The sequence below is a fragment of the Vigna unguiculata genome, chromosome 10 (genome assembly GCF_004118075.2).
Source record: "Vigna unguiculata cultivar IT97K-499-35 chromosome 10, ASM411807v1, whole genome shotgun sequence".
Taxonomy (NCBI): Eukaryota; Viridiplantae; Streptophyta; class Magnoliopsida; order Fabales; family Fabaceae; genus Vigna; species Vigna unguiculata.
This window is the reverse complement of record NC_040288.1, coordinates 30067431-30139519: the sequence shown is the minus strand read 5'-3', so window position 1 is coordinate 30139519 and position 72089 is coordinate 30067431. Positions and strand designations below refer to the sequence as shown.

The 72089-nt window shown below is 34.8% G+C and overlaps 2 protein-coding genes across 2 annotated transcripts; both read right to left on the bottom strand.

Annotated features, from left to right (window-relative positions):
- Window positions 1-20774: 20774 nt before the first annotated feature.
- LOC114165511 lies at window positions 20775-22967 on the bottom strand. The gene is made up of 3 exons (XM_028050116.1): window positions 21676-22967; window positions 21414-21601; window positions 20775-21340 (listed from the first exon to the last, which is right to left on the bottom strand). The coding sequence occupies exons 1-3, from the start codon at window positions 22965-22967 to the stop codon at window positions 20775-20777; spliced, it is 2046 nt and encodes a 681-aa protein (XP_027905917.1).
- Window positions 22968-32325: 9358 nt separating this feature from the next.
- LOC114165510 (isoleucine N-monooxygenase 1-like) lies at window positions 32326-40670 on the bottom strand. Its single transcript, XM_028050115.1, has 3 exons — window positions 40167-40670; window positions 33552-34019; window positions 32326-32958 (listed from the first exon to the last, which is right to left on the bottom strand). Exons 1-3 carry the CDS (start codon window positions 40668-40670, stop codon window positions 32326-32328), a joined length of 1605 nt encoding a protein of 534 aa, XP_027905916.1.
- Window positions 40671-72089: the final 31419 nt, after the last annotated feature.

The window sequence follows — 72089 nt, the reverse complement described above, 5'->3', positions numbered from 1 at the left end:
ACAAGTTACATTTTTATGTTGGGTGGTACAACTATCAATTGGATGTCCAAACTTCAAGGAAAAGTCTTTTTCTCAATCACTGAAGCTGAGTATATAGTTATCTCAGAAGCAGCAAAGAAGATGATATGGTTAAAGAATGTTCTAAAAGAATTAGGAAAAGAGCTAGATGACTCTTTGTTGTTCAGTGACAGTCAAAGTGCTATTTGTCCATCTAACAATCCAATTTTTCATTCTAGATGCAAGCACATTGAATTGAAGTATCATTTTATAAAAAACTTGATAAGTGATGGAGACTTGTTTTTGTTGAAGATTCCATGTGTAGAGAATCTAGCTGATATGTTGATCAAGACTGTCACAACAACTAAGTTAAGGCTTTGCATTTCCTCAACTGACCTTCAAGAAAATTGATGATGAAGGCACTACACTAGGTGGTAATATAAATCAAATCCCAAGTGGGAGAATTGTTAGTATTATGGTGCTTGATTTAGTCTCACATCGCTTAAGATTGTGAGATGTGGTTCTCTATTTTCATATATAAGAGACCCTATGTAAAGCTTGACAGATACACCAAAATAAAATACTTCCTAGTATAGTATGGACGTAGCCATCACATCCTTCTGCACAAGAACACAAATAACTCCCTTAGAGCCTACAATGACTCAAACTGGGCTACTTCTGATTCACGTAAATCTATCATTGGATTCTCAATTTATTATCGAGATTCCACCGGTTCATGGAATTCGAAGAAACAACATATAGTCTCTCGAAGCTCATCAGAAGCGAAATATAGAGCTTTGACTTCCACAACATGTGAATTACAACGACTTGTCTACATCCTACAGGATTTGCGGCTTACTCCCTGTCAACCTGCCATCATATACTATGATAAAAATTCCACTATCTAAGCATCAAACCAGGTCTTCCATAAACACATCAAACATATAGATAGTGTCATATCGTTCGAGAACAGTTGAATAAAAGTTTTCTCAAACTTCTCCCCAAACCTCTCTTACTTGCCTCCCTTAAGAAGTTAAATTCCAAGCTGAGAATGATTACCATCTACTTCTAGCTTGATGGGGACTAATAACATGAGTTGTTTTTATTACTCTAGTCACATGCTCAAGCGCGACTTTTATATATATATATATATATATATATATATATATATATATATACATATTGAAACCCTACTACTTAAGGTTTTAGCTTCTAAAGTTAGAAAAGGTTGTTGTTCTGTTATGAGATATAAAAAGGGATCTATTTAAGAGATCTTCCCTCTCTGTTTTCAGTAGGTTTTTGACACAATCATTCAGAATAAAATTTCTTTCATGCTTACCTCTACTAGCGCTTCCATTCTTCTTCCACGCCTTTCGTTCTCCTCTTTTTTCTCTGCTTTTCCCAAATTTGAAACTCTAGGGTTTCTGTTCTGAAGAAACTAGGAGCTCTCGAGTGTTGTCTCCCGCTCCATGGTGCCAGGGTTTACGCTTTCTCACTTTATGACGCTGGGGCTGCAATATGGTATCAGAGCAGGTTCATAGCCTGCTCTGTTTCCGTTGCCCTCTCTGATCTCTGTCCCATTAGTCAGCAGCGTGAAAGAAAGGATCTTGCACCATGGAAGACAACAATAACAGCAAAGAAATCAAATCAGAGGTTAGCAGTGCAAGTCAGCAATTGCAAAGATTGGATCTTGATCAATCTCTTATCCCTACCAGTCCATATTACATATGTAAGACCCGTAGAATTTAATTAATTAAATAAATAATTAATTAATAAATACGGGAGGGGTAATAATTATGACATTAAATTATGATTGGTATGACATGGAAAAGTGCTAGCTCATATGGTTGAGAGCACTTTGATTGTGCGAGAGGACTTGGGTTCGAGTCCTATGTATGCTAACTTTTGATGTTATGGTTTTATTAATTAAATCTATGAAAACAGGTTCTTCTATATTATGATAATTGAATTGTGATATCTAGCATGAAATATGAATTGGCATGATGGTTTGATATTGATTTGGCAATTGCATGGTTATGGGTTCAAGCCTTGGAGAACTCACATTAATTTATATTTTTAGTATTTTGGATTTGACTTGAATATGAAAGGGTTGGGAAGAAACCCTAGTAGAGGTGGCTGGAAAGGAGCCTTAATGGGTTGGTAAATGATAATAAACTCCATTCAATAAGAAATTTTCGTTTTAAAACATTAGCATAGTTTTAGGGTACCTTTAAAAGGATATAGTGAGGTAGAGAGAAGGGTTTTGCCAATCTGAAATTTGACTACAGAGAGAGAGCAAAGATTCTGGAATTGGTGAGGTTTGGGAGAGATTGAGAGGCTGAAAAGAGAGGAACCAAGGAGGGCTAGCGTTCGAAGGGGAACTATCCAAAGTTCAAGGGTTGAAGCTTAAAAGGATCCAGGTTAGGGGAGCTGTAACCGTTGATTTTCTTTTCTTTTGTACAAAGCGATGCAAGGCTCTCGTTTGTTTTTCTGTTACTGTTTTATGTACGTATCACAGGTCTATGAATAAGGTTGTCTTGTTCTGGTTTTTCTGATTCGAACCATCTGTGATATGTATGCACTATTATTTCTTCATTTTTCTTTGCTTGCTGTACATGAGATATACTTAGGAGAATATCTATGTGAACACCTTTTGGGAATGAGGGTAGCCTCGTTCGCGATGATTGAGATGTAGGAAATCTGCATCGGTGAGGTTAACGTAATCACAGTACAATGATAGGTTCTTCTGTTGGAGATAACTCGGGTTGAGGGCGCATAGTTTTCCCTTCGTATGCCGAGTCACGAATTATGAGTTTCGTCAGGCTTGATTGTTACTTGCAACCGATTTGAGGGACGACCATAAGTTCGTTCCTCCTTTCTTCATTTCATTTCTCTGCAACCATGCGTTTATTTTTATTAAAGCCAAGGCCATATGAACCAAATCTTCTTTGTGTACTGGTGGGACCGAGACCCAATTGCAAGGACCCACGTGAATCAAGTAGTTCGTTCACTTTTCCCTAAGATTATTATAGCTTGGTGTATGTTGGAGGAATCACTGCATGCATATAACTATTTCATTTACGGTTGTGGTGAAAACATAAAATGGACCAAATGTTAAGTGAGTTCTGGATGGAATTTTAAGAGGGAGGATATTGGATTGGAAACAAAAAAATTCACACGTGAACAAGGCTGGAATCTATATATAGATAGATATAGAATATTATATTATGTATTGAATGGCAGGGTATATATTTACATATAATTAGTATGAAATTATCATATTATGTTACGGGAAAAGATTTATTAGGTGTCAATTGTATAAAATCTTTTATATATATATATATATATATATATATATATATATATATATATATATATATATATATATATATAAAGTAAGAAAAGGAATGATTTTGGCATATGATAAAGTGCTTGGAATGGCAATTTAGGTTAGGGACCGTGGTATAGGGTAAGGTTTTAATATAAATTGAAACGGCGCAAGTCCAAAAAGCGAAACACGTAAGAAGTCAGGATTCTGTTTTTAATAGGTATTGATTTTGTTATTAACCAACCACTTTTCTTTAAAAGGAAATTTCAGTATGAAAAGTTGTGCAGTAAATTGGTACGAATATTATAGAAAGATGGATTACTTGATTTTGGAGATCAACAACGATTGAGCAAACTGGAAGTTCCGAAAGCCTTGTGTTGGTACTAATAATGGTATAATAATAACAAGTGATGCAATGTAATAGAGTTAAACGTATAGAAATATTTTAATTGGCAAACACATGTGTTGGAGATAGCAATTACCAATGTTTGAGTTGGGGTCGGATTAAACTATGAATAGGTACGGGTTTTGTTTTAAGGGGGATGAAATAAATTGTAAAGTGGTGCAGGCAATAGCAACCGCGTTAGTGGGGTCTGGCATGAATTCTGCTTGACGGTGAAGGTGGATCCGCTAGGCGGTTACGATGGAATTTGTGGGTTCATTGACGGGAGGCGCCTAGTGGTGTGAATTATTCCGCCAGGCGATCTGGGAGCTGGCAGCGCTTGGCGGCACGTGTCCCCCGCCAGGCGATCTATACTGCTGCAGCTTTGAGTTTTCCTTGTGAATTTGTGATCTACAGTGTGTCTAGTGATGCTTTAAAGGTGAGATTGCTGGAGTTCCTTGAGTTGTGGCTCGGAACATATCCCTTGAGTTGTGGCTCGGGATAAGGGTTAAGCACGTGGTATTCCTTGAGTTGTGGCTCGGAATAGCATCTCTTGAGTTGTAGCTCGGGATGGCGGATGAACACGAGGAACCCTGGAGTTGTGGCTCGGGTTGGCGAGTGTTGCCGGTATGAGTGTGCTGGTTGTGGCCAGTACGGATGGGTCCGGACAGATTGCCCTCCTCAGTTGTTGGCTGACGAGTTTGGTAGTCTTGGGACGATACGGGCTTTGTTCGTATATGGGAACTCTACCTGGCGTTGCGGTGTATGATCCGTAGCATGTTTTCCCGCACGTGCTCTATCGGTTGTGGCCGATAGGTATGGCAGCAAGTCACCTTGAAGAAATCATCAGACGAGGTAGAACACGAATAAACGTATTGGGAATCGGATTGTGGAAATAAAATAAAAAAAAAAAATATAGGGCAATATGGAAAGTTAAGTTAAGTGTTGTGATGTGTATGCATGTTGATATATATATATATACATACATATATATATATATATATATATATATATATATATATATATATATATATATATATACATATGTTTATGGTTTTGTATATGTGATTTTATCTGTTAAGCTCACCCTATCTGCGTGTGTGTGGCGATGATCGTGTACGCGGTACACGGGAGCAGATGTTGGTGATGCAGGTGACTCTGGTGCAGCTTAGCCGCGGAGAGGGGATTGTCTTGGGAAACTTTTATATTTATTTACTTGTTTTTGAAAACATATGTAAACCCTGACGGGTGACTTGATATATTGTGGATTTTGGTTTTGTAAGGAACGTTGTACATTTTATTCGCCCATTTAATAAAGTTTAAATTTTCCCATGTCTTGGGAAAATGAGGTATTATTAAACGCAAGATTTTATTTATTTCATTTATTTAATTATATATCAGTAATATCGTGGCGGGATGTTACATTTGGTATCAGAGCAATGGTTTTCAAAATGATTTTGGGGTCTATGGGGAGTGAGCATGCCGTGTTACGTTGCGTGACTAATTTTTCTGTGTTATTAGTTTATTTTTGGATATGAAATCCTAATATGGGCTGTGTGTGTGTGAACCAGCTATAATATGTGGCGTGCACGAGCTATGGCTAACAGGAGGAGGAGGAACACCGCTGGAGCTGATGACATAGCTCAGGCGATCCATCGTATGGTGGACGCGATGCAGCCCATAGCGGCGCCACCCAGAGCTGTAGTGGCACCTACTCGGCCAGTAGCCATGGAGGATTTCATGAAACACCGGCCGGCCAAGTTCTCTGGCAAGGCCACTCCTGACGAGGCAGATGCTTGGATGCGGGAGTGTGAGAAGATCTGTAGAGTGCTGGGATGCACAGATGAGCAGAGGTTGCTGTTCGTCACGTTTCTTCTGGTGGCAGACGCAGAGTATTGGTGGCAGGGGATGCAGCAGTTGATGCAGACCCGTGGGGAGCAGGTGACGTGGGCTGCCTTCAGGACGAGGTTCCTGGAGAAATACTTTCCCGACAGTGCGAGGCATGAACGGGAGGCAGAGTTCCTTACTCTTCAGCAAGGGACTATGACTGTGGCGGCATATATAGAGAGGTTTGAATACCTGGCTCGTTTCTACACTCCAGATGTTACTGAGGAGTGGAGGTGTAGGAGGTTCGAGGGCGGATTGAAACATGAGATACGTCGCTTCATTGTGCCGCTCCGGATTAGAGAGTTTCCAGTTTTGGTCGAGCAGGCCAAAACCGTGGAGCAGTTGGAGACTGGATCGAGTAGTGGGGGGAAACAGCAGAGGACCACCTCAGATGCCAGACCTCAGAGGAAACCTTACAGCAGACCGCCGACTACCGGAGGAAGATTGCGGTGTTTTAACTGTGGCGGGGAACACTTGAGGAGGGATTGTACTAAACCTGCTAGCAGTACCGGTGGAGGCAGTAGTACTGGTAGGTGCTACGCATGCCAGCAGACAGGGCACTTTGCACGTCAGTGTCCTAACAGAAGACAAGCTGGTGGTGCGCCAGCTACGAGGCCAGTAGGAGATCGGCCCAGAGCACCGGGGCGTGTGTTCGCCTTGACGACCACAGAGGCGAAACAGTCAGGTAATCTGTTGCAGTTTCTATGTTTGTTGTGTGACCACGAGGTGGTGGTGTTGTTCGACTCAGGAGCCACTCATTCGTTTGTGTCTAATGAATGTGTGAGGAGGCTCGGGCTTACGATGCGAGAGCTGGGGTGCGAGCTATTAGTTGCGACGCCAGCATCTGGAGAGGTATCCACCACTTCTATGTGCGTGGGGTGCCCTATGGAGGTGGCAGGCCGCAGGTTCAGGTTGAACCTCATTTGTTTGCCGATGGAGGGTCTAGACGTGATTCTGGGCATGGATTGGTTGTCGAGTAATCATGTCGTCATTGACTGCGGACAGCGTCAGATAGTGTTTCCTGAGACAGTGGGGCTAGAACTTATCTCGTCTAACCAGGCGGTGAGGGAGATTGAGGCTGGAGCTACATGTTACATGATTGTGGCTCAGGCAGAGAAGATGAGCACGACCGAGAAGATCAGCAGGATTCCGGTAGTAGATGAATATGCAGATGTATTTCCGGATGAGATTCCAGAACTACCGCCTAGCAGGGATGTAGATTTCTCCATTGATCTCATCCCTGGCGCTGGGCCAGTTTCTATGGCACCGTACAGAATGGCGCCTGCTGAGTTGGCTGAACTAAAGAAACAGATTGAGGATCTGCTTGAGAAGAAGTTCATCCGACCGAGTGCATCACCGTGGGGAGCACCAGTTCTGTTAGTGAAAAAGAAAGATGGTAGCTCCCGGTTGTGTGTTGATTATCGGCAGCTGAATAAGCTAACGATAAAGAATAAGTACCCGTTGCCGAGGATTGATGATCTGTTGGATCAGTTGAGGGGAGCTGCAGTGTTCTCAAAAATAGACCTGAGATCGGGGTATCATCAGATCCTTGTCAGGCCAGAGGATGTCCAGAAGACAGCTTTTCGATCACGGTATGGTCACTACGAGTATGTAGTGATGCCATTTGGGGTAACCAATGCGCCGGCTATATTCATGGATTACATGAATAGGATTTTCAGGCCGTATCTGGATCAGTTTGTAGTAGTGTTTATTGATGATATACTGATCTACTCCGAGAGCAGAGAAGAACACGCAGAACATCTGAGAGTAGTATTGGGGATTCTCAGAGGGCACCAGCTATATGGGAAATTGTCGAAATGTGAATTCTGGTTGGAAGAGGTACAATTCCTGGGCCATGTGATCTCAGCCCAAGGAATAGCCGTTGATCCGGCAAAGATAGAGACTGTGGTGAAGTGGGAGAGGCCTCAAACAGTTTCAGAGGTGCGGAGTTTTCTGGGTTTGGCAGGGTATTACCGACGGTTTGTGGAGGGTTTTTCCAAGATGGTGAGTCCTCTTACACAGCTTACGAGAAAGGACCAGCCTTTCTCGTGGACGGACGAGTGTGAAGCTTGCTTCGAGGATATGAAGAGGAGACTGACCACCGCACCGATATTGGCAATCCCTGACACGAATAAAACATTTGAGGTGTACTGTGATGCCTCGTATCAGGGGTTAGGCTGTGTGTTGATGCAGGATAAACGGCCTGTAGCTTATGCATCGAGACAGTTGAAGGTGCATGAGAAGAATTACCCGACACACGACTTGGAGTTAGCGGCAGTCGTGTTTGCCCTCAAAACATGGAGACATTACCTGTACGGAGCGCAGTTCCAGGTATTCAGCGATCATAAAAGCTTGAAATACTTGTTTGATCAGAAAGAGCTGAATATGAGACAGAGGCGTTGGATGGAGTACTTAAAGGACTACGATTTTGAGCTATTGTACCATCCTGGTAAAGCTAATGTCGTAGCGGATGCCTTGAGTAGGAAGAGAATTCATGTATCGGCTATGATGATTAGGGAGTTGGAGCTGATAGAACAGTTGAGGGACATGAATTTGGGGTTGGATATGGAGCCTGGACAGATACGATGTAGCATGTTGAGGATCACGAATGAGTTCCTAGATGAGCTCCGGGTGGAACAGGGGAAGGATCAGGAACTGCAGACGATAATTGGTGAGTTGGACACTGAGAAGAGGAAGGATTTCCGAATGGGCAGAGACGGGATACTACGGTTCAGGGAGAGGGTGTGTGTTCCAAACAGTAGGGTTTTGAGGAAGATGCTCCTAGATGAGGGGCATAAGAGTCGTCTTAGCATACATCCAGGTATGACTAAGATGTACAAAGATTTGAAAGCCTCTTTCTGGTGGACGGGTATGAAGACGGATGTGGCTGATTATGTCGCTTCTTGCTTGGTATGTCAGAAAGCGAAAATAGAACACCAGCGACCGGGTGGCATGTTAGAACCTCTGGACATTCCACAGTGGAAATGGGACAGCATTTCCATGGATTTCATCACTCACCTGCCGAGATCAGTGAGAGGACACGATTCAATCTGGGTGATAATAGACAGGTTGACGAAGTGTGCCCATTTTCTGCCGATTAACCAGAAGATGAATATGGATAGGCTGGCGGACTTGTATGTGCGAGAGGTGGTCAGGTTACATGGAGTGCCAGCGAGTATCGTGTCAGATAGAGACCCGAGGTTCACATCGAGGTTCTGGCAGTCATTGCAGAACGCTTTGGGTACTCAGCTCAGGATGAGCTCCGCCTATCATCCTCAGACAGATGGACAGTCTGAGCGGACCATACAGTCGTTGGAGGACCTGTTGAGAACCTGCGTTTTAGACCATCTGGGTACATGGAGTGATGTGTTGCCATTGGTAGAATTCACGTATAATAACAGTTATCATACCAGTATTGGAATGGCTCCCTACGAGGCCCTGTATGGTAGGAGATGTAGGACGCCATTGTGTTGGCAACAGGATGGGGAGGCAGTGGTTCTTGGGCCAGAGTTCTTACAGCAGACCACCGAGAAGGTGAGGGTGATTCAGGATCGGATGCGCGCGACTCAGAGCAGGCAGAAGTCGTACGCGGACAAGAGGAGGAGGCCGCTTGAGTTTGAGGCAGGGGACCACGTATTTCTCAGAGTCACTCCTACTGTAGGAATTGGCAGGGCACTTAAATCGAGGAAGCTGACGCCTCGATTCATCGGACCATATCAGATCATGAGGAGGATCGGTCCTGCAGCGTACGAGATGGCATTGCCACCACACTTGGGAAACTTGCATAATGTTTTCCATGTGTCACAGTTGAGAAAATATATAGCCGATCCTACACACATTCTGGAGGACGATGATGTGCAGATACGAGAGGACTTGACTATTGGAGCCGGACCAGTGAGAATCTTGGATTCTCAAACGAAACAGCTCAGAGGGAAGGAAATCAAAACCGTGAAAGTCCTATGGGATGAGGCAACTCAAGAAATGACATGGGAGATGGACGATGTCATGAGGCGGTCCTATCCTCATCTCTTCACTGGTAAGTTCTCTTTTTCGAGGACGAAAAATTTAAAAAGGGGGGAGTATTGTAAGACCCGTAGAATTTAATTAATTAAATAAATAATTAATTAATAAATACGGGAGGGGTAATAATTATGACATTAAATTATGATTGGTATGACATGGAAAAGTGCTAGCTCATATGGTTGAGAGCACTTTGATTGTGCGAGAGGACTTGGGTTCGAGTCCTATGTATGCTAACTTTTGATGTTATGGTTTTATTAATTAAATCTATGAAAACAGGTTCTTCTATATTATGATAATTGAATTGTGATATCTAGCATGAAATATGAATTGGCATGATGGTTTGATATTGATTTGGCAATTGCATGGTTATGGGTTCAAGCCTTGGAGAACTCACATTAATTTATATTTTTAGTATTTTGGATTTGACTTGAATATGAAAGGGTTGGGAAGAAACCCTAGTAGAGGTGGCTGGAAAGGAGCCTTAATGGGTTGGTAAATGATAATAAACTCCATTCAATAAGAAATTTTCGTTTTAAAACATTAGCATAGTTTTAGGGCACCTTTAAAAGGATATAGTGAGGTAGAGAGAAGGGTTTTGCCAATCTGAAATTTGACTACAGAGAGAGAGCAAAGATTCTGGAATTGGTGAGGTTTGGGAGAGATTGAGAGGCTGAAAAGAGAGGAACCAAGGAGGGCTAGCGTGCGAAGGGGAACTATCCAAAGTTCAAGGGTTGAAGCTTAAAAGGATCCAGGTTAGGGGAGCTGTAACCGTTGATTTTCTTTTCTTTTGTACAAAGCGATGCAAGGCTCTCGTTTGTTTTTCTGTTACTGTTTTATGTACGTATCACAGGTCTATGAATAAGGTTGTCTTGTTCTGGTTTTTCTGATTCGAACCATCTGTGATATGTATGCACTATTATTTCTTCATTTTTCTTTGCTTGCTGTACATGAGATATACTTAGGAGAATATCTATGTGAACACCTTTTGGGAATGAGGGTAGCCTCGTTCGCGATGATTGAGATGTAGGAAATCTGCATCGGTGAGGTTAACGTAATCACAGTACAATGATAGGTTCTTCTGTTGGAGATAACTCGGGTTGAGGGCGCATAGTTTTCCCTTCGTATGCCGAGTCACGAATTATGAGTTTCGTCAGGCTTGATTGTTACTTGCAACCGATTTGAGGGACGACCATAAGTTCGTTCCTCCTTTCTTCATTTCATTTCTCTGCAACCATGCGTTTATTTTTATTAAAGCCAAGGCCATATGAACCAAATCTTCTTTGTGTACTGGTGGGACCGAGACCCAATTGCAAGGACCCACGTGAATCAAGTAGTTCGTTCACTTTTCCCTAAGATTATTATAGCTTGGTGTATGTTGGAGGAATCACTGCATGCATATAACTATTTCATTTACGGTTGTGGTGAAAACATAAAATGGACCAAATGTTAAGTGAGTTCTGGATGGAATTTTAAGAGGGAGGATATTGGATTGGAAACAAAAAAATTCACACGTGAACAAGGCTGGAATCTATATATAGATAGATATAGAATATTATATTATGTATTGAATGGCAGGGTATATATTTACATATAATTAGTATGAAATTATCATATTATGTTACGGGAAAAGATTTATTAGGTGTCAATTGTATAAAATCTTTTATATATATATATATATATATATATATATATATATATATATATATATATATATATATATATATATATATATATATAAAGTAAGAAAAGGAATGATTTTGGCATATGATAAAGTGCTTGGAATGGCAATTTAGGTTAGGGACCGTGGTATAGGGTAAGGTTTTAATATAAATTGAAACGGCGCAAGTCCAAAAAGCGAAACACGTAAGAAGTCAGGATTCTGTTTTTAATAGGTATTGATTTTGTTATTAACCAACCACTTTTCTTTAAAAGGAAATTTCAGTATGAAAAGTTGTGCAGTAAATTGGTACGAATATTATAGAAAGATGGATTACTTGATTTTGGAGATCAACAACGATTGAGCAAACTGGAAGTTCCGAAAGCCTTGTGTTGGTACTAATAATGGTATAATAATAACAAGTGATGCAATGTAATAGAGTTAAACGTATAGAAATATTTTAATTGGCAAACACATGTGTTGGAGATAGCAATTACCAATGTTTGAGTTGGGGTCGGATTAAACTATGAATAGGTACGGGTTTTGTTTTAAGGGGGATGAAATAAATTGTAAAGTGGTGCAGGCAATAGCAACCGCGTTAGTGGGGTCTGGCATGAATTCTGCTTGACGGTGAAGGTGGATCCGCTAGGCGGTTACGATGGAATTTGTGGGTTCATTGACGGGAGGCGCCTAGTGGTGTGAATTATTCCGCCAGGCGATCTGGGAGCTGGCAGCGCTTGGCGGCACGTGTCCCCCGCCAGGCGATCTATACTGCTGCAGCTTTGAGTTTTCCTTGTGAATTTGTGATCTACAGTGTGTCTAGTGATGCTTTAAAGGTGAGATTGCTGGAGTTCCTTGAGTTGTGGCTCGGAACATATCCCTTGAGTTGTGGCTCGGGATAAGGGTTAAGCACGTGGTATTCCTTGAGTTGTGGCTCGGAATAGCATCTCTTGAGTTGTAGCTCGGGATGGCGGATGAACACGAGGAACCCTGGAGTTGTGGCTCGGGTTGGCGAGTGTTGCCGGTATGAGTGTGCTGGTTGTGGCCAGTACGGATGGGTCCGGACAGATTGCCCTCCTCAGTTGTTGGCTGACGAGTTTGGTAGTCTTGGGACGATACGGGCTTTGTTCGTATATGGGAACTCTACCTGGCGTTGCGGTGTATGATCCGTAGCATGTTTTCCCGCACGTGCTCTATCGGTTGTGGCCGATAGGTATGGCAGCAAGTCACCTTGAAGAAATCATCAGACGAGGTAGAACACGAATAAACGTATTGGGAATCGGATTGTGGAAATAAAATAAAAAAAAAAATATAGGGCAATATGGAAAGTTAAGTTAAGTGTTGTGATGTGTATGCATGTTGATATATATATATATACATACATATATATATATATATATATATATATATATACATATGTTTATGGTTTTGTATATGTGATTTTATCTGTTAAGCTCACCCTATCTGCGTGTGTGTGGCGATGATCGTGTACGCGGTACACGGGAGCAGATGTTGGTGATGCAGGTGACTCTGGTGCAGCTTAGCCGCGGAGAGGGGATTGTCTTGGGAAACTTTTATATTTATTTACTTGTTTTTGAAAACATATGTAAACCCTGACGGGTGACTTGATATATTGTGGATTTTGGTTTTGTAAGGAACGTTGTACATTTTATTCGCCCATTTAATAAAGTTTAAATTTTCCCATGTCTTGGGAAAATGAGGTATTATTAAACGCAAGATTTTATTTATTTCATTTATTTAATTATATATCAGTAATATCCTGGCGGGATGTTACAACATACATCCAGGAGAGAACCCAGGACAGGTTCTTGTATCTCCCTCTCTTAATGAAGCCAACTACAGCTCATGGAGCAGAAACATGAGAAGGGCTCTCATGTCCAAGAACAAATTAAAATTTGTTGATGGAAGTATCAAAATGCCTACCAGGGATGAACCCATCTATGAAGCTTGGGAAAGGGCCAATGTTATGATTTTATCTTGGATCATAAGGACTCTTTCTCCCTAAATTGCAGAAAGTGTTATCTACATTGAATCAGCCAAAGATCTTTGGGATGACCTAAAAGAAAGATTCACAAAAGGGGATTATTTTCGTATCTCAGACCTGCTTCAAGAGATGCACTCTGCTAGACAAGGAGAAAGGAGCATCACTCAGTTCTTCACTGATTTAAAGATCATCTGGGAAGAATTAGAATTTCTAAGGCCCATTCCCAATTGCATTTGCGGTAAGCCTTGTGAATGCAATCTTGCTAGAATCTTTATCAAACAAAGGGAAGTGGAATATGTGATATGTTTTCTAAAAGGGCTAAATGATGGTTATAATACTGTAAAGACCCAAATTCTGTTGTTAGATCCCCTACCCAACATGAATAAAGTCTATTCCCTCATTATGCAACAAGAAAGGCAGAACAAAGGTACGGCTGGAGCGAATACTGATAGTAAAATCCTCTTTAATACATCTGAAAGGCATTACAAGTCTCAAGAACAAAACAACTGGAGAGGTTAAGGCAGAGGCTCTAGTTCAAGGACCCAAGGAAGGGGAAGAGGTCGAAATCCCAACCATGGCAAACAATGCTCGTATTGCCATAAGATGAATCACACTATAGAGGAATGTTACTCTAAACATGGCTTTCCCCCTTGGTACAAACAAAGGAATGAATACAGCAACAATCCCCAAGAAAACAAGACTCGGGATAAAAGAGAACAACAACAAGCTTGCAATCTGAATATAAAGGAAGAACCAAATGACAATCAGAATGTGAAAGATGAGGCAATGAATGGCCTGACATCTGAACAAATGCAGAAACTGTTGAAGCTCTTGAACGAATCTGATGAAGCTGGACACAGCATCAATCAGATACAAAAACATACCAATTCCTCTGATAAGATTCATCAAGGTAAAAGTCTCTGGATTTTGGACACTGGCGCAACTGATCATGTTGCACAAAACAGAGAAAATTTCTCCACTTTTTTCAGAATAAAACCTATTAATATAAAACTTCCTAATAACAGTATTGTCACTGCTAACTTTGCTGGAACAGTACAATTTTCTGCACAACTAATCCTTTTTAATGTCTTATATGTTCCTGAATTTTCTTTCAATTTAATTTCAGTTCAAACCTTGATAAAAGATTTGAACTGCAAACTAATATTTTCCTCTGAGTGCTGTCAGATTCAGGACACTATTACATCTCAGATGATTGGGCAAGCTGATTTCAACCAGGGTCTATACTACCTTAATGGCTTCCCAGTTACTGAAAACTCTAATTTCTCTCCTTGTAATAGGCTTAATTGTGCTAAAAGTGATATTGATACTTGGCATTATAGGCTTGGGCATCCTGCCCGTAGAATTACTGAACACATTTGTAAAACCTTTCCTTATATTCACTCTAAATGTTCTGATGTTTGTGATGTTTGCCACTTATCCAAACAGCACAAATTACCTTTCTCCAAAAGTGATACTATTTCTGATTCCTGTTTTGATCTTGTTTATCTTGATATATGGGGACCTATAAGCATTCCATCCATTCATGGTCATAAATACTTTCTAACTGTGGTTGATGATCATTCTAGACACACTTGGATTTTTCTTATGCATGCCAAATCAGAAACCAGAAAACTCATTCAGAATTTCATAATCCACATTAAAAATCAATTCAACAAAATCATTAATTGTTTAAGATCTGATAATGGGCCTGAATTTAACTGTATTGATATTTTTGAAACCTATGGTATAAATCATCAGAAAAGTTGTGTAGAGACTCCACAACAGAATTCTATTGTGGAGAGAAACCATCAACATATTCTAAATGTTACTCGTAGTTTACTGTTTCAATCTAACATGCCTAAAGCTTATTGGTGTTATGCTGCTACTCATGCCATTCATATCATTAACAGATTACCCACTGTTGTCTTAAATAACAAATGTCCTTATGAAGTTTTGTATGAGAAGCCTCCTACTTTCCTAAATCTTAGAGTTTTTGGAGCCTTATGCTTTGCTAGTACTCTAGATAATAATCGAACCAAACTTGACCCAAGGGCTAGGAAATGTGTGTTTCTAGGTTTTAAAACTGGAATTAAAGGATATGTCCTTCTTGACACCTTAAGCAGAGAGATCTTTATCACTAGGAATGTAGTGTTCTATGAAAATATTTTTCCTTATAAAAATATGAAACAGTGCATTCAAGCTAGTGGTGATCATCATGACTCAGATTTCTTACTAAAAGAGGGAAGTAATTCTCCTTATAGTAATGAAAATTCCCACTAGGTCATTCCTAAGGAAGCTACTGATGATAACATTGAGACAGAATCCATTCCTGACATTGTTAGCAACATTTCTACCGAAAGTGAAGACGTTGACATTGCTCAATCTATTAACAATGATCAAGACCCAGAAGATTCAGACCTACGAAGATCAACAAGGGAAAGAAAGACTCCTTCATACCTGAAGGATTATATACACCAGGTGAACCATTCCATGAACCCGAAACAATTTGTAAATCACAAATCTGTTTATAGATCCAATTATCCCATTAGTTCTGTTCTTTCATATAATTCTCTATCTAAAGAACACCTGAAGTACACTCTCGTTGTTTCTGCTCATCATGAACCACATTCTTATACAGAAGCTTGTAAAGATAGTAAATGGGTTGATGCTATTAACAGAGAAATAAAAGCCCTAGAAAGTAATGAAACTTGGCAGTTTTCAGATCTTCCTGAAGGAAAGAAACCTATAGGATGTAAATGGATTTTTAAGATAAAATACAATTCTGATGGAACTATTGAAAGACACAAAGCTAGACTTGTAGCCAAGGGCTATACTTAGTTAGAAGGAATTGATTTTATTGACACATTTTCTCCTGTTGCTAAACTCACAACTGTTAGACTTTTGTTAGCCATTGCAGCCACAAAGAATTGGTATTTACACCAACTTGATGTTGACAATGCCTTTTTACATGGAAATCTTGATGAAGAGGTATACATGGATCCTCCTCCAGGACTCAAAATCCCTAAACCAGGTCAAGTATGCAGGTTGACCAAATCCCTCTATGGTCTAAAGCAGGCCAGTCGACAATGGTTTGCTAAATTGTCCTCTTTTCTTATCTTTATTGGTTTTATACAATCCCAATCTGATCACTCCCTTTTTACTAAAAATAGCTTAAGTTCTTTTACAACCCTTCTTGTATATGTGGATGATGTGATTTTGGCAAGAAATTCTATAACAGAGATTGAGAAAATAAAGAATTCATTACACAAAGCCTTCAGAATTAAAAACTTGGGACCATTGAAGTACTTCTTAGGTTTTGAAGTGGCAAGATCCAGCAAAGGAATACATTTATGCCAACGAAAATATGCTCTAGACATTTTGTCCGAAACAGGGATGCTGGATTGTAAGCCTAGTCAAACTCCCCTTATGAACAACACTAAAATTCTCTTTGAGAAGGCAGAATCTGTCCAAAATCCTGACTCGTACAGAAGACTAATTGGGAAGTTGCTATATCTAACCAATTCTAGGCCTGACATTTGCTATTATGTTCACTTACTTAGCCAATTTGTGCAGGCTCCCACTGTTCATCATCATCAAGCAGCTCAACATATCCTGAGATATATCAAGACAAGTCCTGCTAATGGACTTTTCTTTGCTTCCTCCAATGAACTCCAGATCAAGGCCTTCAGCGACTCTGACTGGGCTGCCTGTCCAGACACAAGACGCAGTGTTACAGGCTATTGTGTATTCCTAGGCACATCTTTGATTTCCTGGAAATCAAAGAAGCAAAGCACAGTTTCTAGGTCCTCTTCAGAAGCAGAATACAGGGCCCTAGCCACTACCACTTGCGAGCTATAATGGCTGAGTTATCTCCTTCGAGATCTGCAAATCCAAACCACTGAGCAAGCCACCCTTTACTGCAATAACCAGTCCGCCAGACAGATCACCCACAATCCAACCTTCCACGAGCGCACAAAGCACATAGATTTGGACTGTCATGTTGTACGTGAAAAGCTCCAAGAAAAACTCTTCCATCTGCTTCCAATTCGTTCCTCTGAGCAACCAGCTGACATCTTCACCAAAGCGCTCCACTGCACATCGTTTAAAACTCTTCTTCCCAAGCTCGATATGATGAATATACATCATCCGGCTTGAGGGGAGGATATTGAAACCCTACTACTTAAGGTTTTAGCTTCTAAAGTTAGAAAAGGTTGTTGTTCTGTTATGAGATGTAAAAAGGGATCTATTTAAGAGATCTTCCCTCTCTGTTTTCAGTAGGTTTTTGACACAATCATTCAGAATAAAATTTCTTTCATGCTTACCTCTACTGGCGCTTCCATTCTTCTTCCACGCCTTTCGTTCTCCTCTTTTTTCTCTGCTTTTCCCAAATTTGAAACTCTAGGGTTTCTGTTCTGAAGAAACCAGGAGCTCTCGAGTGTTGTCTCCCGCTCCATGGTGCCAGGGTTTGCGCTTTCTCACTTTGTGACGCTGGGGCTGCAATATATATATATATATATATATATATATATATATATATATATATATATATATATATATATATATATATATATATATATAAGAGTATTCTGTTATAGGAGCGTGTTTGGTGGCTAATGTATATATATTATCCATTCCGCTTTCACTTAAAATCGACCGAGTTGAATATACTTTTAGTCTCTTCTCTTTATCTCTCTTGCTTCCGCCTGTTTCTTTTATCTTTCTTCTCACGACCTATGCATCTTGTTGCTTTCATGGCAGAACAGAATAATCTTGTTAAACATCATTTATAGATGAGCCAGATAACTTCTTTTATGTTCAAAAGATCTTACAATAAAAATGTTACTAGTGTTAGTTAAACATTAAATAATGGTGATTCTCAGACAAAGGAGAAATGGTTTCCAACAAAATATCTTACCATCTTCGGCAGAGGAGGCCACCACCGGTAAAGTAAAAACTCGTCTCCACCTCAGACGAACATCCCATCTATTGCAATTGACTATTTTGGTTACTTAAGTTACCTCTTTGTGCATGGGGCTCTTTTTCTTTGATCCTTCCATGATTCTTTGCTTCTGCATTATTTTCACCTCAATTTACTTTTTGGTTTTATATTTCATTCTTTGTTTGAAATTTTCTATTTATTTTTGTTTTGAGTATCCCTATTTAACCTAAAAGGAACTAAGTAAAACTCATGAAACAAAACGAAAAACAAAAACAAACGAAGCACCCAACCTTGGCAAGCAAATGTATGCTTTATTGAAATAATATACAATGCACCGTATATAGTGGGTGACTTGGAATATTTGAATTCAGTTTCAAAGACAATTTCTCTGCCACGCAATGAAATAAATTTCTATAATTTAACCATCTCTTACAAATCACAATCTACAAAGTACAGATAATACTAGTGAAGAACTTTCAAACAAAAAATATGTATACTACATAACAAAAATGAATCCTGTAGATAAATAAGGCAAAGGGAAGAACCACCATCAAGAATGTCTTTGAGCTCGCCAGAATACTCACTACTACATATTCATTCTTTAGTGACATTTAAAAAATGTTACTCAATTATTAAAAATGTTACTAATATAATTTAGTAACATTATACTACATGTTGCGTATAGGATATTACTAATAAATATTAGTGACACTTTCCTATCAATTGAGATATTTATAAAAATTTACTAAATACCTCTTTAGTAACATTTATTTAATAAAAATGTTACCAAATCTTTTTTTTTTATTAGCAAAGAATAAAATTTAATTAAGTAGAGCACTTGACGGGTGCTCTAACCCTTATACAAAAGCATAACCTGTAAGTGTTGATGCATAGCTTAGCAAGAAAGAGCCATCAACCAAAACCTACCAAGAACAAAGATGTAGCTTTAGTATATCATCATGACACTACACATAAGGCTCTGCAACATCTATGAAACTATTGACATACAGCCCCCTCTATGGCATATATGAAGTTGTTGTCTCTGATATAAAGGCAATCAGCCCCTTCTAGCACTACTTAATCTTTTTAGTTATAATTTTTTTTATAAATGAGAAACATTATAAAAGTATTACTGAAAATCTTTAGTAACATTTTTTTAAAATAAAGAGACATTTTAGAATTGTTACTAGAAATATTTAGTGACATTTTTTTTGGTTAAGGTAACATTATAAAAATGTCACTAATATAAATAGTCACACCAACACTTTTTTTACCAATTGATCTCTTGTAGTCATAAGAAAAATTGATTTTAATTTTTATAGATCAATTCTTTTGAATCTCTACAACTATTTGTATCCCTTTTCTAGTTATTTTTAGTTCTTACAGTAAATAATCAAAGATTTCACCTTATTATAATATATTATGTTACTTAATGATAATTCAAAAGCATAGAAGGAGAAAAAGAAAAGAAATAGTATACCATGTTTTTGAGAAATTATCTCAGACTAAACAAAAGCACATGTTTATTTTTCAAACTTGATGATAATTCAGACGTATAGTAGGAGTAAGAACACTAATAATCTTTAATGATATATTCCTGAGCATTTAATCATTATTAACTATTATTATTCAAACACAAATAGACAAAACCACCAATTCATCCATACTTTAACAAAATCCATCTACCACCTTCCATAATAGACTTCCTTATTAATGACTTTTATGATCATAACCAAAGAAGTCTTTGATTATTCTTAACTCCACCCTATACTATTTTTCCTGCAAAAATGTGTAAAATGAGAGGTTATGTATACTTGCAATTGTAAATAAAGATAATTAACATTGATAAATTGGTATAATAAATACATAAATGTTTTTAACCAAACTATTACTATCATTTACTAAAAGACTTAGAGCAAACTTACACTTGCGAGATTTCTCTTGTTTGAATTTATTCAAGTCAGTCCCGTCAGAATGAATTTTGGGTTTTCGCTATCTTTTTCTTATTTCTTTTGCTTGAAAGACACTACTCAGATAAAGTTCATTAACAAACAATCAATATAACAAAACAAAAAAAAAGGAAACAAAAACTACTTATATAGAACCAACAAAAAAATAAATAAAATGAGAAATTACACCAATAACATTACAAAAGAATGAAGAAAGAAAATAATCATTGTGACCACGAAATTCTTACATAAAAGTAGAATATAAAGTTGTTTATTTATAAAACTCACTTGAAGAGAAGTAAGATTGGTAGAGATGTTATTTAAGGCATGTGTATTATTCTCTAAGAGCTCACTTGTTGGGTCTCCAATAACTACAAAAGGAACAATGCAAAGATCAAAACATTTACTACTACATCAATATTTACTACAATGCATGGTTATCGAATCGAGATTCGTATCGTGAATCGTTTTGTGAATTTTTTTGAATCGTGAATCGAATCTTACTTTGAATCGTAAGATACATGATAAATAAAAAACATTAAAAATATCATATATTATAATTAAATCAAGATCTCCAATTTAAATGTTACATCTTAATTTTATTTTTTCATTCGTCATCTCCAAGATCAATGTCACTTAGATCATCTTCTTCATCTAATATAACATTTTGTGGCAACTCATCTTCATCTTCTTCATCCTCTTCCTCAACTTCTTCAACCATCCCTTCAATTCCATCATCATTTGCTGGTGTAGTAGATTTTCCCTTTATGTTTAAGTTTCTTGGACCCCTCTTCCTTTTCTTGCTTGGAGCTCCCTCTTCGAGAGTAAAAGATTCATGTATATCCATCCATGAAACATCATTTGGTAGACAAGGATCCTCTTTTTCAGTAATCCACTCATCATCTGATTCAATATCAGATAGACATATAGGATCATAAGTATCTCTTTTCTCTTCTCTAACCTTTTGTCTCATTTCAAGTTGAAGATTATATTTAACAAACACAAGAGCATTTAATCTTTGTTGTTCCAAGCGGTTTCTTCTTTTGGTATGGACTTGATCAAATATGCTCCAGTTTCTTTCACAACCAGTGGCACTACAAGTGAGACTTAAAATTCTCATTGCTAGATTTTGCAACTCTTTACCTTCAACACCATAACTTTCCCACCAAAGAGCTGCAATGTCAAAACTAACATTTATAATTGTGAAATTATGCTTTTAATAAAATCTTGAAAAAAAAATTTATACCAGGTTGCTTCTTATCCCTAGTGTCAATTGCCATGCTTCTTCCAAATAATCCTTGGGCTTTCTTAAATCTATCAAGTTTTTGATCAAGTTGAAATCTAATCCTTCTATCAGGGATCATTTTTTCTATGGTCTCATACAAACCATATGAAACCTCTTCATCTGGATTGAAGTTTTTGTCATAATGAAATCTAATATAAAAAAAGAAGTATAGTGTTATAGTTATGAAATTGTAATCTAAGAAAGTATAGTGTTAGTTACTTACTTAGGATTAAGGTAGTAAGCAGCAGCATGAAGAGGTCTATGTAACTGCAAATTCCAACGAGTATCAATTATTTTCCACACCTTTTTATAACGAGATTCTTCATTCTTGAAATTTGCAGCTATTTGCTCTTTAGCTCTATCCATAGCTTCATAAATATATGGCATTGCAGGTTTTGAGTCTCCATCCACAAGCCTTAGTATTTTTACAAGTGGAGTGACACACTTCAAGCAATATTGGATAGATTTCCAAAATCTAACATCAGATAAAACAATGCTCACTACTTGTTTACCTTCAGTCTTACTAGCATGTTTACTAGTTGTCCATGCTTCTGAAACAAACATACCTCGAAGAGCATTTTTCTGTTGTGCTATACACTGAAGGGTTAGAAAAGTAGTTGCAAATCTTATGACTGCTGATCGAGCTAATTCTTGTCCTTTAGAATATTTTCTATATAAATTTAGGACCCATGTGTGTCTATAAATGAAAGTTGTGACTTTTTTTGCATTTACAATCGTATTGTAAAATACTGGAAGTTCACCAATGTCTTCAAGAATTAAGTCAAGACAATGAGCTGCACACGGAGACCAAAATAGTTTAGTTCTCTTCTCTTCTAACATCTTTCCTGCTGCAACAATATTAGAAGCACCATCTGTCACAACTTGCACAACATTATCTTCCCCAATTTCTTCAATCACAGAACCTAACAATTCAAACATTTGTTTAGCATCCTTGATCGCATTACTAGTATCAATAGATTTTAAGAACATTGTTCCGCTTGGACTATTAACTAAAAAGTTGGTAAGAGACCTCCCTTTTCCATCTGTCCAACCATCACACATCAAAGTACATCCCCATTTTTCCCATTCAACCTTATATTTCTCCAAACTAGCTTGGATATTGTCAACCATTTTTTTCAGATAAGATACTCTAACTTCATGATAAGTTGGAGGCTTTAAACCCTTTCCATATTCCCCAACAGATTTCAACATTTGGGTAAATAAGGAGTTTCTTACCAAATTAAATAGCAAAGCATTCCCATATATGCAGTTGCAAATATCTTGAATCACCAACTCTCTATCTTTAAACATTTCATTTATGGTTGTCTGTTTTGCAACTCCTTGTTTCCCCTTCTTACTACATTGAATATTTGTTTCTTCAAAACAGTCTACCCGATTTGCTTCTTTTATTTTTTCTTTATCTTCTAACAACTTCAAAAACATTTCTCTAACATCATCAGGAACAAATGTACAAGCAATGACATTCTCCTTTGTTCCAGCAAGATGATGTTTCATTCTTGCAACACCACCCCAACAAGTATGTGAACAATATTTGCACTTGACTAAAAGTCTATGAGAAGGAACACTCTCACAATGATTCCATGTAATATCTATTTCTTTCTTTCTCTTTGTTTGAGACATACTTTTTTTTAATTCTACAAATAAGAATAAATTCAAACTAATATTTCTTCTTAAAAAAATATAAATTAACATTCATAATAAAAAATATAAATTAACATTCAGAATAAAAAAATTTAAATTAACATTCAGAATAAAAAAAATATAAAAAGAACTATCAAAATATAAAGTATAAAGCGTATACTTTATTTTAAAGATTGATTATATTTTAGTAAACTATGAAAAAGAAACGTAAATTATGCTAAATTATTTTAAAGTATAAAACATATATTTTATTTAAAAAAGAAATGTAGATTCCGATCTTTATGCTAAAAAGATGGAATTTAAACAAAAAATAAAAACGTAAAGAAAGATCACGTGTGAAGGTTTCTGAAAAAGTGAAATAAAATGTTGATGTGATGTACATTTACTTTTAGAGTAAATTAAATTTTATTAAAATTAAAAATCTAGAAACTTCATCAAAAAGCAATATATGAAAAAGCCAGTGGCAGAAAACATTTGAAAATATTTGGGCAAAAAACATTTAGGCAAAAAACATTTGAGCAGAAAACACTTCAGCAAACCTGTTCTAAATGCTTTCAGGATGCTTTCTTCTTCACGCGGTGCTGTCTTCTTCACAGGCAGTCAGGTTTTCTATGCTTCTTCTTTCCTCTTTCACTTTATGCTTCTTCTCCACCTTCTTATGCATTTCATATTTCTTTCCCTTCTTAATTTATAACCAAATATCCTTCCAAATGTGACTTTTCAGTTTGGGTTTTTTCATTTTCGATGTGTATTGCATGTTGCGTGAAGCTCATCCGATGTGAGTAGCAGGTCTAAGTAGCATGTAGGTAGTGTGTTGCTTCGTGAGATGTGTATTTTGAGAAATATTTTGGGGAAGTGTAAGCGTGGGTAGAATCGGCTGAAACGAAACTGAATCAGGAATCATACGATTCCTACACGATTCATCCGATTTAGAACACGATTCAAGTCAGAAAATGATTCATCTACTGATACGTTTCGTTGGACCAAAATTTCGAACCGTATCGCGATATGAATCGTACGATTCTAACGATTCTAACTACCATGTTACAATGAAATAAACAAACCTTTATGAGAGATGTTGTCATCATTGTCCATCATCTTCAATGTCAGATCATATGACAAAACATAAGGTTGAAGAGTTAAGTGAGATGACCTCACTACAGGATCTGAAACTTTTTCCTGGAAAAACATCAATCATGATCATTATCATATCTATCACATTATGTTCTAATCATGCCACTTAGAGTGTGACACAGCAAAAGGAATATTTGATAGCTTAGATGTTTGTGTTTAGCTTATTCATATAACAGAACAAAGGCAAAGCAAGGTGCAAGGGTGATCCTCAATCCACTAAAATGTCCAATGAATAGAGAAAATTAATGTAAGCATCAATAATTAGATCACTAGTTCCACACAACTGACAGAAAATTAGATAAAGAGAGAAATGCAATACTTGAATAACCACCTCCTCTTTATTCAAATTTGAAACCATTATTTCTGGAGCACAACTTGGGATTTGAGTAAAAGCGATTTTGAAGTTGTTTAGAAGCTCAACTTTCATTGCTTCCAATTGCTCTTTTAGCCCGGTTTCCACATGCTCTTTTAGCTTTATTTCCATTTCCTCTTGCACTCTGTTTTTCATGCTTTGTAGTTCAACCTAAGCATTCCTTTGAACTTCATCAATTAATTTTTGTATTCCAACTCGAGAGTTAGATCCCCATATATATGAAGGTGCAACCCCTTTTCTATACGTGCGCACATAGCCATGTCGATCTTTTCCAAAGACTTAGGATAATACATAATCTCAGTTTGAGTTTTTCTCTAGTTTTGTTGAATGAGACGGAATTGTATCCTCAAGCTTTGACTAAAAAAGGAAAAAAAACAAAGTTAAATTTGTTATTTAAACAAAACTATTAATTATAAAAATATATATAATGAATGAGATCATCATACAATAATCTTTTTGGTTTCCTCATTTTTAGGCTTATGTGTCATGATGAACATTTCTACACGAGATGACTCTCTTCGATCAATGTTTTTCATCATCTACACCATAGAAAAGAAAAAATATTAGTGAAAATAAGTTCAACCATTAATACATTAGTTATGTAATTAGTCTAACCTCTTCATATCGTATTTTAGCAAAGGTTTTTGTTCTTGTGGTATGTACAGTAGTAAATTTTGCTCTACTTGTTTTGTTCTTCTCCAACGAACATTTATAATAAAAATATGAAATGAGAAAAGATATAACCAATTGAGGTATACAAGTACAAATACACATATAATAAAATTTAAATAATCAATCACCTTAGCTATGTCAGATTTCCAAAATTTAATAAGAATTTTCCACTGCTCAAGTGGAACACTTAGAGGTCGATTTTTAAAGTTGTAATCATCTGCATATTTGGGAAAAAAAATACTTTTGTCTTCAATTGACATTTATGGTTCCTCCAACTTGAACATATGCTTCATAAAACCCACTTTTTAGCACATTCTTCAATATCAAATTTTGACTGCATATCATAATCAATGAATAAGTATTAGAATTTAGGTAATATATATATATATATATATATATATATATATATATATATATATATATATATATATATATATATATATATATAATCAAAGATAAAGGTTAGCGAAATGAATTACCAATATTGTTTTCCAAATGGCATCCCAATGTTCTTTCAATCCTTTCCAACTAGTAAAAGTTAGAGGAGCTAAATGTGCATTCCTAGCTAATGTTCCTAAATAATTGCTCAATGTAACTCGATAAGTGCCAACAGGTTGGCTAAGGATATTAAGTTTAACAGGTAAACGCTCATCATATCTCAAGCCATGAGTCTTGAGACATTTGGTAGGACCTTTTTTTCTCTTACTAGTAGAACCTGATAATTAAGTATAAAATTAAGAAATAAAATCTTATTACATATATAATAAATTACTACATACTTGAATGAACAAAAATAAATATCTAACCAATGTGGTGGAGTGGTGGAGTGTTGGAGTTTGACATGGTCTTGATGCAATTTCTTCCAACTCATCAAGGATTTCAACCATAGAACCACTTGGAAATGACACTTTAACATTCTTGGTCAACAAGGATGGTTTTTCTTTCTTACCACTAGCCATAAATCTACTTGACTTTGAACTTTTATGTTCAAAATAACCAATAGACAAAAAAGAATATGCATAGAACTTGGTACATTAAAAACAACACAACAAAAATTATACATATAGAAACATTAATAGTATGCTCCATGATTATCCCGTACTTCTATCAATTGTTGTTCCAGGCACATCATCCCTAGACCAACTAACATCCTCACATTCATCTTCATCAATCATATATTGATACAAAAGTGGACTCTTTAATTCATCTCCCAAGTAGTTTTTCAAATCATTATTCTCTAAATCTTACACACATTAAATGCTCATGCACTTCCTTTCGACTACCCCAACTACAATTGTTACATTCCTTGCAAGGACATAGAATCTAATCTCCTTGAGCACTATTCTCAAATGCGAAATTCAAAAAAAAATCCAATCCATCTAAATACCTAGTAGATGATTTAGGTGCTATCATCCAATTTTTGTACATGCTCATGTTGTCTTTGAAATAAAAACAAAATACCTAAAATAAAATAAAAAATGCAAAATTTTCTATAAATCCAAATGATATAACGAAAATACTGCCTACTGAGAGTATTTAATGTAAACATCAACAACTATGGAGGAAACACAAATGAAAAATGTTTTATTAAAGTCTCAAGATAAACAAAATTACCAAAATAGAATCAAATGCTATAAGAGAAAGTCAACTTGATGAGTCAAAGATACTCTTCCCTTCAGCCCTTCTTCCATTATGTATTCACTTTGTCAATATTCTAATATAAGCTCAAGAATATAGGAGTGAAAAGGAAACATAATTGTAAAAACTAAGAACGAAAAATATAGCTATACAGTAATAAGTGTGTGACCCAGCTCTAATAATTTCAGATTAGGCATAACTATTTTTTTTTATCAGCAAAGAATAAAATTTAATTAAGTAGAGCACTTGAGAGGTGCTCTAACCCTTATACAAAAAATATAACCTGTGTTGATGCATAGCTTAGCAAGAAAGAGCCATCAACCAAAACCTACCAAGAACAAAGATGTAGCCTTAGTATATCACCATGACACTACACATAAGGCTCTGCAACATCTATGAAACTATTGACATACAGCCCCCTCTATTGCAGATATGTTGTTGCCTCTGATATAGCAGCAGTCAGCCCCCTTTAGCACTACTGTTGTGCAGTTCCATAGCTATAGAACTCAGCCATGTCTGATGTGTTGCAGACTGGATCCTGCAGCATCGCTATAGTTGAAGCCTTGCATTATGATACTTTCTTCCCTTCACTTGAGGAACCTGCATTTGCTTACCTATCACACTGAAACACACAACATTACCGTATCATAGAGATTTTAGACATGTATGTGGGGATAAGCATCAATCACTATAGGAGAACAAGGCAGTTGGGATTTTGTGCTTCTTCCACACCCAAGTTGTCATTTGAGCCTGACTAAAGATTTCTATAGGGTCAACTGTCCTTTGTTTAAAGATTACACTGTTCCTATGGTTCCAAATTTCCCCTATAATAGCTAACCACATTCCTCGCCAAGCTAGATTTTGTCTACTATTAAAGTCAAAAAGATGGAACTGTTGAAAGTTGATCCTGGCTTTAATGTGGTGCACAGTGCATAACCCCAACCACCTATCACACATATTCCAGACTATTTGGGTCACCCTACAAGAGAAGAATAGATGGTTTGTAGTCTCTTCATGTGCATTACACAAATCACAAAGACTATGTTGTAGTTGAACCCCCCTCTTAAGTAAGTTATCCTTAGTTGGTAATTTATCCAAGAATACTCTCCATCCTAGTATTTGAGCCTTAGGAGTTACTCTTGTGCTCCACAACATTTTGAACTCATTGTTCTGTACTTCTTCATCAGTTTTTTGCAATGTTTTATAAGCTGTCTTTACTGAGTATATCCCATCCTCATCTTCTTTCCATTTCCAAGTATCAAAATACTCCTTTCGTAATTGTGGCCTGTCAATAACGAGGAGGAGTTGTTTCTCCATAGTTGGTTCCCATACAAATCGTGGTCTCCTCCACAATAAGTCCTAATGTCAAACATTGTCCTCCCAGTCACCGACCTCTCCAATAGCACCATCTTTACAGTCTGATATCATGTACAACCTCAGAAACTTACTTTTAAGTGTTTCTTCCCCTACCCATTTGTCTTCCTAGAACTTCACTTTTTTCCCATCACCTAACACCCACTCAAAGCTATTATCAAACCAAAGACCTTGCAACGTACCCCCGCAAACCTTATGGATGTCTGTCCACCATCTTGAAGCAGACTTTAATACGATAGGATCATTAAGGTTTCTCCATGACCCATACTTTGACTTTAGGACCTGTTTCCATAACCCATTATCCTCCGTACCTAATCTCCATTTTCATTTGGCTAAGAGTTCATCATTAAAATTTTGAATGTTCCTTATGCCAAGTCCCCCTGCCTCCTTTGATCTACATATATTTTCCCATTTTAAACCGTCCCAAAAATTTTGATCAAGAATAAAATCACCCATACAAATCATTCACTTGCCTGCACAAACCTTGTATGTAGCTAGAAATTGCTTAAATCGTCGAGACGCACTGGAATGTTTACCTGAATCAAAGGTTTGGGTTGTTACATTATGTGACGATCACGAACATTGTTCTTGTAGCAATCAACCCGCTAGCTACCATTCCTCCGACGATCTGCCCTTGTAGTCTAGAGAGCGAGATGACAAACCCATTGAGAATCATCGGTGACCATAACGTTGGTGTCGGGCGTAGTGGAGGGTTGACAGAGTGTGACGCTAGGCAACAATGCCATAACCAATAAGGACACCGACGCCCATATTCATGCGAAGTTCTGTGTCGAAACCCTAGATCAAGAGTATTTCATCCTAGCTTCTGGTGTAGAATAGCTTCAAAGCATGGGAGAAAAAACCAAAGGGAGAGAAGATGCTAATCTAAATTAATTTGCTCATAGATTAAAATCAATTATACAATTAATTAATTTTTACGGTTACACAAAATTGACAAAAAGAAAAAAAAAATCTAACAATTTATTTAACGGTTAAAAAATGATGGCTAGTAAAGTTTAATTCTTTTTAGTGTTTATTTAAAAATGTTATTATATGATTATATAATTATATAATTATTAATATAAATTAATAATTTATAATAACTTTTATTTAAAATATAACATAATAATATTTATTTAAAAAACATTATTATAATTTATAAAATTGATGTATAGTAATATTTTTAATAGTTACTAGCGTAAACACATGGTCTACTGTGTCTGTGTGTACACATTTTTTAAATATGCATGATATTATATTAGTAGGTGGATAATATTGTAATGTTATTAAGTTAATATATGAAATAAAATTATATTCATTAAAAATAAATTGAAATATATTAGAACAAATAAAAGAATAATCATCAATAAATAAAGAAGAAAAGAAGAAATAAAGATAGATGATTTTATAAAAAGCTTGTAAAAGTAACGGTCATTTTTCAAAAATTCAATAAATAATTATATTTAAAGGGTAAAATTAGTATTTTAAGATGTGAATACAAAGGATGAAATCCTCTTTATATATTGTTATGTTATAGATGATAATTAAAATGTTACTAAAAATAGAAAAAAAGTGTAATTATCTATAGTGACATTTTTAAAAAGTAAAGTGTTACAATATTAATATTAATATTCTTTACGGTAACAATTTTAAGAAAATGTAACTATATTATCCCTATACTAACAATTTTAATAAATGTAGCTTAGTAAATGTTACTGTAGCTACTGAATGTTGTAGTGACTTATCTAACCACAAAACTAGCTCCATCCTATAAAAAAGGCATAAAGTTGAAAAACGAATACATTTTTACACTACAGAAACTTAAAACAAACTCACCTTTCAGGGAAATGAAAGAGATTGGGCTCCATGAGACACACTACCTATTCATACTCAGACCAGTTTTGAAGATTGGTAGCTATTAGGGTTTCTAAACATTCACCAATGAAAAATATTGAGGTAAGATTGCTTACAAAAGTTTTGATATCTCACTTCATTTATAGAACCATGGGGTTTCAAAATTTCATAGATTAGAGGAGAAGAAATCAATTACGGCTTACGTTTTCAAGGCAAATAGGGAATATGAGATATTGTGTTTCAACGGATAGGGAAAACGGGACAACGTCTATGAAAAAAGGCCTGGGATAGGGTTTGATTATGAAAGAGGTGGCACGACTATGGGTTATTCATCGTGCAAGAAAGACCACGAAAGAAGGAGATGATTGGAGAATGCAAGATTGATTGAGGATCAGAGAGGATAGGTAGAATGACCAAGGACTATAAAGTAAGAGGTTACACAAATTGGAAATTTCATGGAGGCAAGCTCAAAATGTTTCGAGGGAAATTGGATTTAGCCACCAAGTGAGAATACACACGATTAAGAATTAGATTAACCTAATGGTCTATTTGGATGAGGCAATTCAAAAGGGTGATTCATTTATTTGGAAAATTTGAAATTCTTTGCAATGAAATGCTTTGTTTGGATAAAGAAATTAAAATGAATTTAAAATGCATGCATTTTTTTGAAGTATTTCAATTAGCTAATTTAGAAGAAATTCAAATACCTTAAAAAAAGGTGGAATTTGAAAATTTTCTCACTCAACCTCACACTCTGGATTCAACCCCAAACAGACCCAACAAACCCGACAACCATGATAGGTTGGGTTGGCCAGATGATCCTAACGGATCGGACCGACCTGATGACACAAACGGGTCGAGCAGGCCCGACGACCCAAACGGATTAGGCGGGCCCGAGGACCCAAACGGATCAGACGGGCCTGACGACCCAGATGGATTAGACAGGTTCAACGACCCAGACGGTCAGCGAGCCCAACGACCCAGACGGACGAGGTGACTTGATGACACATAAAGGTCGGGTGGGCTTGACAACTTAAACAGGTTGGTCAAGCCCGACAACCCACAACCAAGACGGGTCAACAGGTTCAATGGCCCAAGCAAGACGGGCGAGCCCGACGACCCACACGGGTTTGGCGAGCCAAACGTCCTAGAGGTGTCGGGCGGGCCTGACGACCCAAATGTGTCGGGCAGGCCCAATGACCTGACCGACTCGTTGATCCGACAAGCCTGACCGACCTATTTCCAAATTTATCATGAACTCAAAACATAATTAAGCCTAAAATAAATATTGATAAAATGAAATTTTATCTCACAAGAAATTCAATTATTTTATCCAAACAAGAAATTGAAATGTAAGGTATTTTAATATCTTTATCCAAACAAGTTATTTAGAAAATGAAGGAAATTTAATTGCAAGCAATTCAAATACAATGCATTTCAATTTCTCAGTATTGTTGAAATGTTTCATCCAAATACAAGGTAAAGGTCAAGGTCAGATACAAGGTTTGTTAAGAAAATGAAAATAAATGGAAACATATATGAGGTAATGATCAACAAAGAACTATCATCTATGTCCAAGAAAACGGCTTGCAAGTGTGGCATTTGGAGAAGGATGAACGAAGGTGACGAAACATCAAGTGAAACAACGGTAGAGTACATGATGTGCATGCACTATCATCAAGTGAACAAATGATTTCCAGAATTAATTTAATATGTTCCGGAAAGTAAAATCCGGAATTGACGGGGTGCGGAAGAAATTTGATGTGGTGTACGAAGAAGTTACCGTGTTATTGACCCAAACCGTTTTTTTGAGGACCAGTCCGAAGAGAAGGCAAGTGAAATCACATGTATGTAAGCGAAAATAGGAAGGCCTGGTGCGGTAGGTACATCAGGGCATCCTCACGATCATTCGACCCACGGCGTGTTGGGAAAAAGAGTGGCCGACATGTATTACGTAACAAAATAAGAAACTGCATGCAACATGTATCACGTAACAAATAGACAAAAGAAAATTTCCAATCTACTTTTGTTGTATTACATCATCATCCTAAACCCTACCAGCGACAAAACATTTATATATCCTTCTTCGTAACACAGGACATATCATATTTTTAACACTTTGCCGTGGGAACAATATTTATTGGTTCGGTAAATAATTGTACTAAATTAAAGGTGATATAAGTGTGGTGCTAATCTGGGCTTAGCAACGGCCATAAGTGGCTCTGCAAGATTTATATGATCATTGGACTCAACTAGGTTTATTTTTGAAACATTAGGTGGGGTAGTCCAAGTGAAGCCATGCAGCAACCTCGCAAATAACATCACGGTCATTGTGGTTCCAAGCATAACTCCAGGACAACCACGCTTTCCCGTGCTAAATGATATGAACCTCAAATTTGGCTCTGTCAAAGTTACATTAGACTCATTATCACACTTAAGGTGACGTTCTGGTTTAAACTTGAGGGGTTCATTCCACACTTTTGGGTTTCTTCCAAGTTCTCTTCTACTTAGTATTACATGGCTACCCTTTGGGATGAAGTAATTTCCCACAGTTGTATCACTCATTGAGATATGGGGAGGATTAAAAGGTGCCATGGGATGAAGGCGAAAAGCTTCTCTTGCACATGCCTTTACAAAGTTGAGCTTTGGTATATCTGATTCTTGAACCAACCTCTCTTTTCCCACCACACCGTCCAATTCTTCAATGGCTCTTTGGAGCAAACTTGGTTGGTTTATCATTTCAGCTAGTGCCCATTCGAAAGCATTTGATGGATTGTCCACTGTTGCAATCATTAATTCCTGAAAGTTGATTGAATATGGATTTCCAATTTTATATTTGGAACATGCAATGGAATATTGATTTGGCTTCTTCCTGGTGTCTTTACAAATAAAAATTGCTACATGAGAGAATAACAACCAGAAAGTGATATTTCTAACCATGTGTCAATATTTTAATTTGGGGGGAGACAAGGACATGTTAATTTCAATGAAATATTATTTGTTTTTGAAACGGCAAGTTGCAAGTTAATTTATATAGTGTGAATGTGCTAACTTATGCTTTGAGAGCGATATCTTTAAAGGATTTTCTCAATAAGTCATTTAAAAAAAAATAAAAAAAATTGACTTTTCCCTACATATTATAACTTGGTTAGGAATAAGCGAAAGAAATAGTTAAAAAATAGCAAAAAATATATTACTTATTAATTTAATTTTTGTATAAATTAGTTTTAATCTGTGAAAATTTTATATATTTTCTTATTTACACTCCTGTTATCTATATATAATAATACGATTAATAAGAAGTATCAAGAAGTGAAATATGATAATGCATGGTATTAGGTTTTCCAAAATTCATTGTTGGTGAAAACACAAAGAGAGAAGGGAAATATTACCACAAGTTGAGCATTAATTTCTTCCAACGTCAATAATGGGTTATTGTTGGCATCTTTCAAGGAGATCAAAATATCAAGCCAGTCCTCTTCTTCAATCTTTGGTAAATCATTCCATTGTTTAACTCTTCCCTCAACGATGGGATCATGATATTTCTTTATCACTTTCAAAGCTTCTTTCACCTTCTTCTGATGTCCATCCAAGTCAAGTCTCCTCAAGCATGGGATATAATCAGAAATAGAAAAGGCATAGACATACTTAAGTAAAACAAAGATAGAATCAACATGTTCTTTCTCCTCAAAACTAGGCCCTCCATCCTTCCTACCTTTTCCAAAATACCTTGTACCAAAAACAATTTTCCTGATAACGTTGCCACAATAATGCCTTGCAACACTCCTAATGTTCACAAGGCCAGCAGCAACACCATTGTTCACAGTTTTGCTTTTGTTGTAGACGTAAAATATAAGGTTGTCATGTAAAACTTAAATTAAGGATCTTTAAGATTTATAATTCTCACACGATAAATCATAATAGAGCACTAACCTTGATCCATGAGAGATCCTGTGAATATGCGTTCTTCAAATTTATAATCTTGTGTGCTCTTCAACCACCGTTTCCCAATCTATCTCTTTGCCTTTCTTTTTCTTCTCACACGTTCTTGATGGGTTACAGTGAAAAGAACCTTATGGCCAGAGACAGAACCCCAATTCCTTTTATAAACCAACGTCCATCAAGTTGGTTTTTATTTTATCTTTATCTTTATTTTATTATCACTTCCCATAATAATAACCAATAAGTCTTTATATTTTATTAAATCACAATTGGACCCATCATAATATTTCAAATGAGTCACTAATAGAATTAATTCGTCAATTAATTCTAACATTCTCCCACTTGACTCATACGATGTCATAACATTATGTGATTTAATACATAAACATAATGCGCAATAAAAGACCTTGCATAAATTGGTTCCATCATTATTCATAATTAAAGATACATAAATAATAAGAGTCATGGCGGTCACACATCATTTGATCGACATGATCCCTTCCATGTACTACTATATCATCCTTTTCTCCTTAATATGACCTTAAAAACGAGAAGTCCATAATGGGTTCAAACATAATGTCATTTTACAAAACAATAACATAACATAATTTGTTTTCTTCATCATAATTTGCATGCATAAACATAAAGAAGAAAACACAGATTTCAGAAATTTATACATTAGGGAGCTCAAAGTGTCACATAAACATTAAAAAACATTAACATTCAACATTTAACATTCACTAGTAGACATAATGCCCATATTCTTTACATGACCAGCATACAATTTGGGCGGTAACCCTTTTGTTAAAGGGTCAGCAATCATAAGATCTGTGCTAATATGTTCTATTGACACTTTACGTTTCTGAACTTCTTCTTTAACGGCAAAGTATTTCAATTCCATATGTTTAGCACCTTTAGAATACTTGTCGTTTTTAGAAAAGAAGACTGCTGCGGAATTATCACAATAAATTTTCAGCGGCTTGGAAATACTGTCGACTACTCCAAGTCCTGAAATAAAGTTCCGCAACCAATTAGCCTGAACTGTGGCCTCAAAGCATGCCACAAATTCAGCTTCCATGGTGGATGCAGCAATGACAGACTGCTTCGCACTTTTCCATGAAATCGCTCCTCCGGCTAAAAGATACACATAACCAAATGTAGACTTTCTTGTATCCACACAGCCGGCAAAGTCTGGATCTGTATAACCTATCACCTCAAGGTGATCAGATTTTCTATAAGTAAGCATGTGATTCTTTGTTCCTTGTAGGTATCTTAAAACTTTCTTTGCAGCTTTCCAATGCTCCAGACCTGGATTACTTTGGTATCTACCAAGCATACCAACTGCAAAGCTAATATCTGGCCTCGTACAGGTTTGAGCATACATCAAACTCCCAACAACAGATGCATAAGGGATATTTTCCATCTGTTTCCGTTCCAAATCATTCTTTGGACATTGCATGAGACTAAACTTGTCTCCTTTCTGTATTGGAACAAGAGATGCTGAACATTTATCCATTCTGAATCTCTCTAAAACTTTATTAATATATGCATTCTGAGACAAACCTAACAATCCTTGTGATCTGTCACGGAATATTTCTATTCCTATCACATAGTATGCCTCACCCATATCTTTCATTTCAAAGTTATTAGAGAGAAACCTCTTAGTCTCACTTAATAGACCAAGATCATTCGTCGCAAGCAAGATATCATCAACATACAGAATCAGAAATATAAACTTACTCCCACTGACCTTTAGATATATACACCGATCAACGGTGTTTTCCTTAAATCCAAAGAACACAATAGTATCATTGAACTTAAGATACCATTGTCGAGAAGCTTGTTTAAGTCCATATATCGATCTCTTAAGTTTACACACCATGTGCTCCTTTCCTTCTTCAGCGAACCCCACCGGTTGGTCCATATAGACATCCTTCTGGCAATTCCACAAGGTCCCATACGTCATTATGTGCCATTGATTTAAGCTCATCTTTCATGGCATCTAACCACTTATCAGAATTATCACCATTAATGGCTTCTGAAAAAGAAATTGGATCATTATCAATACTTAAGTCATTTTCTGACTCTTGTAGATAAACCACATAGTCATTCGAAATAGCAGACTTTCTATCTCTGTGAGATCTTCTTAATACTATTTATTGTGGTTGTTCTACTATCGGTTCATTGTTAACCTCGGGATCATTAATTTGTTGTTCTTCTTGATTGTTGTGAGTTTCTACAACATGTGGAACAACAACTCTTGATAAAGAAGTACTAGTTATAGGAACTTGTACTCTAACTTCCTTAATCTCCACATTTTGTGAAGCTTCACTCCCACTGGTTTCGCCATTTTCAATGAACCGAGCATTTCCAGTTTCAACGATTCTTGTACTATGGGTAGGACAGTAAAACATATACCCCTTTGATTTTTTTGGATAACCAATGAAAAATCCACTGATTGTTCTTTCATCCAGTTTCTTTTCTTGCGGATTGTATATTCTTACTTCTGCCTGACAACCCCAAACATGCAGGTGTCTCAAACTGGGTTTCCTATTCGTCCATAACTCAAAAGGAGTTTTTTGAACAGCTTTACTAGGAACCCTGTTCAACAAATACATGGCAGTCTTTAAAGCATACATCCACAATGATACGGGTAAACATGAATTACTTAACATACTCGTAACCATATCCATTAAGGTTCGATTACGCCTTTCTGATACACCATTTTGTTGTGGTGTGCCTGGCATTGTGTATTGAGCACAAATACCACGTTTCTCAAGGAACTTAGCAAACGGACCAGGGTGTTGTCCACTTTCATCATATCTTCCATAATACTCACCACCTCTATCAGACCTTACGATTTTCACCTTTCTGTCTAATTGCCTTTCCACTTCATTTATATAAACTTCCAAGGCATTTACTGACTGAGATTTCTCATGCAGTAAATAGACATGTCCATAACGCGAAAAATCATCAATAAAGGTGATGAAGTACTTCTCTTTATTGAAAGAATTTACATCAAACGGACCACATATATCGGTGTGTATGATTTCAAGAAGCTGAGTGCTTCTCGTGGCTCCTTTCTTTGTGTGTTTAGTTTGTTTGCCTTTAATACAATCCACACACACACTCAGATCAGTAAAATCTAAATCCGGAAGGATTTCATTCTTTACTAATCTTTGCATTCTTTCTTTGGAAATATGTCCCAAACGTTTATGCCACAAGAAAGCAGATCGTTCATCCACTAAACTACGTTTAGTGCCAACATTGTGATGCACAGTCATAAGAGTTTCAGCATATAAATTATCCAAATTCAATTTATATAAACCATCATAAAGTGTACCAGATCCAATCATAAAAGTACGCTTAAACAAACTGAAACAACCATTCCCAAACTTAAAAGAATATCCAGCAATATCAAGCTTAGACAAAGAAATTAAATTCCTAGTGATACTAGGTACATAAAAAGTATCCATAAGGTCTAAGTGATATCCAGTGTCGAGGATTAGACGATAAGTCCCGACCGCTTCCACTGGAACTTTCTCTTTATTGCCCATGAAGACAAACTTCTCATTTGGGTTTATGGTTCGGGTTGTAAGAAATCCCTGCATCACATTAGAAACATGAGTCGTACATCCAGAATCAATCCACCACGTATTATGGGGAACTTCAGTTAAGTTTGATTCAAAACATACGTAAGCATTATGCTCACCTTTCTTTTCAAACCAAGCCTTACGCTTTATGCAGTCCTTCTGGAAATGTCCAGACTTCCCGCAGAAATGACATTTGTCATTTTTCTTCTGGATTTTGGTTGAGGACTCGTCAATCTTTAGTGGTCCTTTACCCTTTCCATGTTTCTTAGCAACTTTCTTTCCAACAGCTCCTTGATTCTTCACATACTGAATAGAGTGGCTTCCTAAGTTCTTCAGTCGGGTCTCCTCCTGAACTAGCATACTGTGCAATTCATGCACATTCCACTTGTCTTTCATGGTGTTGTAGTTCATCTGGAACGGACCATACTCAGACGGTAATGAGTTCAGAATGAACTGCACGAGAAAACCTTCATCCACTGCCATTCCTAAAGACTTAAGTCTTGCTGCGATATTTGTCATCTCGATCACATGCTCATGCATAGTACGCGAACCGTCAAACTTCATAGTGGTCAACATACTCATCAGTGTCCCAATGAGAGACTTATCAGTAGTTTGGGAGCGCTCTTCCACATATTTCATAAATTCTCTTGCGTCATCAGTTTTGGGAAGAGCTGACTTTATATTACTTGTTATGCTCATTCTCATAAACATTAAGCTAAGTCTGTTTGATCTTACCCAGGCTTTATAATGGGTTTTCTCTTCATTGCTACTAGCATCCGTGATAGCAGCCGGCTTTTCAACTAGAAGAGCTAGATCAAGATCCAACACACCTAAGTGAAATTGGACTTGCTCACTCCAGTCAGGGAAATTCAACCCATTAAAGACTGGAACAGACGAAGCAAGCGCGTGTAAAGATACCGGAACAGAGACTGCAATTAACACATGCCTAACATTAATGCTTTGAGTCATAAAACTAAACGTAAAAACAGATTCAGATATAAACAATCATTCTATGCATACTAATGTTCTCCTTTGGGAGATCCACTAATACACAAACATAAACATAATGATGCTAATCACATTATAACATTATTGATAATTAAAATATGCATCAACTAGAATCACCTACTACCTTTGGGTATATAAATAAATCTAGTGACGAATACAAAATTATCTACAATCATGTTCATTAATTATGAGAACAATTAATCAACCTTTGGGCGATCCTTAAATGTCTTATAATTAATGAATTTTAATTAACCCATAAATTTAATTATTCATAATTTAGCATCCATACTATGGGTAATTAAAATAAAAAATATTAATAATTTGAAATTATATAAACATTAAAATTTTGGCCACTTTGGTGACTAACAAAATTTATCATACTTAATTTCAAATAAATAAATACACATTTAATTGCTATAAACTTTATATAGCATCTTCATTAATTTTAATTTAACAAAATAACAAACATAAATATTATTGCAAATTAAAATTAAAATATTAATTATTTATATAAATAAAATAATTAATATTAATCTATTTGTAACGTAAACCACTCAAAACATACCTATTTTCTCTACGCACGTTTCAGATATTGGCAATTTTTATTCCATTCACTACCCCATTTCACACAGGTAACGGTTCACACATTATGTTCCAAATACACGTGCACACAGGTAATGGTTCTAAACTTTCGTTCACACGTTCATTCACACTTTCATTCACACAGGGTAGTGGTTTTAACGGCACACTTTCATTCACACGTTACTTTATTCCAAATTAAAATAATAATAATAATAATAACACTTTTGCACATAACAGTATTATTATATCTTCATTCAATTGCCAATTAAAAACAAAACACTATTACAGTAAATTACACTAAAGCACGCGCACGCATAAATTCTGATTAATGGCAACAGTGGATGCAACATTTTAATGGCAACAGCGGAAAACTTAAATAACCCTTCAAACTTAATTAGGGCTCATAAAAATTGGAAACAAACATCATAAGAGGAGAATCATAAATCCTACAACATTGCTCTGATAGCACATGTAAAACTTAAATTAAGGATCTTTAAGATTTATAATTCTCACACGATAAATCATAATAGAGCACTAACCTTGATCCATGAGAGATCCTGTGAATATGCGTTCTTCAAATTTATAATCTTGTGTGCTCTTCAACCACCGTTTCCCAATCTATCTCTTTGCCTTTCTTTCTCTTCTCACACGTTCTTGATGGGTTACAGTGAAAAGAACCTTATGGCCAGAGACAGAACCCCAATTCCTTTTATAAACCAACGTCCATCAAGTTGGTTTTTATTTTATCTTTATCTTTATTTTATTATCACTTCCCATAATAATAACCAATAAGTCTTTATATTTTATTAAATCACAATTGGGCCCATCATAATATTTCAAATGAGTCACTAATAGAATTAATTCGTCAATTAATTCTAACATGTCAGCTTCTTCAGTCCTTCTGTCATGGAGCCATAGGTGCTTTTGTGAAGAAAGCAAAGCAGTGGTTAAGATTTTCTTCATTTTCTTCCATTGGTCCCCAAATGGCACTAAAATTGTGGATAAATATCCGCTACTAACGAGATCAGTGCAAGTGGTTAATGATCTGGATGCAAAAGTTGCGTCCTGTACACTCAAAAACTCTTTAGCAATGGTGGGACATGTGACAGGGATAACATAGGTATTTCCGAGACGGATACATGCAATCTCAATGTTCATTTGTTTCATGAGATTGTGTATCCATCGATGAGCAGGTTTGTTTGCAAGCATCTCAGGAAGGTTGCCCACCATGGGCCATGGTTTGGGACCTGGGGGAAGTTTTGGCCTTTGTTTCTTGGAATTTTTCTGAATCAAGTTAGGTATTAGGGCTTTTAGCATAATGGTAAAGCATACAAACAACCAGAGGCTTTGAAGATTTGACAACAAAAGAGAAGGGGAATGTTCCATGACTTAGGAAAGGCCTTTTGTGATGCTAAGTATTTGGATACTTAACACTATCTCTTGCTTTACCGACGATTTAGAGGAACTGGGTATGATAGATATCTTGTGAGAAGTTTGATGCCTTTTAGTATTTATACATAGCTAAGCAATTCATCAAAACATAACTATCTGTTTGGAAATGGAAATTACTATTCACAGACATATGTAAAGAAGAAGAAAGTTCAAAACTAAACCATTAAAAAATATAAAAAGACAAAAAGTTTAAATAAAACTTTGATCTTTAACTTTTCGCACAATATTTTTACATGCATAATCGATTATAATTTAACTTAATTAAGTATGTTAGTACTACTATTATTCAATTTTATGTATTCTATTACTATTACTTTAAATAATTATAATATTAATACTAGTTTATACAAGTTTCTATGTTGTAATAAATTAAATAATTAAAATAAAATAATTTAATACTTATTTGTGAATGTTTCTATATTATACGGAGTAAATAATTAAAAAATACTAAAATAATAAACTAAATAAAAAACAGTTAATAATTTCATATTAATATATATATATATATATATATATATATATTGTAATTAAAATAAAATTAGCTTATTTAATTTTTCATATTATTTTGACTGCAAATCCATTTAAATAATATGTTAAAGTCAATCACCGCATATAATTTATTCTGGTTTAAAATTTGAAGTTTTGTCACAATTTTATTATTAAAAAAATTGGAAGGAGGGAGAGGTGTTAAAAAATAAATAACAATTACATGGAATCAAAGTAATCTGTTTACTAAATTGTTTGAAAATAAATTATTATTGCACAAGGTCAAAGTAACATGATGTTGTGCTTAATCTAAAATAAATAATCACCACATCAGATCAAGGTACTATAAAATTGTTTGAAAATAAATAACCATAACATGAATTATAAATATACGATCCTCTCATTGCATCAAAGTAATTCAAATAGCTTGATTGAAAATAAACATCTATCTCATTAGATTAAACCAATATGACGATCACAAGTTTTATGAAAATAAACAACTATGACGTCGAATCAAAGTAATATGATAATTTTTAAAGGGTTGTTTGAAAATAAATGTCCATCACATCGGGTCAACACAATCTAATAAATATTTTAAAAATTTAACTGTCAAATGACACCATTTCCAAGAAGGAAAAGTCCCTTATCAAAGAACACTGACGATCTCAGAGAAGGAAAAGTCCCTTACTAAAGAACACTGACGATCCCTTGGTTATGATATACAACATACTAATTAGAAAAATCGTATACATTAACCACATATGAAAGGTTGCAAAGCATCAACCTCAAAAAATACACTAGTGCAAAACTAACTTTTTACAACAATTATTTTATATTGATTTAAAAACGATGTAACAAAAAATGCAGTAACAATTTTGAAATAAAAGAAACATGTATTACCTCGGTTAATACAAAAACTAATGTAAAATCTACATCAAAATCAATCATTACATCAGGTGGAGAAAAAACTTCATGTTAAATCTACTTAGATTTGATCTATCATATCAGTTGATATTAAAATTGATGTAATACTGGGTTAAAATTCCAAACGCTCTTCCTTAATGATGTAACCCTCACTTCTTTCTTCTTCGTCAACTCTTTTCTCTCCCATTTTAGAAGCTCCAAATCCTTCTTCCAGCAATGCAACTATGTCTTTTTCGTTCATTTTCATCTTCTTCTTCACCTTTCTCTTCAATATTATCAGTAGTGCAGATTTGACATTTTACTTCGCCTTATAGGCCTTGGTTATAGTAGAACCGAAGCTTATAACGAGGTGGTGACATTTTTGCAATTTCGTCCAACTATATTATCTCGGATCTCTGAAAACAGGTGCAGTAAAGGGACTTTAGGCCTCGGTTACAAAAGAACCGAAGCCTATAAGGTAGCCCAGTAAGCAAAATTTCAAAATTGCCACCAGCGTCAGCATTTTTGGCTTCCGGTGTTTAGGGCCGAAGCAGTAAAGGGACTTTAGGTCTCGGTTATTAATTGAACTGAGGCCATAAAGCCTGTTAAATTCCCAAATCGCGAAACCCTTTCATTATTCATCGTCTTCTCAAAAATCTTTGTGCGCAAAACCCCTCTTCGCTCTCTCTGCCACCACCACTGTCCAGCTCCATCGCCGACCAGCTACAGCCGCCATCCGTCGCGCGTCGTTGCCTCTATCGCGCCATCCATTGTGGCCAATTAAATCGTCCCCTCTCTCTACCGGTGAGTTCGAAAAATGGGTTTCCCTTCGCGTTTTGTTTTTTTCTTTTTTTGCGTTTTTTATTCGTTTGTGTTACTTTGGGATTCACAGATTTAGGATTCAAAACACATCAATCCCCTGTCACAAAAAGACACCGCAAGCGAAGAAGTGTCTTTACCATCGTAACCCACCATTGAAGGATCCTGATGTTTGAGTTATTTGTTGCATATCTCGTTGTGAGGGATTTGGCTGTTGCTGCTGCTGCAAGCCCAATTGTTGTTGCAATTGTGCGGGCTGAGTGTGAATCTGAGGCATTAATTATTGTTGTGAACCCAGTGGTTGTGACTGTTGTGACTTTTGTGAATGAGGTAGCAACAAATTTGACAAATTTTGTTGTGATTGTTGCTGCATTGGAACCTTTGGTTGTTGCAGCATGTGTGTAAAATGTGTCTCTCAGCGATTGGCCAGCCACTGCGACGAAAAGCTATCGCGTCTCCCGGCGACCACCGCTGCTGCAAGAGCTCCAAATTTTGTACAGAATGGCTTCAGTTCACATTAGAACCGAGGCTGAAGAGTAGCTCTATGGCTTCGATTCACACCTGAAGCCGAAAGCCATCCCCCTTTGGCTTGTTATAATATGTCTTGGTTCTGGAACCGAAGCAGAATATAAAAAACAATCGGGGCCAAAAGTCCTTACTGCACTGGTGTTTGCATCTAATCTAATATACAATTGAGAACCTAACCATCAAAAACTTTCTAATATAATATTATATCCTACACAAAAGCATTCAAATTTTTCATACCACAAAAGGAATAACACTACATGGCATCTGCTGAGCAATTGGACTCTAAAACGTGCATCTCATTTAAAACAAAACACCTTTCTCCTGAACCTACATCTCATTTTTCTCATACCTCTCACATCTCTCTCTTCCTCTTCGTCTCCTCTCATCTCATTTTACTCTTCCTCTCAAGCTCTGCTCTTCTCTCTTCCTCCATCACTCTCCGTCCGCATAAATCTAGAATTTCTTCTTCTGCTCGATCTTTTCTTGAGATTCATCAACACGGTCAAGAACACAAAAAAGGTAACGTTTCTTCTTCTGGTCAATATTTTCTTCTTCTACCATATGTAACTACTTTTCTTTGCAGTATTTCTCTATTGGATCAAGGTTTTTTTGTTAGATTCATCAACACTCTGAAGAACACCAAAAAGGTAACTACTTTTCTTCTTGTGGTCGATCTTTTCTTCTTCTACCATATGTAACTGTTTTTCTTTATAGTATTTCTCTGTTGGATCAAGGTTTTTTTTATGAGATTCATCAATATTGTGAAGAACTCTAAAAAGGTAATAACTTTATTTCTTCTCTTTGATCTTTTCTTCTTTTACCATATGTAACAACTTTTCTTTGTAGTAATTTTCTTTTGGATGAAGGTTTTACTATGAGATTCATGAACACAGTCAAGAATACAAAAAATGTATAAGTTTTTATTCTTCTCTCTGATCTTTTCTTTTAGATGAATGAAATGTTGAAGAAGATCGGCCAAAAGCAAGACTCTCGAGCATAAAACTTTGAACAAGATTTCATCTTTTTCGATCCAGAATTAAAATGGTATGTAAAGTTTCGATTTTTACTCAACTTTTGGTTGTTTTCCTCCTTCTCGATGAACAAATTCATCTTATTTTTATTTTTGCTTTTACTGGAATAAAAGTTTGCTTTGATCTTAACTTTGTTTTTGTTGAGATGAATGAAATGCTAGAGAAGATCAGCCAGAGGCAAGGCTTTCAAGCACAAAACTTTAAACAAGATTTTGTCTTTTTCGATCCAGAATTAAAATGGTATGTAAAGTTTCGATTTTTACTCAACTTTTTGTTGTTTTCCTCTTTCTCAATGAACAAATTCATCTTATTTTTATTTTTTCTTTTATTGGACTAAAGTTTGCTTTGATCTTAACTTTGTTTTTGTTGAGATGAATGAAATGCTGGAGAAGATCGGCCAAAGACAAGGCTCTCAAGCACAAAACGTTGAATAAGATTTCATCTTTTTTGTTCCAGAATGAACAATAGTAGATAAAGTTTCGATTTTTACCCAACTTTTGGTTGTTTTCCTATTTCTTGAGGAACAAAATCCTCTTCTTTTTATTTTTGAAATTATCTAACTAAAGTTTGCTTTAACTTAACTTTGTTTTTGTTGGGATGAATGAAATGTGGGAGAAGATCGGCCAGAGGTAAGGCTCTAAAGCACAAAACTTTGAACAAGATTACGTCTTTCTTGGTCAAGAATGACATTGGTATGTAAAGTTTTGATTTTTACTCAACTTTCGATTGTTTTTCCGTTCTGAATGAACATATCCATCGTCTTCTAATTTTTACTTTTATCGGACTAAATTTTGCTTTCATCTTCATCTTATTTTTTTTTTCTTTCTCTTCCCTAATTTTTTTAGGTTTTCATTCTTCTTTTTCATACTTTTGTTTAACTTTTATTCTTGCTGGGTTTGATTTTTGATTCACAAGACTAAAGATGTTTTGTGAGCACTTCTCTACACATTACTCTGTCTTTTTGTTCTAGAATGACAATTGTAAGTTTCAATTTTTTCTCTCATCTTCTTATTCTTACTAGGGATGGCAACGGGGCGGGGCGGGGACGGGTTTTACTATCCCATACCCATCCCCGTAAAAAAAATTCATCCCCATCCTCATACCCAAACCCAACGGGTATCAAACTTTTGTCCCATCCCCATCCCCACCGGGTAACGGGTATAATCTCGTACCCATACCCATACCCATTTTTTTACTACTATAATATTAATTTTAATTAATTTTTATAAAATAATAAAAAATTACGGTAAAAGAAACATAATATTATCAAATATTCAATATTAGGAGTATGGTTGTTTCTTCGATATAACATACTTTGAAATAAATTATAATTGTTTATATTTTTATATTAGAATACCAAATAAAATCTATGAGAACCAAAACATTTATTAAATTTGCAAATATTAATGAAACCTAGTTGATAAATTTTAAAAATATTTTTAAAAAAATATAAAAGGAAAAAACTATTTTTAAAAAAAATATAAAAGGAAAAAATATTTAAATTAAAATATAGGTTTAATTAAAATAACATTTATACAAATAATAGATTTGGTCTTGAATTTGACATAAACAATATTGTTTTACTTTGAAAAAAAAGAGTAGATGATTATATTGTTCTATTAGTATAACATTTTTTGTACAACTAAATTTTAATATAAATATCAGAGTACTTAATGTTGTAAAAATATTTATACTTAATTACTTTTAATCTTATAAGAAAATGACTTAAAAAATCTTCTTCAATTATTAAAAAAAAATTGGGATAAAATTGAACCAAAGGCACAAAAAATGGGGACTAAATTGAAACAATCAGGTATATATGGGTACTAAATTGAAATCAGTACAATGACAATTGTCACACGTGGCATTATCCTGCCACGTGACACTGACATTGCCACGTGTCAAAACAGGGACTTGACACGTGGTAACACAAAAAATTTGCAAAAAAATTTAAAAAATTAAAAGAAAAATTTTAAAAAATTTTAAAAAAATTTAAAAAACGTGAGAGTGACACGTGGCCTGCCGTTAACAGCGTTAATTATTTTTTTTGAAAGGAACCTTGATGCACTTTTTCAAAAGTGGGGACGCAATTGACACTTTTTTTTTCGGCGGGTACCAAATTGACACCCTCCTACCAAAGTGGATACCATCCGAGTAATTAAACCTAAAATATATTTTAAATGTTTGTTTACTTCAATTTTTTAAATTATAATGAATCTATTTTTTATACACTAATAAAAGTTATATACATCACTTGATCAAAATGACGCAAAGAACAAATAATAAACATAATAGTAAAATTTTAACATGGATCTTGTATCTTTTGGACCACAATATATGTTGGATGGTGGTAAAAAAATATTGATGGCAATTACATTAAATTTTTATATTGTAGTAAATAAAAATTATTTATACAATTATAGTGAAAAAATTAAAGTATGATTGTAATGAGTTAGAAAATAAAAAATAATTAGATATATTCTACATGATGAAAATAAACAAAAAATAAAAATATTAAAAGATTAACAAATGTGTGTCTTATAAACAATTTGGAGACTATTGGAAGGAATCATACAAAGGAAAATAAATATATTATTAAGGGTATGATAAGATGATAAATATCCTAGAGATCTAAGAAATCTTTTCAAATATCAACATATATACCCAATGGTTGATACAAAAATGACGCAAAGAACAAATAATAAACATAATAAAAGTTTATCATAGATCTTGTATCTTTTAAACTCCAATATATGTTGGATGGTGATAAAAAAAATATTCATGGCAATTACATTAAATTTTTATATTGTAGTAAATAAAAATTATTTATACAATTATAGTGAAAAAATTAAAGTATGATTGTAATGAGTTAGAAAATAAAAAATAATTAGATAAAATTTATCCAAATAGTATTCTATATGATGAAAATAAACAAAAATAAAAATATTAAAAAATTAACAAGTGTGTGTCTTATAAACAATTTGAAGACTATTGGAAGGAATTGCACAAAGAAAAATAAATGTATAATTAAGGGTATGATAAGACAAAAAATATTTTAGAGATCTAAGAAAACTTTTCAAATATCAACATATATACTCAATGGTTGAGAAATAACAAAAATTGTTTTAGCGAAATAAAATAGTTCTTCAAATGAAACAAAAATTAATAATAATAAGTAAAGATTTTTTTTTTATATTACCTAGTAAATGAAATGTTTATGCTATTAAACACTTAAATTAAGAGTATTAAACATTCTCATGTGAAAGGAAAATATACAATAAATAAAAATATTAAAAAATAATAGAAATATTCAAATGTTAGACATAAATTTTTTTTAATTGACGTACATCATTTTAACATAATTACATAAAAGTTATGATAAGATAAAAAATATATTGGAGATGCGAATGAGTTTCATGACAAACCAAATATGTAGAAGAAATAAAAAATAGAAGGAATATATATATATATAGGGTTACTTAATTAATTATGAATATTTTAATGATTTAAATGAGGATGGAGATATGGCGGGGACGGGTATTATGGCGGGTATATATTCATCCCCATCCCCATCCCCATACCCAATTGAAAAAATCGGGGATTCCCCATACCCATACCCATACCCAGTCAATGCGGGGATTCCCCGTCAAAACGGGGACGAGTTCGGACAATACCTACGGGGACAGGTTTATTTGCCATCTCTAATTCTTACTTTTACTTTTATCTATTCGTGATTCTTCTTCTTTTTTTTTCTTACTCTTTTGTTATTTTTTTTTTCTGTTTTAGTTCTTTTTATCTTTTTGCTTAACTATTCTTTTTGTCCAAGCTTAACACTTCTATCATCACAAATTTGCATAGGTTGAAAATTTGAGATTTGTTATTTTTCCTATAATATAGTTAAAGTTAGTTTTTTCTCAAACCATATTTTAATGTGCAATACTCAATCTCAATGTTTTTTGTATTTGTATTTATGGTTTTTGGCAATGTTATTTTTTTCGTTTTCATAATTATTGTTTTTAGTGATTGAATGATTTTTTCACTCAAAATTTGGTAATATTTCTATTTTTGATTAAAGTTTTAGCAGGAGGACGGATGAAATAGGTCTGAAAGTTATTGGAAGATAAAGAATGAGAAAAAAGAGACTTGAAGATAGATAATGAGAAAAGGAGACAGGAAGATAGAGATTGAGAAAAGGAGACGAAAATGTAGTTAACCAAAAAAAATTCAATCATTTTTTTATCGTGAAAATGTTGGTAGCTTTAGATTCAAAAGTTGAATTGTGAATCTTGATATCTTCTCTCTATAAGGGCAACAACACCTAAATTTGATTAAGGTCCTCACCACACACGGACTCTCCTTTATTTCTCTCATCTTTCTCTTCCTTCTCTTATGTCCTCTTTTGTCATTTGGATAGTTGTTTTCTCTCTGTCCTCTCTTTTTTTCTTCTAATATTTCAAAATTTTACTTAACTCCTTGCTTTGAAGGAGTTTGGCTAACAATTTCTCCTTGGGAAGTCATTGAGAAACACAAATTGCTGGGAGAGGAACAATATAAAGATTTTTTATCAATATTAAGAGGAAAAATAACTATGTAATGATTGTTGTTATTTTTCTAATTGATCTTTGAAAATGGTAATTAAAAGGTTATAACTTTTTAGGTTTCTTTCGATATTGTTGATATTAATGTTGATTTGTTAAAAAAATAATGGAAACCATTCCACTATACCTGATTTTCTAATTGATTCTGTTGTTATTAATCTAATTGATCTTTAAAAATGGTAACTGAAAACTTATATCTTTTTAGGTTTCTTATTATTGATATTAATGTTGATTTGGTAAAAAAAATATTAATAGAAACCATTCCATTGTCCTTGATAGTTATAATTGATTCACAAAATTATTATTTTTATTAAATCATAGCTCAATACTAATTGATTTGCCAATAAAAATTATAGATGGAATTGCTAATAATTTTTTTATTAAATTATAATTGATTTGTCTCTTCACGTCTTCATCATTAATTATGCAACATTAATTATGAATAAATTAATGATTTTTTGTGTGTCTCAATGTAATGCGAAATATGCACAAAATTTCTCATAATATTTTGAAAATAATATCTCAATGTATCACAATTAATTTATTGTATTAAAAGTAATCAACGAAAAAAGAATAAAGACTAGGATAACAAAATAAATAATTAATAGAAATAAAGTTTTGTAAGAACAATATTTAAAACAAAAAAATACTTAATAAAAATAAAGATTGGATGAACGTTTATTATAATACATTTATATTTGTCAATAATGTGTATTAGTCAATAATATTTACAAAATTTGATCTTAAGGAGAAAGTGATGGAGACAAAATCGACAAGGATTTCATAGTTATTTATCCAATTTGATTAATTTTTTTCCTATTTTATTTGTTTTTCATTCAAAGTTTTTTATTTTATTTAAAAGATATTTTATGTTTGCAATGTTTCATGTTTTCTATTTTATATTTTAAAAAAAATATTGTTTTGAGTTTTAAGTTTAACCATTATTGAATGTAAAGATTGCAAATAAATAAATAAATAATGAATAGTAGACAACAATTAACTTATAACGAAGAACAAGGATAAAAAGTGAAATAATAAATAATAGATAACAAGATAAATATATATATATATATATATATATATATTACATATAATATATAATAAATACATATAGTTTAAACTTTTTGAATTTGTCAATAATTTAAGGAGAATGCTAATCAGTGTTCTAAAGGCATTGGTTAAGGAATAATAAATATGTTTTGGTACCATCATTTTTACATTGAAAGCTGAAATAATTAAATGCAATAATTAAAATAGTATAAATGCATATAATAAATTTTATAAAGAAAAAAAATACCCTTTTAAATTTGTAAACAATATACTAATACAAAACAAGGACTTTGAAATTTTTAAGGCCTCTACTTTAATTGTTCCTTTTTTTTGTAACATTTTTATATGTTTAACACTAATTTTTTTGTTGGCTTTTCTATTAATTTATATTTTCTAATATTTTTTTTAATTCTTAGATGTTTAACGCTATTGTTTTGTTGGTTTTTCTGTTAATTTAAACTTTTTTATATTTAATTATATTTAGTTTTTAGCAACATTGAAATATAGTTATTTTATTATTTAATTAATTTTTAATTTTTATTTGTGAACATTAAATAAAATATTAAATACACATGTACAATATTTATGGGCATTTTTGTCCTTTAAAAAAAATAAAGTTGCATGATTTTTACGTCAAATTTTATTATTTAATATCATAATTACCTATGCACTTTTGTAGAATCCAATGTATATTAATTATTCTTAACCAGTGATCGTGCCCTAAGGACACCGGTTAGCATTAAATTATTATGAATAAAAAATATCATTAAATTATATAATACATTAATCAGGTTAAAATAGTTAAAATTATTTATATATTTAAGTTTACAAAAGTTTATTTCGTTGTTTCTTATGGTTGAGTCTTTGAGAAACTATTTTATATTTTGGCCTAAACTTGTATAAGTTCATTTTTTAGTAAAAGATTTCACATGTTGACATTATTATAAAACAATTAATCTCAACATGATGAACATTAGTTCATCAATCTTGTTAAAAATAGTATATAAATAAATATAAAACGAAAAAAAAGGCCACAATTCTTAGAGTCTCAATCAAAACACGAGTTTTTTTTTCTTTCTCGACAATAGCTCATTTATAAATAAGTAAATAATATATAAAAAGGTAAATAAAAGACATCTATAAAACACATAAGTATATGCAGAAAAAAAAAAGTTAGGAAAATGAGATTTATTTCTAACAAAGTCACATCGCACCAAGTAAGCCGACCAATAAACAAGCATATCCCACCATATAAGATATAGTCGAAAGTCAAATCATACATAACAAGCTTGTTTGTTACCCTAAAATATGGGAAAATAAAATATCCATGATTGCTACCATCTATCATGAAATATTCAAAGCACATTATTATGATATTCGAAAACTTTAATCACCAACATCAGTCATATTCAAGATAGAGAGTCACTACAAACAAAAAATGTAAAATTAGTTTTCAAATGTTAGAGTCAACTTAATTAAATCTAACATAACATAAATTATCAATATTTTAAATGAAATTAAAAAGAATTAAAAAAATCAACTAATAAATATTTATTTTAATATTAGATGTTAATAATGTAACGTCTCATTTAATAGATGAACTTAATTAAATGAAATATCACATATAATATAATACAAAGAGGATGAGGTTTAAAGTATAAAGGATTTTTCAGTCATCCAAATATACGATCCAAGAAATAGAGACACTACATTGCAAGGAATAAAATATAAAAGTTCAATAGTTGCCCAAAAACTTACTCATAAAGCAAGATATTACAAAATAATGAAAACTCTTCAAATGTGGGCTCGATAGTGAGCCCAACACCAAACCACGCCAACTAAGTTGCAGCATTTCCTTCGTCATTGCCATCACCAGGAGTTCCCATATCTGCTCACACAAAAGAATTGGTGATCATTGCAAAAGGAAAAACCACATAAGAAGACAAATACAAGCAAGAAGGGTAAGTAGAGTAAAAAGGTTTTTATCATATAATTAAGCATGCAATTTAAAATTCGGGAACACATCAATCAACAAAATATGTGATAGCAAACAACAAGACTCTAAGACTCAATTATCCGGATACATACAATCGATCAGATTCACTAGATGCTTGCACTTGTGGTGGCCTCTACTCCAATGGGTTTCACCATACCACGCACAAGGTTAGCCTTCAAACATCTAAGGCCATTATCCTGCCAAAGACTAGGGCCTCCTGCTACTCTCACCACTTGAGTCAGTCCCCTCTACGTGAGACTAACTAACTCTTTAGAGTTTCAGGATGCAATCCTTACTTGAATCGTTACCTAATTATATACACTATTGCACCATGTAAGACCCGGGAAAAAAAATAGAATAAAAGGAAAACACATAGAAAAATTAATAGCTTGATTAATATTGTTGATTTATTTAATTTAATTAGGTTATTAAATTATGAAATATGAAATAATTATTATTTGAATGATTTAAGTTATTGTTGCATTTATAATAATTATTTAAGTGATTTAAGTTATTTTTTTATTTATTTTAAATTTTAATATTATATGTAATGTTAAGAATATGTTTATATAATTAAGTGGTGCGTATTTTAACATAGAAAAGTAATTGGCTTCATGGTTGAGAATGAATATGCGCGTGCAGGTTCTTAGGTTCGAAAGCTGACCATCTTCATTTAGTGGTTTAAGTTGTTTTATTATTCAAATAAAGCATGTTGACCTTTTGCATTTATAATTATTCTATATATTGAGGCATTTGTAGCCATTGAGAATTGAAATGAGGCAATGAAGGAGATGATTGGAACTTCTAAGAGGTAGGGGAAGCTTTACCTTTTTTTTTTCTTTCTATTCGGTGTTGGTAATGAGGTAAAATGAAAATACCAAAGCTTTATCCGTTGCAATATTTCAGTGCAGTTTTCGTTTTGGTTCAAGCTTTATTCTTTGATTCATGAGCCTGTATCAGTACTGTTTTCGTGTTTGAACTGTGTTGCATACGTGCTGCATGCAATCTGTGGTGGATATTGATTTGTTGATGTTTGATCCATGCGTGTTTGGTGATGTTTATACAAAGCTTTAGGTTGTCATGGATATGTGGAGATATGCAAGGGTATGATGCAGAAAAGGATTTTCGGGAAGGGTCCATTTGTGATATAAGTTATGTTTTTTTTTCTTTTTTTTTTTGCATCCTCACTGCAATATTGTTTTACATGTGAAATTGTTTTTCCTTCATTCACTTGAAATTCTAGGGGTGGCTGTGAGTTTTTGTTGTTGAAATCACGGGAAGTGATTACGTAGCAAGGTGTGAGGCGCATGAGTTCAAGGGATTCACTTTCTTTCTTTCTCCTTTCTTTTTCTTCATTTATAACCAATAAATACTAGTTTTATTTTCATTTCTGATTTCTCTTTTGGTTTGATAGACCTATGCCCTGTCCCATTTGTTTTAACCACGTACAACTATTGTTGTTTCGTTTTCGCATGCAATTTAAGGAGGGGTTCCGTGCTCTTGTGATTCTTTCTTTAAAACCATTATACCACTTTTAAAGGGGTTTCTTCACTTTGCAGAGGGATTAGAATGGGCTTTTAAAAATTTTCTCTTTCTTCTTTATTTTCTCTTTCACGTAAAGTTGTGGTCTGCATGTCTACTATAATGAAGTGTTGAATGTGTGGACATTATCCTACTTCTTTTAAAATCTTTCTCTTTCTTTTCTCTTTCTATTAAGGCCACCCGTGAATGCATGGAGATAATGGGGCCCATGTGTTCCTTTGTTTCTTTTCTTTAAACCATTCAAACCACATTTAATGGTGTTGTACTTCTTAGGTTTTGGTGCAGATATCACGTTAGGAATTAGGAGGGAAAGTCAAATCAATGAATTTATACTATTTATGGGGCCATTTGTTTGCATGTTAGTTTTCTTTTGGTATAGTTACATTTCTTTTTTTTCTTCAATAATGTACGTTGTTGGTGGGTGGTAATTGGTTGGTGAAAACATGGGGCAGGTTCTTATTTTCGTGGCTAGATATAATACGTGTATGGTTGTTTCATTGGTTTAATTATTTGCTAATGTGAATTAGGTGTGGAATATGAGTTTTGTTTTCATTATGGAATTTGGTTGTTATGCATGATGTGATGGTGAGTATTTTGTTGGCAATATGAAATTCTCATGTGTTGAGTGTAGGGAGTGTTTTGCCTTGCTTGAAAGTTCTTGGTGGAATTTAATGAAGATTTTAGATGAATGTGATGCTATGTTTGGTTTAGTATGATTGTTTGGATTTAGGGTTTGTGTGTTCAAACTAAGGATGGATGGTGATCATAAAGTTTTATGTTACTTGAATGTGACGTTGAGTATAATAGGACAAGTTTTATTTATGAATTTCTTTTATATTATTGTTTATGATTAGCTTACCCCTATTTGTTTATTTGGTGCGTTTGTTGTATGTGCGATGAGCGTATAATGTGTGTGTTATACGGGAGCAGATGATAATGCAAATGATTATGGCAAGAAGTAGATCGTTGAGAGGATGGGGTGAATTTGGGAGTTTATATAATATATTTAGTTATTTTAAATAAGATACTAAAGTATATGTAATTTTCTTTTGTTCGCAATTGTTATTTGAATTTATTTGATAACTTGGGTTTTTGGAATACACAATTTAAATTAAAATATAAGTTTTTTATTAGTACATTTTCAATGTTAATTCCTTTTTCGCTAAATGCAAAAAATTTCTAACGTTCCGTGACGTCCTAAAAATTGGAGTGTTACACACCACCATGAAACCTTACTAAAAGGTTCATGGAGTTACTTCCATCACATAAGGAACTACTATGAGATCTCACCAAGAGGTTCATGAAATTATGTCCATCACATAAGGCACCACCATGAGATCTCACCAAGAGGTTCACAAAATTACGTCCAACTCATACCATAGCCATGTCTCACCAACCAACTGTAGATTTATCATGCATAACAACTCATACCAATATCCAATCAATCACCCTTTCATGTTTCATAAATTCATTCATACCAATCTCATCAATTCCAATCCCAATATATCACATAGATCATACATGGCATCATACTTGAACTGTTTAAAGTACACAAATCATCCAATCATGTAATACACACACCTATACAATCAACTCTGTCAATATCGCTCAGGATAAAAAGCTCTTGCTCAAGCGAGAGGAACCCTCGCTCAAGCTACCTGCTCTCGCCTGGGCGAGACTGCAAACAGAGGGCACATTGAGGTCTCGCTCAAGCTAGCCCATCTCGATCTAGCGAGTGGCCTTCGCTTAGGTGAGCCCTCAAAATAGAGAGGGTGAGCTGCTGCTGTTCTCGCTCAAGCAAGAGCTCCCCGCTTAAGCGAGAGCTTTCGTTTTGGGCGACCACCTAGCTCGCCTTGGCGAGTTCAGCTGAACCCACTACTCTCATGCGTGCCAAACCAGATTCCAACAACACCATGAGCACAAATAGCATATTGTCACACTTTCAACAGTACATACCAGGCACCCATAACACAAACAGATCCAATCAGGCAAAATAATGTAAAAATAGTGAAACCCTAAATTCCCTTACCTTTTAGTAGAGTTAAACTTGAGGGTTTAAACACTAATGGAAGGCACCTCAGCTTGAGAACAAACTCTATAGTTGTAAGGTACGGACATAGGAACGAGAATCAACCTCTAGGAACGACTCAAGAGAAAAATAGACAACCAGAAAGGAGAAGAGAAGAGTGAAAGTTGGAGCTCAACTTTCATGGAGGAGCATTGTTTGGTCAACTTGGAAGAGGATCTCGTAACTGCCCTAGCAGAGCTTCTGTAGTAGAAAATAGAGAAAGAATAGGAACATTTTCAGAAAATGGGTAGAATGAGAGGGTTAGGGCTAGTTTTGGGGCACCCTATGGGCTGGCCTTAGGCCCAACAGTTAAAGTTAGGCCTTTAAACATTAAGGGTAGAAAAAAAAGTGGGCTTTACATTCTCCCCAACAACAAAAATTTTCAACCTCGAAATTTAAGACTTTCTAGAAAACATATGTGGATGTGACTTCCTCATATCCTCCTTTAGCTCCTAAGTAGAGTCACCTGTCCTCCGGTCCCAAATGACCTTGATAAGATTGATTGGCTTTCCCCGACGTTCCTCCACTCGACGATCCTCCAAAGCAACGGGTGGTACTTCTATCGTAAGATCCTCCCTGATCTGTACATCCTCGGCTTCCAACACATGAGATGGGTCAAATACATATTTCCTCAACTGTGAGACATGAAATACTGGATGAAGATTGACCAATTGAGGAGGCAAAGAAATCTCATAAGCCACAAGCCCAATCCTCCTCGAGATTTGGTAAGGACCAAGAAACTTAAGAGAAAACTTCCTTGAGCGGATAGCCCTTCCCACACCAGTGGTTCGGGTTACCCTCAAGAACACGTGATCTCTAGCTGCGAATTCCAAGGGTCTCCTTCTTCGGTGTGCATAGGCCTTCTGCCTACTTTAAGAGGCATGTAACCTATCTCTCAGCATTTTCACCTTCTCTGTAATCTATTCCAATAACTCTGGCCCAACCAACACTGCTTCTCCATCTTGATACCAACACTGCTTCTCCATCTTGATACCAACACAGAGGGGTCCTGCACTTCCTGCCATAAAGGGCCTCATATGGTGCCATATCGATGCTTGCATGGAAACTATTGTTGTAAGTAAATTTTATCAAAGGTAAAACTTCATCCTAAGCACCCAAATGATCCAACACGCATGTCCTTAATAGATCCTCAAGCGACTGGATTGTCCTTTTGGACTGGCCATCAGTCTAGGGATGATAGGCTTAACTCATGGTTAACTTGCTACCAAAAGCACTCTATAACATCTGCCAGAACCGGGAAGTGAACCGCAAATCTCTATCTGAAACTATGCCCGATGGTACCCCATGCAATCTCACTATTTCCTTAATGTACAGTTGAGCCAACTTGGTCATAGACATTCTCAAGTTCATTGCCAAGAAATGAGCACTCTTGGTCAATCGGTCCACCACAATCCAGATCATATCGTAACCTCTTAAGGTTTGTGACAAATGGGTAACAAAATCCATAGTATGCTATTCCATTTCCAGACCAGTATGTCATAAGGCTGTAGAGTTCCATCGGGCCTCTGATGCTCTACCTTCGCCTTCTGACATGTCAAACAAGCGGATACAAATTGTGTCACATCCTTTTTCATGTCCTGCTACCAGAAGGTCTCCTTAAGACCTTGGTACATCTTAGTCATGCTAGGATGCAAGCTAAGACGACTCTTGTGTCTTTCCTCAAGGATTATCCTCTTCATCCCAATATTTTCAGGTACACATACCCTACCTCTGAATCTCAACACATCGTCATTACTCAAGGCAAACTCCTTTGCTTCTTTTGACCCAAGCAATTCTCTCACCCCTTTCAAACTAGCATCCGCCAACTGCTTTTCCTTAACTAAGTTCATAAAGTCACTAGATATAGTTAGGGTACTACACCTAATGAACTCAGATCCCAACTCAACTTTTAGCTTCATATCTCTGAATTTCTCTAGCAATTCTAACTCCTTGATCATAAGGTGTGCCGCATGCACCATCTTCCTACTCAAGGCAAAGTTGACTTATAATTATCATGTTATGCTTTAACCCTTCAACCAGGAGCCCGTTTTTTATGTTGATTGAGGATCCATTACTTATGACTTAAGTTCCAAGTATTTTTCATTTGTTGTTATCTCCATAAGTCACAAATCCTTCATCCTTCAACCTCAACTTTTGTGAATTTTGTTTGATCACTTGTCATATGCCTAGAACGCTCACTATCTAGGTACCACAAATCTTTCTTTTCTCTTTATGATCTACAAAACCAATTTATATTACATGGTACCCTTGATAGGTCGAGTCCAACATGGTTAATCTTTTTTCGACCCTTTTGGGATCCATTTCAAATATCCTTTAGGTACATCCTATTTTCTAGCTTTACAACTTTTAGAAACATGCCTTTTTCTCATACAATAATTGCAACTAGTCAAAGATATATCACTTGATTTACTCTATGAAAAGAAATTAGTAAACTTCTAGACTTTCTTTTCATTACACGAATTGTAACCAATTTCAGGATTTTCCAAAAACCCAATTTTGTGAGCCAAGTACAACTTCTAACTTTCCTTTTCATCTTATGAACCTTGCATAGGATTTTATAAGGTATTTAACTTTGTTTTCCAAAATAGTGCAATTTTCACAAGATTTTGCAATTAACTGATTTTCATTGCAACAGTTTGAATTACTGTAAATCATGTAAGATTTTAAAAATCAACTTTTAAATCAATTAATTATGTTTCTAGCTGACTAATTTTGTTTTCTAGCCAATTGTTTAAACATTTTAGCCGATTGTTTATGGCAACAATTTTGTTAGTTTCATTATACAATTCCTCAAAGTCATGCAACAATGTATAATAGTCATGCTTTTTTTTTATGACAGAGAACTTGATTTAATGATGATGAATCATATCTAGTCATGAGACACAAGTTTGCTTTTTCACTTTCTTCTTGTGATGAGATACTTGTTGAATCATCATTGTCTTCCCAAGAATGTAAGCACGTCTTTCCTTGGGTTTGCTTTCCTTTTTCTTGTCAACTCCTTTCTCCTTATTTTGATTAATATTTGGATATTTAATCTTTATATGTCCTTGCTTACCACAATTATTGTGTTTAGAGTTGTACCTCCTTTGGTTACCTTTGTTACATTTTTTCTCGAGATATTTCACAAAAATTTTGACAAGTAGATTCAAATTTTCATTCTCACTTGTTTCAGTCATGTTTTCATCATTTTCTTCATCTTTCTTGATGCTAGATTTCAAGGCTATGTTTTTCACCGTTTTCTCACTACTCTCTTGTTCATTCAGCCTATTCATCTCAATCTCATGCTCTCCAAGCTTTCCAAACGAGGCAACAATGGTCATTGTTGGCAAATCCCTTGATTTTGAGATGGTTGTGACCTTAGGTTGCCAACTTCTATCAAGACACTTCAAGACCTTGATGTTTTGCTCTTCTCTTTCATATTCCTTTCCCAAGCCTATGAGATGGTTAACAATGTGTGTGAACCTTTTGTGGACTTCAGTTATGGATTCACCTTGTTGCATCTTGAACAACTAATACTCTTGTATTAATGCATGTTTCCAAGCTCTTTTCATATCCTTTGCACTTTTGCATTGAGAAACTCTAAAGAACACATTCATGTCCAATGAAGAGGTTAGGATGTTCTTTGTTGTACAACCATATTGAGCAAGCTTCCTTTCTTCCTCTGTCCATTTATTCCATGGCTTGTCAACCTGCTTGTTATCAACAACATGTTTAGGAATGTATGGTCCATTCATAATTGCATCCCAAATTCCTTGGTCAATTGATTTAATGAAAATTTTCATATGAATTTTCCAAAAATGTTAGTTAACACCACTATACATAGGTGACCTATGTATAAAAGCACCTTCTACAAAAGAAAATTTATTTTCAACCATTTTAAAACATTTTTAGGATAAAACTTGAATATCTTTCAAGAACCTTGCTTTAGATACCAATTGTAAGTAATGAAAGAAGTAATTAGTCTAGAATGGGGGGTTAAATTGGCCTTTTCGAAAACTTTGGTCCCTTTTTAACTTGTAAAAATGCATTTGATTGAATCAGAACAACCAAGAGAAGTCAGTATGCAATTACATATGAACCATGCACTTTTAATCGATTCAAAATAGAGTTAACAGATTGATTTCATTAAATAGATAACAAATCAATATATTTCAACGGATCAAAATATAAAGACAATCGATTGAAATATTGGAAAATTCTATAGAAATATGAATTTGATGATTAACTCGGAAACAATTTTTGAAACTAATTAAAATAGATTTCAATCAACATTACAAATAGAAACACAGTCTCAGATTGTGTCAAATTACTCAAGAACTGATAAAAGACTGTTAAAATAAGATTTCTTGAAACTTTATACTAAAAACCAAGAAAGGAGAGAGATACAAACACAAACACACAAATTTTTACATTGGTTCACTCAAAATTGAGCTACATCTAATTTGTCAAAGCAACCCGTATGTGACTTGTACTATTTCAAAAGGTTTACAAAATCCACAAAATTACACTTTCAAAATATGCAAAAACAAACACTAAGGAACTTGAATCCCACAAGAGTCTTAACACATCATAACAAGATCTCACTTTCAGACCTAAAAAGCCACCAAGCAACACTGAGAAACTTGAGAAAGATCAAACCTAAATGAAGGCTCTCCCTAGCCAACCAAACCTCTATCTCCAAGTTCCTAAACCAAGAAAATATGGTTCAAGAAGGTCAAAGATTCCTCATGAATAGTGCATTTCTTATAATCTAGAGAGAGAGAATTTTCCAAAAGTCTAGAATGATTTCGCACTAAAAAAATCTCAAGTGTTAAACTCTCTCTGAAAAACTAGAACTTATAGTCTATCTGTTAGCATATTCAACAAGTTGATTTTTCCATTAAATCTATTCATTTCACTTAACTTAAGTGAAATCAACTAATTGAAAGTTAATTCACCTGATTGAATATGTAACTTATAGAACTATAGCAACAAACCATTTAACCTGTTAAAAACTCATTTAACAGGTTAAAAGACACCAACAAGACCCTAAACATATATACAATGCCAAATTGTTTACACTAAGAGCATTAATCTTCAAGCTTTGTGATCTTTATGTGAAACCCAGATTTAGCACACACTCCAAGCTTGATCAACACGCATATCTCTAAATCTTCACATCTTCATCAATTTATCATAGCTTCATTACATCATAATGCAATGTCTTGATATATGTTCATCAAATCTTCAAGCATGAAATCATTTGTGCTAACACTGCCAACAGAACCAAATTGGATTCCAAATGTCTCAAATGTGTTTTACTATGGATCTGGTTCAACTTCTAACTTGTTGTCTTCTACTCCTTATCATTTTGCATCGGTTTATTTCTTATACCAATTGTTCTTCTGACCATATTTCTTTTTGTGTCAACATATTTTTCCACGATTCTCTTATAAAGAAGCTGCTCAAAATGATTCTTGGAAAGAAGCAATGGAAGCTGAATTAAATGCTCTTCGCCGAAACCAAGCTTCGACATTGGTTTCTCTTCCTCCTAACAAGAAGGTCATTGGTTGCAAATGGGTTTACAAAATCAAACACAAATCTAATGGCTCGGTAGAAAGGTAAAAAGCTCGTTTAGATGCAAAAGGTTTTACCAAAACTGAAGGTATTGATTATTTTGAGACCTTTTCACCAGTTGTGGAGCTTACTATTGTTCGTCTTGTGCTCGCTCTAGCTACTACAAATCATTGGTTTATCCACCAATTAGACGTTGATAATGCTTATCTCCACAGGGATTTTCAAGAAGAGATTTACATGAAACCTCTACCAGGTATTACCATTCCTTATCCTAAATCTGTTAACAAGCGTCACAAATCGATTTATGGTCTTAAACAAACAAGAAAAAATTGGAATCATAGACTCATTGCAGAGCTTCTTCTTTTGGGATACTCCCAAATTACTGCTAATCATTTTATGTTTGTTAAATCTTTTGAGTCTACCACCCTAGTTATGTTTGTTTACATTGATGATGTGGTTCTCACTGGTAATAACATCTCTAAAATTCAACATGTTAAGACTCACCTTTACAACAAATTTTATATAAAAGATCTTGGTCCATTGTGTTATTTCCTGGGTCTTGAAGTTCTTCGCTCCCTTGATGGACTTATTTTGAATCTGCAATAATGATTTTAAAGTTCAAGCTTTCTCCGATTCTGATTGGGCAGCTTGTGCTACTACAAGGAGGTTTGTGTTTGGTTATAATATCTTCTAAGGCACATCATTAATTACTTGGAAATCCAAGAAATAGAATATTGTCTCACGATCTTCATCAAAGGCTGAATATCATGCCTTAGCATTATTAACGTGTGAATTACAGTGGCTCCAGTGTATGTTTCGAGATCTCTATATGGATGATACTACTCCTTATACCACTTACTGTGATAACAATTCAACCATAAAAAATAGTTAAAAATTCTACTTTCTACGAACAAACTAAACATATTGAAATCAATTGTCACCTTACAAGACAAAAGCTCAAGCAAGGTCTCATCGACCTTTTGTACATTCTTTCTTCTCACCAACTAGACTAGCAGATACATTTATAAAATCCTTACATAGTGCTCTTTTCCAAACTGCTATTTCCAAGCTTGATCTCTTCAATGTGCCTAGCTTGACGGGATGATAGAGATATGATCAAAATCTTCTTCAATTTTGATTTTAAATTAGTTAATTATTTTTTTAGCTATTATGCAGTTATTATTTCTCTATTATATTAATCTTTATGTTGCTTTTGTTTTGCGATTTTTATTCCGCTTCTCCGATAACTTGAATACGTCATTATATTCAACGCCTCTTCTTTATAATTTCAATGTGTATTCTTTCAATAAAGAATTCTCTTTTTTAATTGTCTTTTTCAATACACTCTCACAAACAAATCATGCGTCTGTTAGCATGTTTTTTTAAGCCATTATTCTTAGTACTTTTGTTTATTTATTTTAAAATGATGATAACATGCACATTTTCTAAAAGCCAAGATTAATTATGTTATATGTGCTTAAGTTTCTTTTTTATTCATAATCTTACTTACCAAAATTTTGTCCTACTTGTTTTCTAAATGTGGGCAGAAGATAAACAACTGTTATTATAACTAGTAAAAAGTTTTTGAGGAAATGATTTCAAGAAGCACATGCATGGTTGCATCATGCATGGTTGTATTCCGTTGTTGTTTATGACCGAGTCTCTGAGAAAGTATTTTATATTTTGACCTAAACTTTTCGTTATTTGTTTAATAAGACATTCCACATGTTGACATTATTATATTAAGAAAGAATGAATCTCAACACATGATGGAGTATTAAAAAATAGAATATAAAATAAGTATAAAACGAATAGAAAACACTATTATTAGCCTCAATCAAAACACGAGTATACAGAAAAACAAAAGTTACAAAAACCAGATCTATTAGTTGACTGACTTAGTCTATATTTAAAAAAATAAAATATTATATATATATATATATATATATATATATATATATATATATATACACATATATATATATATATATATATATATATACTCTAAATTTATAAATTAAATATGTTAATTTATAAAATAGTGAACATATATTTAATATAGTATATTTTCAAATACCTTTATGCTAAAATAAATTGTAATGCCCCGTCTGCCGTGGTCACTTTATTTCTATTCTTCTCTTCCAAATTTCTTCTTCTCACCCTCTAACTTTTCTCTATTATTAGTCCTGTACACTTCACATCTTTCGGAGTATAATCACAACTACGTTGTAATATTTAAAGAATTGGGGACAATTTCTAATCAATCATACTTTTTAAAAGAATAAATTATTTACTCTAAATATTTTTGCTGTAAATAAAATATAGAATACGTATAATAGATTAACTAAACATAACCAACTAGATGCATTCTAGTTATAATTGTATTGTGACACCATTATCGACACTATAAAGAAATGTTTTTTTAATTAATTTAAGAGAAGAATATGCACGAATCACATATGAAGTAATTGTAACATCATAAAAATACAAAAATTGTAGAAAATTATCTTTAAGATTGTGAAAATATATATATTTATTGTAATTATAATCCTCTGAATTTAAAATTAAAAACAAAAGTAGTCACCGAATATTGTTACGTACTGTTAGATATTGTTTGATATTATTAAGATATTGTTAGATATTGATAACCACAGTATCAAACAATATCTTCTATTTAATCTTTTTATTTTTAGTTACTCTTTTTACTTTTACCTCTCTCTATTATACATAGATTACCTTATGTGTGGTTTATACACAAGGGAGATTAATCTCAATCCCTATTTTCTTTATTCTCAACATGGTATCTAGAGCTTAAGGTTTTTTTTTCCGCTACCGCTGCCTCCGCCTCTGCCGCCACCGCCGCTGCTGCCACCGAAGTTCTCGGCGTCACTGCCGGCGCCGCCCGCCGGAGTCATCGCCGGAGCCGTTGCCGAAGCCATTGTCAGAGCCGCCACCACCGTCGCCGCCGAGTCATCGTCGCCAGAGTGTTAGTTCCGACCGGCGACCATACAGTTCTGATCGTCCCTCACACGCCACTCAAAGCCGCGTCTCTTCCAGTTCCTCCATGACATCTTCCGCTGCCTCTTTCAGTTCTGAAATCTCTTCTGTTTCATCCAGTATATTTGTTATGTTCAACAAATTTCTCAAATGGTATAAGGATCAACAGTTTTCTAGTTCCACTGCATCTGTTGCTCACATAGGTACATCTTTTGTTGGTCTGACTCAATCTTCTTGTCCTGGTCCTTGGGTTTTTGATTCAGGAGTCACTGATCATATTACTGGTAACAAATCTTTGTTCTCTTTTTTATTCTCTACTAATCCTTTACCTTCTGTTACATTGGCTGATGGTTCTAGAGTCTCATCTCATGGTGCTGGCACTGTTAAACTTTTTCTTTCTTTAACCATTGATAATGTTCTTTATGTCCCTGGGTCTCCTTTTAACCTGTTGTCCATCAGTCGCCTAACTCGTTCTCTTGATTGTGTTATTTTTTTTACCAACAATTTTGTCTGTTTACAGGACCGGAGTTCGAAACAGGTGATTGGCACATGATATGAGTCTCATGGTCTTTATCATCTCCGTCCCTTTACACACGTTGGTGCAGTTATGGAGTCTCCCTCTCTTATTCATGCTCAGTTAGGTCATCCAAGCCTTGCCAAGTTACAACAGCTTGTCCTTGCCTTGTCCAAGTTGTCTCGTTTGGATTGTGAGTCGTGTCAATTAGGCAAGCATACTTGTACTTCTTTATCTCGTAGTGTCACACGTGATGCTTTGTCCCCTTTTGCCTTGGTTCACTCTGACATTTGGGGTCCCAGCCACGTTAAGTCTACTTTAGGTTTTCAATACTTTGTTACTTTCATTGATGATTATTCCAGATGCACTTGGTTATTTTTAATGAAACATTGTTCGAAATTATTTCATACCTTTCAATCTTTTTTTAATGAAATTAAAACTCAGTTTGGTGTTTCTATTAGAGTTTTGCGTAGTGATGATGGCCCTGAATATCTTTCTCATTCTTTCAAACAATTTATGGCTTCTCACGGCATTCTGCATCAAACTTCTTGTGCTTATACCCCTCAACAAAATGGTGTAGCTGAACGTAAAAATACTTATGGAAACCACTCGCACTCTTTTAATTCATGGCGAGGTTCCTGAACATTTCTGGGGTGATGTCATTCTTACTTCCTGTTATCTCACTAATCGTATGCCTTATTCTGTTTTAAAGAATAACATACCTCATTCCATTTTATTCCCTCATGAACCTCTTCATCCCTTACCTTTAAGAGTTTTCGGGTCTACATGTTTTGTTCATAATTTTAGTCCTAGTCTTGGCAAGCTTTCTCCTAGATCACATAAGTGTGTTTTCTTAGGGTTTATAAGATCACAAAGAGGATACAAATGTTTTTCTCCTTTTCTTAACCGTTATTTTGTGTCTGCAGATGTCACCTTTAATGAGTTCTCACTTTATTTTAAGAGTCAATCTTCACCTCTGACTCCATCCAATCCTGACAAATCTTCTAATACCTTTAATGTTCCTATTGTTTGTGATCCTCTTATTGTGTCTTCTTCACCCTCGGTTCCTGCTCCACAGTCACCTGCTCCTCCACCACCTCTTCAAGTTTATAGTCGCCGTAATCGATCACAACCACCACCATGTGACTCCACTCCAGTGCCAACTACTCTGTCTCCTCCGGCTCTAACACCTGAGGCTGACCTTCCCATTGCCCTCCGAAAAGGTATGCGTTCTACCCATAATCCCTCTCCCCATTATATTGCTTTGAGTTATCATCGATTGTCATTACCTTTTTATACATGTCTTTCCTCTCTTTCTTCTGTGACCATTCCAAAAACTGTCAGTGACGCTTTAGCCCATCCTGGTTGGCGTCAGGCCATGACAGATGAATTAAGTGTTCTTCATAATAGTGGAACTTGGAAACTGGCCCCGTTGCCGTCCGGGAAATCTGTTGTTCGTTGTAGGTGGGTGTTTGCTATCAAAGTTGGACCTGATGGTACTATTGATCGCCTCAAAGCTCGTCTTGTGGCCAAAGGTTATACTCAAATTTTTTGGTTGGATTATGGAGATACTTTTTCCCCCGTGGCAAAGATGACTTTTGTTCGTTTATTTATCGCCATGGCTGCTTTTCAACAATGGCCTCTTTATCAACTAGATGTTAAAAATGCTTTCCTCAAAGGTGATTTGCAAAAAGAAATCTATATGGAGCAACCTCCTGGATTTGTTGCTCAGGGGGAGTCTTCTGGGATGGTATGTCGTCTTCGCAAATCCCTACATGGCCTAAAATAATCTCCTAGGGCTTGGTTTGGAAAGTTTAGCAATGTTGTTCAGCAATTTGGTATGACTCGGTGTGAAGCAGATCATTCTGTCTTTTATCAACACTCGAGTGTTGGATGTGTTGATAGTATATGTTGATGACATCGTTCTTACAGGGAGTAACAAGCATGGCATCTCTCAGTTGAAACAACATATCTGTCACCATTTTCAAACTAAAGATCTTGGTAAACTCAAATATTTCTTGGGTATTGAGGTGGCACAGTCTAATGATGGTATTGTTATATCTCAGAGAAAGTATGCCATGAATATTCTGGAGGAAACTGGGTTGATGAGTTCAAAGTCTGTTGATACACCCATGGATCCCAATACTAAACTTCTACCAAATCAAGGGGAGCCTATATCTGATCCTGAGCAGTATAGACGATTGGTTGGGAAATTGAATTATCTTACCGTTACTCGTCCTGACATTTCCTTTGCAGTCATTGTGGTAAGCCAATTTCTTAATTCTCCATGTGAAGATCATTGGAATGCAGTCATTCGCATCTTGAAGTATATTAAAAAATCTCCTGGAAAAGGTATATGGTTCTAATAACCATACAAGAGTTGTTTGCTATTCAGATGTTGATTGGGCAGGATCTCCTTCTAATAGAAGATCTACATTTGGGTATTGTGTCTCCATTGGTGGTAACTTGATCTCATGGAAAAGTAAGAAACAGGCTGCTCTTCATATTAGCTCTAATCCTGTCTTTCATGAGAGGACCAAACACATTGAGATTGATTGTCATTTCGTTCGGGAAAAGGTTATGTCTGAGACATCAAGACTGAGTTTGTTAACTCATGTGATCAGTTAGCAGATATTTTTACTAAGTCTTTACGGGGGCCTAGAATTGATTATATTTGTAACAAGCTTGGCACATACGATTTGTATGCTCCAGCTTAAGGGGGAGTGTTAGATATTGTTTGATATTAAGATATTGTTAGATATTGATAACCACAATATCAAACAATATCTTCTATTTAATCTTTTTATTTTCAGTTACTCTTTTTACTTATACCTCTCTATTATAAATAGATTATCCTATGTGTGGTTTATACGCAAGGGAGATTAATCTCAATTCCTATTTTCTTTATTCTCAACACATACACTTGTTGCATAGCATCAATTGTCCTATGGTGAAGGCCGGGTGGACCAAGTGACAATCGAATCATGGCGCTTGGGCTTATACGCTCTTAACTAGAAAGAGTTGCACCCTGACTAATAGTTATAACTTTTGGTCAAGTGGTAACTGCATGTAGTGTTATTAGTTGCATTCCTTGAAGGGTTTTTCAATAGTGTTTATCTAGGGCGTACGAAATACATAGGTGGATCTTGTATCGTCCTAACTCTTGATGTTATAGTTGAATTTCTAGGTTAGATAGCTAGAGACTGGATGTAGATTCCATTGAATCAAACAAGTATAAAACTGTGTCTCTTGTGCTCTCTTTTCTTTATCTTTTACATTTTGCTAAGTATAAAGGTTAAACAATATGCATTCTTAAACTCATCTGTCAATTGATTAAGGATTTCACTTAAAACTGGTTTTAAAGTGAAAAGAAAAATAAAAGATTTGTGAAACCAATTCACCCTCTATTGGTTGTGAAATATTGGTGCATCAAAATTAACAATTGACACTAGAGCTGGTTAATCGAATACATAATCGATTAGATCCTGACAAATGGTTAATATTTCACAAATGTTTTCTAAAGGGGCTGCAATCAATAGACCACCACCGTTTGATGGAGAAAACTATTTGTTCTAGAAAACAAGAATGAAAATCTTTTTAGAATCCATTGACATGGCTATTTGAAATGCTATTGTAAATGGACCATGTTCCTGCGGAGAACAAATAAGAGATGTCAGACACAAATATCACCTTACCTCAATCCTCAATCTCCCTAGTAGGCTTCCTTCTGGCTTGCATATGTTATCTGCTGGTGTCTCATCTTGGACCGGCCTGGACCCAAGAGGGGTTACCTGCGAAGGAGACTCCGATGCTCAAGTCAGCAAAGGATTCTCAAAAAGTCAAATCTCGTGATTAAGGGATTAATGAATTTGAACCTTTAATTGTTGGGGTCCACGCGTATTTATAGTTTATTAATTATGTCTGGCCACGTCATTGGCTAGGCCCTTGTTTGGGTCGCAAGTGGGCCTGGGCCTAGCCCAAGCCCCTTAGCTCGATCATTATAGGCCCTAGAGGCTTTGCTAGTAATGTTTTGAATCTGTCAGGTTCTCATTTCATTTTCTGAAGTAAGCGGCTTAGGCCGCTTACTCTTGTCCGTTTGACTTTATCTGGTAATTATTTGCATCCTTGGGGGTTATGTAGGCGGATTTTACGGTTATAGTCATGTTAGGCTGCCTAGGTGCAATACAGATCATATATTCCTATGCATACCATTAACAATATACAGGTTGAGAAAGACTTCAATTCGTGGACCGAGATGAGAACAAGAAAGTGCAGTATAATGCTAGAGCTAGATACATCATCTCCTCAACACTCACCACGAAGGAATTCTACAAATTTTCTACATGTAAGAATGCAAAAGAAATGTGGAAAACCTTGGAGAAAGCTCAAGAAGGAATTGAAGAAACAAATTTGTGTTTGATGGCTAATACAAAATCTTCTGCCAATAGTGTAAGTAGCTTCGAATCCAATGATGAAAGTTATGAAAGAAAGTTTCACCAACTACTTAATGTGTATAATGAATTGCATGAAGAAGCTAGAAAATTGCAATACTCTAATAATAGACATAAAGGTGAAAATAGGTGGCTTGAGAATAGAGTAAAATAGTTGGAAGCAGAAAATGAGGAGTTGAAAACTGATATAGAGAATATGGAGAAGCATAAAAGTTGTAATTGCAAGAAAAGTGTGATAAATTGTGAAAATTGTCCCAAACAATTAGAGAGAATCAAATATCTAATGAGTACACTTATTAGATTTACTCTAGGAATAAATAATTTGGATGCAATCCTAGGTTCTCAACGAAGTGTTCTAAACAGAGAAGGCATATGTTATGCAGAACATGCTAATCAACTAGGTAAGCGATCAAAATCTAGAAAATTCATTAACATGAGCAAACCTTCTTCCATTGTATGCTTTTACTGTTGTAAATTGGACATGCATCAAAAAAATGCTATTTCAAGAAATATGGTGTTCCTGAAGGTAAATATAAGTGGATACCAAAGAAGTCAAGTGCTTTGTCTAACATGAAAGAACCCAACTACAAAGTGGGTACCTACATGCATTTTACTTGTTCTTGTAGGGTTTATGAAAAGCCTAATCATCAATGTGATATTCTTTTTGGGCTATATGTAAGTAAAGATAAGTTTGAATCATTCCCTACTTCAATAATGATGTGAGTAAAACAACTTTTGACACTTTTTTATGATGTATCTTAGGACATAAAAATTAATCTTTTACTGCCACAAGTATTTCTACAAATACAAATTGTGTTGTTGCATACATGTTGATATTTTTTCAGCATTTTAAATGAAATGAAAATGCATCTCAAATCAAGTGCATGCAAGGAAGTTATCTTTTGCAGGGGGTGTAAAATTGAATACATTGACACTAATAACCAATTAGTTAACATATTCACTAAACTCTTGGCTAGGTTGCATTTCTTGAAGGGTTTTTCAAGAGTGTGTATCTAGGGTGTACGAAGTACATAGGTGGATGTTGTATTGTCCTAACTCTTGATGTTATACTGGAATTTCTAGTGTGTATAGCTAGAGACTGAATGTAGATTCAATTGAATCGAACCAGTATAAAACTTGGTGTCTCTTGTGCTCTCTTTTCTTTATCTTTTACATTTTTCTAAGTATAAAGGTTAAACAATATGCATTCTTAAACTCATCTTGTCAATTTATTAGGGATTTCATTTAAAACTGGTTTTAAAGTGAAAAGAACAACAAAACATTTGTGAAACCAATTCACCCCTTCTAAGGTTGTGAAATATTGATGCATCAAAACTAACAATAGTATAAACATATATCTCATACTCTTAGCTTCCACTTCAACCAACTCTTTTAAATTCTAGCTTCATTGTCACTTGCAGCCTCATTTGCTCATGCAATAATTGCGATTATAGAAATAGAAATATAACACACAATTAAAAGAAAAAAAAAATCTAAGATATATTTGAGTACCAAAAGTCTATAATTTGAAACATATAAAGATTCAGTAACACTTATAGTGTTCATACATTCTCATTCCAAATCAATACATTGTTATAGACTCAAAATATATATATTCTAGACTCAATATTCGGATATTTATGTATTCAATCAAATCTCATGAAGTCAGGCACCTATCATGTAATCATGAAGTGAAAGGTCACGACTGATCCAAATTTATCAAGTCACAATTCTTCATGACAGAGTAAATTCTCTTATAATATCTCTAGAAAAGGGATCTTCGTCCTAAATCCCACTATAGGAAACTCCCATTACTCTCATCACCTAAACTACATTCTCTATATGAGTTTGTGAGAAGACTTAGGGTAACTTCACAATATGAATCCTACTCAATGCATAACACTATATTAACCAATATAGTCGTCTTCCTTAGAAACACCATATTCATACAATATGCACCATTTTAAATCATCATTTTGACCCTTACATCATCACAATAAACCTCACTCATGTATAACATCCTGAAAGAACCATATTCATTTTCACAATACTTAACTCTAAAATGACCAAAAGCATTCCAAACACACTGCTCAACGAACTCAAAAGGAACTTAGTGCTAGTTAGACAGAGAGCTACTAGGAGAAAATATCAAACTAGTGCTTAACGATTTGATATTTCCACCTAACGGAGATGTCCAACGCCCATTGGTGAAATCAGTGCCCAACAGAGCTCTCTAATTTTAATTCTAAATTGGCATCCAGTGGCACTTAAGTAGCACTCATTGCTAACTACCTTTGGAGCTCGCTGTCGAGTGAGCGCATACTAGCCTTAATGTGACACCTAACACTCTATACCACTAAAACTCATTGTGAATTGAGTGCCTAACGGTCTAAAAGTAGCATCCCAACGCTTTAGCCACTAGAACTCACTAATTATTTATAGTCTTGATCTTTTATTAATGAAATAATTGAGAGTCATCTTTTGAAAACCACCAATACTCAGACTATTTTCTAAGTCCTTACATTAATTGTGTGAACTCATTTCTCAATTTTAGAAATATAATTTTAAAAAAAGATAAAAAAAGAAAATATAATAATAATAAAAATTAAAAAAATAAAGAGAGATAAAATTGTACTTTGCAACACAACTTCAATTAAACCCAGTAAATGCAAGGTATAAACCCAACAATAATCTAACACAAAAACCTCAACCTATGTACCTTCCCTTACTAGATTTAAACCCAGCCACACACAAAATAGATTCATCACTACAAGAAAATTTCTAAATAATGAT

Excerpts from the sequence above, each read along its gene's own strand:
- LOC114165511 (XM_028050116.1), bottom strand. The coding sequence starts at position 22,967 with ATGAAACATCATCTTGCTGGAACAAAGGAGAATGTCATTGCTTGTACA. Across the intron at positions 21,602-21,675 it reads GCTTACTACCTTAATCCTAA|ATTTCATTATGACAAAAACT; the intron begins GTAAGTAACTAA and ends TTTTTATATTAG. Across the intron at positions 21,341-21,413 it reads TAGGGATAAGAAGCAACCTG|CTCTTTGGTGGGAAAGTTAT; the intron begins GTATAAATTTTT and ends TTGACATTGCAG.
- LOC114165510 (XM_028050115.1), bottom strand. The coding sequence starts at position 40,670 with ATGGAACATTCCCCTTCTCTTTTGTTGTCAAATCTTCAAAGCCTCTGG. Across the intron at positions 34,020-40,166 it reads GAAGGACTGAAGAAGCTGAC|AACCTTATATTTTACGTCTA; the intron begins ATGTTAGAATTA and ends GTTTTACATGAC. Across the intron at positions 32,959-33,551 it reads AAATTAATGCTCAACTTGTG|GAATTAATGATTGCAACAGT; the intron begins GTAATATTTCCC and ends ATCAACTTTCAG.